Source organism: Galleria mellonella, unplaced genomic scaffold, assembly GCF_026898425.1.
Source record: "Galleria mellonella isolate WM207_F2 unplaced genomic scaffold, CSIRO_AGI_GalMel_v1 utg117, whole genome shotgun sequence".
Lineage (NCBI taxonomy): Eukaryota > Metazoa > Arthropoda > Insecta > Lepidoptera > Pyralidae > Galleria > Galleria mellonella.
The window spans coordinates 1132933-1196776 of record NW_026441980.1 but is presented as its reverse complement, the minus strand read 5'-3'; the positions used below and the strand labels follow the sequence as shown (position 1 = coordinate 1196776).

The window sequence follows — 63844 nt, the reverse complement described above, 5'->3', positions numbered from 1 at the left end:
CTGCAAACAAACAATACTTTACAAGTATGATATACTGGTTTGTTCATCCAATAATCATAACGATTTATGTGTAGTCCACTATGTGGATGTTCATTGAAGCGTGGCTTGTACTCGTACGTAACGCTCGTGTATTATCAGTGACGGACCATTTGATTAATGGTGACAGATGGAATGTTATCTTCCTTGAAAAGAAAGCGAGAATAATGACACTGACTTGCATTTTAATATAATTAACTTTTTGCCCGCTGCGTCGTACGTGGTTTGTTATAGAATTAGGAAATCCAATGAAATATACGTACCAGTTGTAGATAGTGTATGGGGTTAAATCATACACCAGTTTTTAAGATCTAACTTAAATTTAGGAATGCAATTGTGAAAACTTTATCTGATTTGGTGTAGTAATTGTTGCGTAATGCCCGAAGAAGTATACAGACAGACTGGCCGATAAAATTTCTAATCTATTAGTTTATTCTATACCAAGACTCCACATTTTAATTTTTCTTAAATGTCTTCTATGTGCAGACTTCATCTATTTACAATTTTATTATAAATAATTAAAATTTACTATTTTATTTCTATTTAAGAGCTTCGCTCTTGTCGGTGGAGCTCTTGCCACTCACTACGATTTTCAGCGAGTCTCTTCACTTCTTGATACGACACGACACCAACTCCTTCCTTGATCTGTCTGATGTAACTATGTCTCGATCTCCCTCTCCCCCTCCCTCCCTTCCTTCTATCTTACCTTCTATTAAATTATAAAGTTAAAATTATAATTAAAATTTATTAATACTCCCTCAATATTATCAAATAAAAGGGCTTGAGTAGTAGAATACTGTACAATTCTACACTATGACAAATTCGAAATCCAAGATGGCCGCCATCACAAAATGGCGAATAACTTTTTTCTCGCAGCTCTCCAAATATGAGTATCCAATGAAATGGCTTGACTAGTAGAATAGTGTACACTGTATTGAAAGGAAATGAGGAGTAACCAACGAAAAGGAAACTAAAAACTTAAAAATAATTTTTTTTGTCTGATCATTGCTCTAGCTAGATTGATGAGAAAAGTGAAGTGATTACTGGTATCTAGAACTTAACGAATTATTTATTCTTATAGGATTGTTTGGGTTGAGCATTTTTTAAAAAAAAATTGACACTTGTTCTTTAGAAATAAAATTATTGGGCATGAAGGTTTAACACCATAGTCCTCTGGAACGACATCGCACGAGGGGCATTATGGGTATTACTATATTTCCCACCCATAGTGGTTTCCTTGCCTACAAGTTACGGTTACCACTTTCCATCAGGTGTGTCGTTAGCATGTTCGCCATTCACAATAGCATTAAAAGAACTTTTGTTTTCACTCCATCACAAATTCACCAGGGTCAGTATTACGTAACTCGTATTTACTCAACGGCCCGTGATCCAGTATGTAAATCTACCATAATGAGTACAGCCATTTATCTCAAGTAGTTTACAAAGAAAGTTGCTAGTGCGATGCACCTGAAGCGTTACGAATCGGAGATGGTTGGTAACTGTGCACGTTTCGTTTTATCATTTGTATTACATCGAATAGTACAGTTCTTATGGGGGGAAAGGGATTGTTAGTAATGGAGACTTAGAATCCCATTGCTAGCAATATACCCAAACAAGTCGTCCTCCTCGTGGTTCCCCCTGGAAACTATCATGATTAATTCCAGATGAATTCATCATGATGGGCTAACTGGCCTGTTTTCATTCTCATCGATCACCCTTCACTGGTGCCCCGCCAGCGTATCCCGTTAGCGCAGGCGGGGTTACTATTCCATTTTCATCCAATAAAAAAAAAAGTACAGTTCTTATATTGATGGTCACCACCATATCAGCCGGTAACTGTTCACTATTGAACATAAGCCTTCCCGATAAGATTTTTTACCGGATTTCCCGGGGTTTCTCAGTAGTTGTTACGCTTGGTAGGCGGATTGGTACCCGCAGTTAGGCTTTTGTGATGTTTCAAGGTTTAAACAAGAAGATTTTACAATACACAGTTGAAATACTTTTATGTATTCTATTATATGAGTTATTCTATGTTTTTTTATCTATATTCGGTTATTAACTATTTACTAACTAATAAATTTATTATTTATCGTATTATTTTTGCACAATATATGTTATGATTTATATACAAACCCTATAGATATTTTCTCCTTTTGAGTTCTCAAGGCTGCCTGGAAAAAAATCTTTTAAGGAAGAAGTCTGTGTACATTTTTGTTATAACCTAATATCTATACTATAAGGGAATGTATGAATGTACGCTGCTGCCCAGCCCTCAATCATTAAATTCATTTAGTTGTTTCTCATGACACTTATGTGAAAGGAAGCGGTGGTTCGTTCTATGTCGGGACCATTCGCCTAAGTTATTACAAATATTAATTAAATTAGTAACGGTTCAAAACATTCAGTCTCTTTAAATAAAATTAATAACAAATTGAAACATATATTTGATTATTCGATTTTTATTTACAGCAGACTGTTTTATGGTAGATTTTTATTAAGTTCTGTTGAAACAGATCATATACGTGTAATGTTCCGTACTATGCTTAATAGTAGTTTATCATATCTATCTAATGGGGAACCACGAATGCTTGCTTTGCTTTACATAGATGTTAGAGATGTGCTCGATTTACTAACTCGAATTAATTCGGGTTGTGCTAAATTCGAGTTAACTCGATTTTAATTCTCCCAAACTCGTTTTTGGGCTGGAGGTGAATGAACGAATAAATGGGTAATAACTCTAATGAGAAATGTATAAATTATATATGTAAATTATAAACACCTTTTTATTTCAATCTTACATACGAAGTTTAGCAACGATAATTTTCCTAACAGAGAGTTCGATGGAAGAACAAATATGGAAAAAAGTAATTTGTAACAGATCATACACTTAGTTTCTTCCTGTTATTTTGAGTTGTGTAACTCGAACTCAATTTCGAGTTACCTGAATTTCAAATCGAGTTAATTCGAGTCGCGTTTTTTCCAAGTTGGCACATCTCTGATAGATGTAGAGCAGATCACAATGTTTGGACGTTTCGCCCGACTTTGCTCACGTAAAGATTATAATCTCACTGCGGTCGTTCACCGAAACTTAACCATGATTGTAAATTTACCAACTATTACTCTGTGTACTCGATTTAAGATTTTGTATTCACGGTTGTGCAGTAGCTTGTAGAGAATGTAGTGTTTTTTTTTTATAAAGAAAAATGTATTACTCAGTGTAGGATTACTATTGTTAATTGATAATTTAATACAATAATAAATATTAAAATACTGTAACAATTAAAGTAGATGTTATTATAGGTATTAGAAGTTTGACGTTTATATGATTATATGTGTTTGTTCTATCAGCTCTTAACTGTCCACTGCTGAACATGGCCTCCCCCAAAAAGGGGGGGTTTGCCAGTATTTGCCACGCTTGGCAGGCAGGTTGGCAACCGTTGTTTGGTTTAAGTGATGTTTTAAGAGTGTATTCATATACTTAAACCCTAGAGCGCACTACTTAGCCATCGCCGAGAAAAAAATTCCTGATGTTTGAGTTTTTTTTTTAATTTGTATTATAATTTAATAAATCGTTATAAACAATTTCTTTTCAACTTTTATACATTGTTAAATCGCTAATTTAATGACTTTCTAACTTTTTAACTATTAGAACTTATAACTGTAGATAGAATAAGTACAAAAGCAACAATGTTAAAAGTCCTACAAATTTCTTGGCTTCTAAACGGGTCAGTGTTGAAATAAATAGACAAACGCACATTTAAATATTTTTATTTATAAAAAAAAATATATTTTACAATCTTAAACATACAGTATTAGTTAAGGCAGTGTCGTCTCGTAGTCTCGTTTTTTGAGTATTTTCACATTGTAACATTAATAATAAAATATATAATATCACTGAAATCGCGGTAACATGAGAACAAAAAAAATCTAATAACAAAAAACACATATAATGTAAATAAACATATTACAATTTGTTAAACTTAATCCAACAAATTTAATAATAAAGACAGCGACTTCTGTACATAATAAGTACACAGTTTGGTATCACAATTATGGCAACACAATGAATTGTACTTAACATTTATACTAACTTAATATACAAAAGGTATTTGTGGTCGATCGTAGAAATATCCTTGGTCAGCTACGAAGGGTGGCCGAGTTGTAGGGGGCTGGTATACTGGGATTTTGACTGTTGAAGGAGGTATGTATACTGGGGGTGGTCTCGTTGTCCGTGGAGGTATATATACTGGTGGCGGTGTTGTACTGGGGGGAATGTACACTGGTGGAGGCCTAGTCGTCGGTGGGGGTGTTCTTCTTGTTGTTGGTAGTGAAAATGGTGTACTAGGCGTTGAGTAGGTGTAACCTGTTTTTATAGTTGCGGGTAGGTTAGTGGAATATGTAGGTGGTTGTCGAGGTGGTGGTGGTCTGGTCGTTGGTGGTGGGACATACACTGGTGGTGGTCTAGTAGTACTAGGAGGTATGTATACTGGTGGTGGTCTGGTTGTAGGGGGTGGTGGACGCCTCGTTGTTGGCAAAGTGAATGGTATACTCGGCGGAGGATAATTGTAACCCGTTGTTCTGGTTGCTGGCACTAAGGTGGTATATGTAGGAGGCGTTCGTGGTGGTGGCGGTGGAGTTCTTGGTGGAGTTGGTGGTGTTCTTGGCCGTGGAGGAGGCGTACGTGGTGGTGGTGGTGGAGGTGGTGGTGGTGGCCTGGTTGGTGGTCTAGTTGGTGGTGGTGGGGGCGGTGGAGGCGGCCTAGTTGGCGGGCGTGTTGGTGGTGGTGGTGGTAAATAAGTTGCTGGGGTTCGTGGTGGCGGCGGAGGTGGTGGTGGAGGTGGCCTGGTTGGTGGTCGCGTTGGTGGCGGTGGTGGTCTAGTTGGGGGTGGAGGCGGTAAGTAGGTTGCTGGTGTTCTTGGTGGTGGAGGTGGAGGTGGTGGTGGTGGCCTTGTTGGAGGTCTAGTTGGGGGTGGTGGAGGTGGTGGTGGTGGTGGCCTAGTTGGAGGTCTAGTTGGGGGTGGTGGAGGTAAGTAGGTTGCTGGTGTTCTTGGTGGTGGAGGTGGCGGCGGCGGCGGTGGTCTAGTTGGAGGTCGAGTTGGTGGGGGAGGTGGTAAATATGTTGCTGGAGTACGTGGCGGTGGAGGTGGAGGTGGTGGCGGCGGCCTCGTTGGAGGTCTAGTTGGCGGTGGAGGTGGTAAGTATGTTGGTGGTGTGCGTGGTGGTGGAGGTGGAGGTGGTGGTGGCCTAGTTGGAGGTCTAGTTGGTGGAGGTGGAGGAGGTGGTGGTGGTCTAGTTGGAGGTCTAGTTGGTGGCGGTGGTGGTAAATAAGTGGGCGGTGTACGTGGCGGTGGAGGTGGAGGAGGAGGTGGTGGCCTTGTTGGAGGTCTAGTTGGCGGTGGAGGTGGTAAGTATGTTGGTGGTGTGCGTGGTGGTGGAGGTGGAGGTGGTGGTGGCCTAGTTGGAGGTCTAGTTGGTGGAGGTGGAGGAGGTGGTGGTGGTCTAGTTGGAGGTCTAGTTGGTGGCGGAGGTGGTAAGTATGTTGGTGGTGTGCGTGGCGGTGGAGGTGGAGGAGGAGGCGGTGGCCTAGTTGGAGGTCTAGTTGGTGGTGGAGGCGGCGGAGGTGGAGGCCTAGTAGGTGGTCGAGTTGGTGGTGGTGGAGGTAAATAAGTAGGCGGTGTACGTGGTGGTGGTGGCGGTGGAGGCCTAGTGGGTGGTGGTGGTGGTGGTGGTGGTCGCCTTGTTGTAGTGCTTGGTGGGTATGTAAATGTCACTCGAGGAGTAGTATAAGTATAACCAGTTGTAAATGGTACTCGAGGTGTTGTGTAAGTGTAAGCAGTAGTTCTCACCGTTGGTGGTCGAGTTGGGGGTGGAGTTGGCCTTGGCGTTGGTCTCGGTGTAGGGTAAGTGTAACCAGTAGTTCTATATGTTGGTGGTCTGGTAGGAGGTGGTGTGGGTCTTGGCGTTGTGGTTGTACTATATATGGGCCGTAATGTTGTCGATGTTGGATATGTAAATGGTATTCTAGGAGTTGTGTAAGTATAGCCTGTTGAAACTGGTACTCGAGTTGGGGGTGGAGTAGGTCTTGGCGTTGGTCTGGGCGTAGGGTATGTGTAACCAGTAGTTCTATATGTTGGTGGTCTAGTAGGAGGTGGTGTGGGTCTTGGCGTAGTTTGAGTAGTTCTATAACTTGGCAGTATAGTTGTACTAGTTACTGGTCTCGGTGTTGGGTAAGTCAACGGCACATTAGGCGTAGGATAATTATAACCAGTAGTTCTGTAAGTATTTATAATTGTTGAATAGGTAGGTGCCCTTGTTGTAGGCGGTGGAGGTGGCGGTCTAGTTGGTGGTGGTCGTGTGGGAGGCGGCGGTGGGGGTGGTGGCGCCCTAGTTTGTGGTGGAAACGGGATACGTGGCGTTTCATACACGTAACCGTTCGTTTTTGGCGCTAGAGTTGGCGGTGGTGGAGGGCGAGTTGGCGGCGGTGTGGGACGTTGCGTTGGCGCTTGGTAAGTGTATCCAGTTGAGGGTGGTGGCGGCGGGGGACGAGTTGGCGGTGGTGGCGGCGGAGGCGGAGGCCTGGTTGGCGGCGGCGGAGGTGGCCGTGGGGGCAGCGTCGGCGGCGCTGGTGGCGGTGGTGGCGGGAATGGAATTTTCGGTTTTGGGTAGAAGTATCCATCTTCGTTTAAATCAGCGTCTATCCGCGCACCTAGCACGGCGTAGTTTTGATTGGGGAAGCTGGCTATGGCTCTAACGGCGCGGTCTGCCTGGCAGGTATGGTATACCGCCAGGAGTACCACTGCCAAATGCAGTGACAGCCTCTGTAAAAGAAAAAAAGTGACTTTGAAAACGTCTGTCGGATATGTAATGAATATCGACGTGTGCGTCCAAGTTTCTTTAATTCGGAGTTGTGTGAATTTTTCTCCAATCACAGGGTAAATCTAAGAAGATACTGCATTATTATGTTATTATTTGTTAAGTAAAAAGATACTTTTTAAAGATACTGGGAGACTGGAGAGATATACTCAGTACAATTCAAAACAATTTAAAGAATTTCTTTCAATTTTTATTGCGTATATTTTCGTTATATCCTAGTAATATTTATTTATTTATTTATTGAATGAATGGTTTATTTTCTCTTCACAAAAGGTAGTATAAAGTGACAACTTGAGGTATAATTTGATATGAAGACCAATTTTGTGAGAGACTGGTGCTTGCGGTAGGTTTTGAAGAACCTGTGTTCACAAGTCACCAGTGCCCCATCTCCATGGACTACACAAATACAAGGCAACCAATTAGTGTTATAAAACAAAGATGACAATGATGAGATTATTCATTTATTCATTAATACACACACGTATACATGGCGGACTTGATGCTAAAAGCTTTCTCTTCCATAATATTGTAACTGTGAAAGTCCTTAAAGATATTTGTAGTGTTTGGATATTATATATGTTACTCAATTTCAACCGACTAATAGTTGAAGGATGGGAGCAGTGTCTCTCTTAAAACATCATCAAAGCCTAACTGCGGTTGCCAAACCGTCTGCCAAGCGTAGTAACTACTGGCAAAATCCTTCAAGCGGGAGGCCTAGGTTCAGCAGTAAATAGTTAAAGGCTGATATGGTAAACTTAATTACAGAGGGCGACTTTGTATAAAAGTCGTTTGCTTGGGTATCTCTGTCCCATTTGTGTTTCAACCGTAAAGCAGTTGTGTTTGCATGGCTGTGTTTCGGTTTGAAGGGTGGGCTATGGCGTGAATTTACAGGGTACAGAGGAATAACATGAGGTATCATCGGCGAAACAGTATACTCTGTTATGTCTATGGTACTGCTCATGTCTATAGGCGACGGTTACTACTTTCCATCAGGTGGGCCGTCAGCTTGTTTGTCATTCTAAGTTGTATAAAAAAAAAAACATAAAATAGTCATGGTAGATATTTACATCATAAAGTGCGGTATGCGGTCACGATGTAGGTATTCGGAAATACGTTTAGGTGTCGCTAATAGATTCCATTTTAATAAAAATAATAAATTCCATTTTAATTTTAAACATAACTATTTCGTAGTAGCGTGTCAAGGTTACTATTTCGCAATAAGACGTTTGTATCATTAATGTATTGTTGACCCTTCGGGGTCACTGTATGTTTTAATAATTGTTTAAATAGTTAAAACTAGTACATAAACTAAGAATATACACTAAACTGTGTAATATAATATAATAAAATATGTAAATTAGAGCTTCAAACAGAAGTTTGAAATTTAACATTTATACTCCGTCCGTTTTTTTTAATGAATAATAATATAATAGATCGCGCTTCCTGATACCATTTAGAGACTACAGACTAAACCGTCTTTCAAATAAAAAAAAAAACGTTCATGCTCACTCTTTTACTTTATCCGATCAGTAAGTACTTTGTATAATTCTCAAATATGTGTATATTTGTTATTCATATATATTTATTCGTTTATATATGTAATTTTAGTATGTATGTATATCAATAATTACTAGTACCGCATTCGAGTATTCTGACGCTTACCTATGGTTGACTGAGAAACATATGTTTGACAAAAAAGAGATAAAAGAATACACAAAAAAAAAGTAAAATAGACAAAGGAAATATTTTTTTTTTTTATTTTTAGTTTATTGCTTCAAATCAAAAGAGCAAAACACTGTTATTTTTTTGTGACCAAAAGAGAATAGATATGGAGATTTGTAACTCAAATGTTTCACTTGTCCGTATGATTTTTCAAATATTTTCTTTCATATAAACTTCGTCCTTACAATTACAAACATAACAAAAAATAATCAGTCAAATACCTATTTCACTGATTCTTTTTATCATACATAGACTTTGTACAAAAGTCGTTTGCTTGGACATCTCTGTCCTATTCGTGTTTTAACAGTGAAGCAGTTGTGCTTGCATGGCTGTGTTTCGGTTTAAAGGGTGGGATATGGAAGCGAATTTATAGGGTACAGAGTAATAACACCTGCGTCCTCAAAAATGGCAACGCATGAGGAGTATCATGGGCGAAACAGTATACTCTGTTATGTCCATGGTACTGCTCATGTCTAGGCGACGGTTACCACTTTCAATCAGGCTGGCCGTCAGCTTGTTTGCTATTCTAAGTTGCATAAAAAAATATAACAGCCATACTGTAGTAATGCACTTATATACATATGTATATTCGACAAATGATTTTTATTTATATTGCTGAGTACGACAGAAATGTGGTGCATTGAACTGGTCCTAGATAGTAGTTCATCTGCGGGTCTACCATGAAACGAAATTCCGAAATTTCGGACTCAATTTCGTGTTTTTGTTTATATCAAAATCGGACCAATAAATGGAGTTTAACATTTCGTTCGTCATACATCCTGTCATAAAAGTACAAAGAAATAATATTTTAACATTTTTAATGTTTCCAAATGGCATGTATTATGTAATTTTAACATCAAATTTCTGTTTCGTTTGGCTCCGAAATTTCGGAAAACATTTCATGGTAGGCCCTCTGAGCCTGGACCGTACATTGTTAGCCTCTCAACTAAACTTGTTAATAATAACGTATGGAGAAGTTATATGAGCTATAGAGTTATATATATACGTAATAAACTCATACAGCATTCAATTCAAACTATATTTTTATATATTTTCCGTGTTATATAAGAATAATACACCTAAATACATATGTATTTTTATATATATTTCATTATTACATATCTTATAGTGCCTCTAAAAAACTTTATATGTTTTTATTTCAATATACGTAATTTAATATGGAAGATATTATATTAAAGCTAATAGAGTTGTTTGAAGTTTTTTGAACAAAAATTTACGCGGTATTCCAAAGGTATGTATAAAGAGTGTGAAATCAGTTTAATGGAAGAAACATGGGTTGAAAAATGACAAAGCCTCCTATACATGGAGTGTCCAACTGTTAAGTTAGTATACCGTATGCTATATCAGCTGTTTACAGTCCACTGCTGAACATACTACTACTGACATCTACTGGCAAAACCCTCCATTAGTGGGAAACCCTACTAATGGAGGGTTTTGCCAGTAGATGCCACGCTTGACAGGCGTTCCCTTCGGTGGTGTTTTGAGAAGGACGCTGCTGCGTATACCTTGATCATTAAATTCCCTATAAGTTATTTAATTTTTTTTTGCAGGGCGAACGTGTTTCTATATCTATCTATCTATCTATCCTATTTAAGAGCTGCGCTCTTGTCGGTGGAGCTCTTGCCACTCACTACGATTGTCAGCGAGTCTCTTCACCTCTTGATATGACACGACACCAACTCCTTCCTTGATCTGCCTGATGTAACTATGTCTCGGTCTCCCTCTTCCCCTCCTTCCTTCTATCTTACCTTATATTATAATATTCATAAGTTCATCGTGTCGTATCAAGTGTCCCAACATTTTTTCCTTTCTGTCCTCAAATGTGTTATATATATATATATATATATATATATATATATATATATATATATATATATATATATATATATATATATTATTTATTTACTTTCATATATTTATTTTATAATCTGTATCATTCATCGAAGGGAACAATATGGAGTTTTCATTCGTTCATTCATTCAAATTGCAACATTCGACTAAATGTTGACGAATGTAGTGACTAGTTCGGAAGGTCGTACTATTACTGTTTGCACAGTACAGTATTGACCTAAATACTAAATCAGTTTGTCACGACAGTAACCAAATATTTAGTGCACGTTAACACTATTTACATACAATATAATTATACATATACCCGACTACATTGCGTTCTTGTAAATTAGCACTTAAATAAATTTAATCAATTCGACTGATGTTTTTTTAAGTGTATTTATATTTTGCAATTATTTCATCAGTTCCCCATCATCATCATCATCATCATCACATAAGCTGTTAACTGTTTACTGCTTTTTTTAATGGGAGATAATGAAATGGTTACCCCGCCTGCTCTAACGGTATACGCTGGCGGGGCATTAGTAAGAGATGATACGTGACGATGTAAGCAGGTCGGTTAGCCGATCGTGACAAATTGCATTAGAACTAACTATGATGGTTGGGGGGAAAGGGATTGTTAGTAATGGAGACTGAGAATCCTATTGCTAGCAATATACCCAACTAGGTCGATCTCCTCGCGGTTCTCCCTGGAGACTATCATGGTTAATTCCTGATGAATTCATCATGATGGGCTAACTGGCCTGTTTTCATTCTCATCTATTACCCTTCACTGGTGCCCCGTCGGTGTATACCATTACCACAGGCGGGGTTACCATTCCATTATCATCCATTAAAAAATCATTAACTTTAGTAAAGACAAAATTAACGCCTGTTATAAATCTACGCGCAATATAATATGGAAAGTGTTTTGAGTTCTTAGCTTTTCTAGGAGTGAAATTTTATTTAAGAATAAAGAGTAATTATAAATTTTGCGTGGTCCCGGCATAGAATAGGCTACCTCTTTCTTTCCAGTGGGTATTGTAAGGGGCGACTAAGGGAGGGTGAGGGATGGACAGCAGCGTCCCTCTTAAAACATTTCTAAAGCCTAACTGTTGTTGCCAATCCTCCTGCCAAGCGTAGTAACTATTGGCATAACCCCCCTAGGGGGAGGCTTATGTTCAGCAGTGTACAGGTAAAAGGTTAATACAACGATGATGGTGATATTTATAATTACAATATTGTGGTTTTCGAAATTGCAAAAATTGAAAAATACTTTTTTATTCAAAAGAATATACTTTCAGATTGATCCCATAGATTTTTTTTCAAAAGCGGTTCGAAAAATAACTGGATTTAAGTCGTAGTTTTTAATTTGTTTTCTTTTTTTTATAATATTACGAATTTTAATGAATTATTTAATTAACATTTATACTTTTTAAGTTGTAAATTTTGCATGCTTAATTATGGCGAAATATCTATTGTTAACTTATATCTATTGTTAACATCTATACATTTACCATGTTTCTTTTAAATAAATAAACAAATAAATAAATTGTCCTGGAACGCAATCTTAAATCATTAAATATAGTTTTTTTTTCAAAAGCGGTTTGAAAAATAACTGGTTTTACCACGATTTAAGTCGTAGTTTTTAATTTGTTTTCTTTTTTTTTATAACATTACGAATTTTAATGAATTATTTAATTAACAATTATACTTTTTAAGTTTTAAATTTTACCTGCCTAATTATGGCGAAATATGACGCCTTATATCTACTGTTAACATCTATACATTTGCCATGTTTCTTTTAAATAAATGAACAAATAAATAAATTGTGGGACGCAATCTTAAATCATTAAATTTCTGTTTCAATATTACATAGTATAAATATGACAATATTATATGATTTTTTTTATTGGTGAAATAAATCAAGGTGATGTATAACTCATGTTCAATTTTATAGGAAAAATGGTTAAAAAAATAAATTTGACAGCTTTGTTTTTTTTTTCTGCGATGGACATTAAAAAGGTGTCTAGACACGATCAACTTAAAGTGAACTTGTTCTTTTATATAATTTTTAGGCATTCAATGTTATGATGGAAATTTCCATCATTATGCAAAGAAGGGTTAATTTTACGTCGCTCTTACCATATATTTCAATTTTACTCTCTATAGATTATTAATAACAAAAGTAACAATATACCATTTTCATGTAACAAAATGGCCTTCGTATGTCATTGGCAAATTAAATGCATATTGTAGCGGACGGCAGGCAGACTGTGTTTGCAGGCGATGTTTTGCAGAAGCTCAAGGCATTCCGGTCAACAGTGTGTACCAAATACCTCAAGGTATAGTATTATCATAAAATATATATATTATACCATATCTTATGATAATAAATGTAGATTTGATTTTTATTTAATTATTTAAATAATAAGGTTGTATTATAAAATAACAGTATACATCTAAAATTAATTGGCTGTGTGATCCCGGCATAGAATACGAGTAGGTCATCTCTTCTTTTCCCGCGAGTGTTCCTCTTAAAACATGTCTAAAGCCTCATGCGGATTGGCAAACTACTGGTAAACCCCCCAAGGGGGAGGCCTATGTTATGTATATATATATATATATATATATATATATATATATATATATATATATATATATATATATATATATATATATATATATATATATATATACATTTTAGAATGGCAAACAAGTTGACGACTCACCTGATGGAAAGTGACAACCGTCGCCTATAGCCATGAGCAGTACCATGGACATAACAGAGTATACTGTTACGCCCATGATACCCCCATGCGTTGCCATTCCTGAGGACTCAGGTGTACCCTGTAAATTCACGCCATATACCTTCAAACCGAACCACGGCCATGCAAACATCTTCACGGTAAAAACACGAATAGGACAGAGGTACCCAAGCAATCGACTTTTGTACAAACTCTCCCTCTGGTACGTGACCAGCCCATTGCCACTTCAGCTTGCTGATCTTTCTTGTGACTAGTATAATCACAGACAATTGACTAATTTAGTCAGAAAGTCATGGATACCGAATCTCATATAGTTAATAAGTAGTTTTCCTAATGTAACTAACCGTAACAATCACACACTAGGATTATATTTCCACAGTAAAAAGTTTTTTTTTTTTATACAACTTAGAATGGCAAACAAGCTGACGGTCCACCTGATGGAAAGTGGTAACCGTCGCCTATAGACATGAGCAGTACCGTGGATATAACAGAGTATACTGTTTCGCTCATGATACCCCTCACGCGTTGCCATTCCTGAGGATTCAGGTGTTATTCCTCCGTACCCAGTAAATTCACGCCATATCCCCCTTCAAACCGAAACACAGCCATGCAAACACAACTGCTTCACGGTTGAAACATGAATGGGACAGAGGTACCCAAGGTAAGTTTTTAACATACGCGGGCCTTCACCTCGTAATTTCATCTATGTATTGAGTATTTAATTTTAAAATACAGAATTGTAAATGGTAATCCTTAAAACATATAATTATTGTATACATATATATATTAGTCGTGTGTAGGTGTGCGGAGGCAGTACAATGGAATATTTGTTTGTTATGTAGTATTGTTCTTATATATAAATTAATTACATGCTGCAACTTGGGTGTTGAATTAGTAATAAATTAACTCTTTATTTATTTGATAGAAAACATTGTAACTGCGAAGTTTAGAGGTACTGTGGTAACCCACAGACAATACTTGCTTACTTTTAAACTTTTGCGTTGCATGTTTTATGTTTTATACGAAAACCGTGAAGCAGCTGTGTTTGCATGGCTGTGTGTATGGGTATGTTCGGTTTGAAGGGTGGGATATGGCGTGAATTTACTGGGTATAGAGGAATAACACCTGAGTCCTCAGGAATGGCAACGCATGGGAGGTATCATGGGCGAAACAGTATACTCTGTTATGTACATGGTACTGTTCATGTCTATAGCGACGGTTATCACTTTCCATCAGGTGGGTCGTCAGCTTGTTTGCCATTCTAAGTTGTATAAAAAAAAAAAAAGAGACGGAAATTAATGTAATCATTTAGATAAGCTAACATCATCATCATCATCGTACAGCTTTTAACTGTCCACTGCTGAATATAAGTCTCCCCCTTGAGGGGGGGAGGGTTCCAGTAGTTGCCACCCTTAGCAGATGCATTAGCAACCGTAGTTAGGCTTTGGAGATATTTTAAGAAGAACACTGTTGCCCATACCTCGTCCTCCCTTTGTCGCCTTACGACACCCACTGGAAAGGAAGGGGTGGCCTTTTCTATGCTGGGACCACACGGCGACTAAGCTAACATAATTTAACTGAATTATTTCGACCAGGTTAAACCGGCTGTGGTCACGAGTAAATTAGAGGTATATCATGAAATAAAACTTCGGATTTTTTGACACAATTTCGTGTTTTCGTTTATACTGAAATCGGCCCAGTAAATGGAGCTTAACGTTTCGTTCGTCATAAACCCTATCATAATAGTCCGAAGGAACGATATTTTAACATTTTAAATATTTTTAAACGGTATGTATTTTAAAATTTTAACATCAAATCTGTTTTTGGTCAGCCACAAAATATAAAAAAATATTTCATGGTAGGTCCTCTGATGTAGTGCTGTCATGTCTCCGCTTTCGTAATGTAATTTTCTTCTATCCATTTATTGTTCTAAATCACATTAATTGTATCACTATACTAAGGATTTATATGCCCCATTGCTAGCAATCTCTATCAAGTTGAACTCCACGCGGTTAGCCCTAAAAACTAATGCAGTTAAATCTTGTGGAATTTGTAACGATAAGCCAATTGCCTTGTTTTTTTATCCTCACCTATCATGTTTCCCTGGTACCCCGCTGGCGTATACCAATAGTTCGATCACATTTAACACATATTCAAAAATACATAGTATATTAAAAAAAAACCTTGTTCATTCGCGCAATAAACGCGACCTCTTTTCCCAAATTCCAATTACAAATTACCAAATAACCTAAACAAATACATTTACAAATTCTTAAGCCGTATTTATCATAAGCTGAAAAGCGGAATAAATTTGTCAATTGTTGTGAAGAAACGAAGAAAAACGATTTGTTACGATTCATAATACTTTGTTTACAACATTCATATATTGCAATAGTTTTAGTAACAGATGTACATATGTACTATTGTTTGGGTTTGGATAGTAACGAATGATGTGTCTACAGTTATATTAATTACGTACTTTTTTTTTTTTAAATGGATGATAATGGAATGGTAACCCCACTCGCGCTATCGGGATACACCGGCGGGGCACCAGTGAAGGATGATAGGTGAGGATAAAGCAGACCAGTTAGCCCATCGTGACGAATTCAACACGAATTGTTCACGATGGTTTCCAGGGGGAACCACGTGGAGGTCGACCTAATAAGGTATATTGCTAGCAATGGGGCTGTCAAACTCCATTGCTAAAAATCCTTTTCCTCCTATTAATTACGTGCTCGACTGACAAATAAGTATTGGTTAATTATTTTCAAGTATCTTATAGTATTAAATACTTATTGTAATAAACTCGGACTGAATCTGGTCTAGTCTGTGGGTTTACTTTTGAAATAAATTCCAATAAATTGGTATTGTAATTGAGACGTTTTTCATTCTTAAATTGAAATACAAGCGGTATATTGGCTCCATATTGTTTTGATACACGTGTATTAAGACTGCTTTCAGCAATAAGACCGCCTAATTTTACTTATACAGCTGTAATGTTACATTGTCCGAGACAAACTATTGCGAACCGATCCCAATTGGGGGGAAAGGGATTGTTAGTAATGGGGTCAAACAGCCTAATTACTAATAACATGCCCTGTGTAACAATATAATTATCGTGCTGAATTCTAGGTGTATTCATCATGATTAACTAACTGATGTGGCCTTTCATCCTCACCTATCATTCCTCACTGGTGCCCCGCCAGCGTATACCGTTAGCGCGGGCGGTGTTACCATTCCATTATCATTCATAAAAAAAAACTTGCATTCTTTCATTTTATGATATATGAAAAAAAATCAGACTAAAGATTTCTGTTGTTTAATTTCAGTATGTTTAATTTTTAATCAAATAGTCCTTAGTTCCTTAAATAGAGGGTCTCTAGAATGAATTTTCCAAATTCTGCAAAAGACCGACAGATATATATATACTAGCTGACCCCGTAAACGTTGTTTTACCACTTATTGCGAAATATAAAAATCGCGATTAAAATACAGGGGTTGATCGTAAAACGATGAAAATTTAAAGTTATATGTATTTTTCAATGCTAAATTATAATAAAATAAAAATAAAAAAAATTGTCAAAAAAATAAAAGAAAATTTTGGAGTGGATCACCCTTATCATTGACGGGTATGAAAAATATATATTTTTTTAAAAGAGGTATCAACAGAAGTGCAATTAATCAATTAGCATAATTTGATCTACAAATGTCAACATCCAAAATACCAAACAGTGGCCGTGACGGGCGGCATTCTATTTGTAGCCTTTTCCTAAAATCTGTTAATTATTAGCATTCGGAATAAGGTCATTATTGTAATAAATAAACAAAAAACAAACATTTAAGTTTCTTATCCATTCTTTTTGGTTGAAATTGCGTTCGAATGGGCGGTAGAATTATGAAAAAATAACTAGCTATTCAGAAATGCTTAAATTTAAATTAGTTTTAATAAAGATATTTCTTTATTTCTTAATATTACCAATTAACAAAATTTAAAAATTAGATTTGATGATGTAAGATGGGTTTTACCTTTTGTTATTTTATATTTTTTTTCGTGTAATGACGAATTAAGTATATAATGTGTCAACACATCGCATTTCTTGGACTTTGTGACTATGAAAACATAATAACACTATAAGAATAAATACTAGTAAATACACCAATATAAGAGAAGGAAAATTATAAATAAAACTTGGCTCGAAGGACCAATTTGTTTAGGTTTTTGCTAATAAAAGACGATAAAAGAAAAAAAAGAAAACGAAAAGTTTCAAACAACCGGTTTGATTTTAACTGCAATGTACTTGCATTATGCGCTCACGCTTGTGGCTTTTCGATAAGCACCGATGATTTGTAAGTTGGTGTCGTTTTCACATAATCGTTGTGTTGAGTAAAACCAAACTTCTCATAGTCTAATTGGGGTTAATGGTTGAGCGACGAACTCAAAAGTGCAGCATGATGCCAACAGATGCACTTACATCTGAGCTATGCAGTCCAGGGCCATTCCATGTGGCTGTTAGGTTGTATATTTTGCCACAGGTAGACTGTAAAGTTGTCCGTTATGAGGAACTCTGTCCCATTTGTATTTATGACGTCCAGCAGCTGTCCTTTCAATTGCTGTGTCTATGGTATGGAGGACATTTTAATTTTCAGCAATAGCTTTTTTTTCTTTCATGGGTGAAAATGGAATGGTAACCCCGCCCGTGCTCTTATATCTCGTATACACCGACAGTGTACCAATGGAAGATGATAGGTGAGAATTAATGCAGGTCAGTTGGCCCACCATGATGAATTCGACAAGATTTAACCATGATGGTTTCCAGGAGGAAGTGCATAGAGGTCGATCTCAGGGGGTATATTGCTAGGTTATGGAGTGAGCTCCCTGCTGAGGTTTTCCCAAGAGACTACAGCATGGGGTACATCAGGTGAGTCGTATGCTTGTTTGCCACTTCAGTGGTATAAAAAAAAGTAATTTTTACACAATTGAATCCTTATTTTAGTGGAACACATTTTTTTTTTAAATCACGATTAGGCAATACGTGTATATAGAAAACAAAATGTTTGTTTTCAATTAGTCAACGTCAACTTTGAGAAGTTCTTGACATTGGCACGATGATGCCAGTATTTAAGGTGTCGTATGAGAGATGCACTTGGCTATTTAAATAATGTCAGAATTAGTCAATGCACGCTACTTGTATAGTTTGTTTACCTGTCTAGGTAGATTTATTTAATTATTAATTACAAGAAATTTAGAATGTGAGTACATTTTACCCCGCACTAGGTAAACCTGTTCTTTTTTTTTTATGCAACTTAGAATGAAAAACAAGCTGACGGCCCATCTGATGGAAAGTGGTAATCGTCGCCTATAGACATGAGCAGTACCATGGACATAACAGAGTATACTGTTTCGCCCATGATACATCCCATGCGTTGCCATTCCTGAGGACTCAGGTGTTATTCCTCTGCATCCTTTAACTTCACGTCATATCCCACCCTTCAAATTAAAACACAACCATGCAAACGCTTCACGGTAGAAACACGAATGGGACTGAGGTGAACATAGGCCTCCCGCCTAGACTATCATAAGGAATGGTCCTGAACCATCGGCATCCACTGACTCCCTACAATATATTTGAGGTCTTTAATCCATCTAATAGATGGTCGATGAGGGATTGTCCTACGCTGCATTTGGTCGTATGGGTTTGCCACTCTAGAACCTTTCTTACCCTTCGATTATCGATTCTTCTCTTAAAGATTCTTCTTTTCTTAAATAGAAACTCAGCCATTAAACAGAAACTCAGCTATTAAACAGAAACTCAGCCATTAAACAGAAACTTAGCTATATAAGCACAGCTGCTTGAGCGCAGAAACACGAATGAGGGTAAAAATATTTAGAGCAATGACTTTTGAAAATTGCATAGTGCCCCTAGCAATATATGGTAAGTGAAATAGAGGTACGAGGCTTAACCTCCTCATGTGACTTTCTTCCTCCTCCTCTCATATGGCTTTTGCATAAAGTCTCTCTATTTAATAGGATTTTTTTTTATTGTAGAATAAAACGTATGTACCTAAATGGTAGATATTATTTATGAGTATAAGTACGAAAATCTAAAATTAGAAATAATTTGCATTTAAACCTAATAATACTTGTATATTTCAATAACAAGAATCCGGCAGTCGACAGACTCAAGGTTGGAATTTCGCAAGTGCATTGTCAGGTCAAGAGTTTAATTTATTTATTAGTACGAAAGGTCGTGAACCGGTCGTTAAAGGATCGTGATAATTAAAAAAAATCCTATTTTTTTTTAAACTTTTTTCAAGTTGGAGGGAAATACATCCATTATCTGTCCATTGTTAGACATAGGCCTCCTCCATAGACTGCCATAAGGAATGGAAGCGTTTCTTATGGCAGTTTACCATTGGGGGGATTTATCCAGTAGTTGCCATGCTTGGCAGGCGGATTGGAAATCTCAGTTTGACTTATAGTGTAGTTTTTAACGAGGGGCGCTGCTGCTGATCTTCACCGTTCCTCTAATCTACCATTTAGTTGACCATTTAGTAGCCTCTCACGACATCTACAGGAAAGGAGTGACCCATTCTATACCGGGACCACATGACTGAGCTGTATCGATTTTTTTTAATAGGTGAAAATAGTATGGTAAGCCCACCTGCGCTATCGGTATACACTGTCGGGGCACCAATGAGGGACGATACGTGAGCATGAAAGCAGGTCATTTAGCATATTGAGAGAAATTCACAAGAATTAACCACGCGGTTCCAGGGGGGACCGCGTGGAGGTCGACCTGATAGGGTATATTGCTAGCAAAGTAGATGTTAGATCCTCATTCCTAACAATCCCTTCCTCCCACTGTATTTGAATATATATGTTTTTTATGTAATGTGAGTAAGTATGCCAACATACAAATGTGTTGACCGATAGCGCATTGCATCGTGTTGCATAATAAACAGTACATTGTCGTACGTACATTTTGAGGCATGAGTAATTATTTTTCGGCGTCCTGACAAAATCTTGTATAAGCAACCACAGTCGTGTTTTACCTTATTTGTAAGTATTTTTCTGTAGTAAATGGAGTTTGGTTTAATTACTATACTTAAAGGAGATAGAGTAACTCGCAACTTGCCAATACGCTATGGAGAGAAGTATGCTGAATGTCAAAAGATCAGACAAACTGAAAAACTGCGTCATCAGGAGTAACACAAAAGCTATAGATGTAAATTTGAAAATAAAAAGACTCAAATGGAGATGGGCAGGGCACATGATCAGAGGAGATGACAAGTGGAGTAAGAAAGTAACAAGATGGTATCCCAGGGAAGGCAAACGGAAAAGAGGCAGACCCTGCATAAGATGGGATGATGACATCAGGGGAGTGGCTGGAAAAATGTGGGACAGAGCGGCTCAGGATAGGCGAGAGTGGAAACGGTTGGAGGAGGCCTTTGCCAAATGACAAACAGATCTTCAAAAAAATAAGTAAGAAACAATTATTAGAATAAGTTATTTTAAGTTTTTTTTTTTTAATTTTATGTTTGTTTTTAACGTACTAAGTTGATCTGAATAAAGGCTATATTATTAAAGGAGATAGAGTAATAAACGTAAGAAATTTAGGTAGGTATATTAAGATGATAGTAAGAAACAGTCATTATTAGGGGGGAAAGGGATTGTTAGTGATGGAGACTGAGAATCCCATTGTTAGCAAACTACCCAACCAGGTCGACCTCCTCGCGGTTCCCCCTGGAAACTATCATGGTTAATTCCAGATGAATTCATCATGATGGGCTAACTGGCCTGTTTTCATTTTCATCGATCACCCTTCACTGGTGCTCCGCCAGCGTATCCCGTTAGCGCAGGCGGGGTTACCATACCATTTTCACCCATAAAAAAAAAAAAAACAGTCATTATTAATTTATTTATTTACTTATTACATCCACTAAGCGAGCCTTACAGTCTATACGCTCACCCAGGTAAGCATGAGTAAGCATGCTACAATTCAGAAATTTTTTATCTTGAAATATATATATATTTTTTAATTTTTCAATTACTTATCTCTAATTATATATCTAGGTTATTTATACGTCAACATCTGCATGTATTTATACGCATGTTTTACAAATAAATATATCTTGAATCTTGAATCTTGAGTCAACGTAATTAAAATGTATCATTTACACTTTGTACGACTTAAAATAAAGATGATATTTGTTAATTAAGTATTTTATTGATTTACATAAAATGTGTACGTATATTAAATTCATGATCACCCCCTGTTAATAAGGCTAACATATTATTTAAAAGTATTCCCAAAGAGGGTTGACGTCAGGCAGACGGCCGGTCGTAAAACTATAAGCCAAATGTTTTTGTAATATGGACAAAAAACATATTACGCCGACCACAAATAATAATTGGGATAACGGTAGAAAGGTGATGATGATGATGATGATGATGATAATATTTAAAAGTATTAATCAGAGTTAGCTATACACTTTTACACGTAGTTTTTTATATTGTACATGTCTATAATTAATGCAAATATTATGTTTTGTTTATTAATGTAACATACATTTTTTTCTTTTATCAACACAAAGTTTGTGTTAGTCATTTTATCCAGTGATGTTTTTTTTTTGTTGTAAATTAAACTTTTATTTGAAAAAAGTAACAGCTGTGTTTCTTACCGGTTCTTCTCAGCTGAAATTGCATTCAAAACTGAGCAGTAGATTTATAAAAAAAATGGATAAAGTTTATTTGAATAAATTTTTTTTTATTTATTTATTTAAATAAATTAGGTAGTTGTGTTGTTAATATGTTTAAACAAATAAATTAAAATGAGTTTGCCAATATCCATTTAGTATTTAGTTTACTTATTCTTCTTAGAATAAGATAATTTTTTTTTTTTATCATAAAATCAAATAAATTAAAGACATATAGAAACTCTTTATTATTGTTTTCAAAACTTTAATAAATATAATAATTATTAATTAGGTAGCTTAATAAGAATATTAATTAATTTAAATCTATTTTGAATATTAATTTTAAGATGATGCACATAATAATTAAATACAAATTTTGTGAATAATTTTAAATAATAAATATTTTAAATATGATAATGTCATTAATTTGCTATATTTTATTTTCATGGCAAATAATACAAAATTAGAATTAATTATTAATATTATCAATAATTTTTCGTTATTTTAATAAAGCAATTAGATTATATAAATGCAATATATTAAATGGTAATTTAGAGTAACAGTTTTATTGAACAATTTTATAATATTGTATATCGATCCCTTAGTGCAAAAATTAAGTAACTGCAATCAATTTTGAGAAAAATTATTTCGAGATAAATGGACTTAAAAATTTGATGACACAAGTTTGTGGACAAAACTTTGTTAATGTGTTAAATACATGCGAATGTAATAGTGTTTAGGTATCATTTGTGAATATTATAATATTAGGATTATAATATATATTAGGAAGTAAATTTACTAGATATTCAAGAAAAAGTGAAAAGTGTACTGCTTTTAGTTGGCTTTTCCTGAGTAAAGAGATCTTCAAAATGGAGCTACTTTTGAAGATATTGGATTTTCTCTAACAGCTTACTACTACTTTAAATTAATAATTTAAAAAATAGTATAATAATGAAGCAATAGAAATGAGTTTTGATATAATATACATTCTTATTTTAACTGCAAAAAATAATGTGATTGATTTATATGGACTTTTGTCGGGGAAGAAGAAATGAGTATTCTCGATGATTTTACATTTCTTACAATTAAAATAAAACGTGTACATACGAAATTTTCAATAAAAACTTTCACTTTCAAGCCTATTGTAAAACTTTTTATTTTTTATTTTTTTTAATATACTACCAATTCGTCGGGTTATCAAAGGCACAAATTAGAATATGTTATACATATAAATATTTTGTAAAAAAATATCTAAATTATAGTAACATCAGTATTAAAATCGGTTACGTAGTTTAGAACTTTAAGATTTTAAGGTAAATATTTGTAAGAAAAAATAATTTCCTTGAAAATTAAATATTCAATACTGTGGTTAAATACGTAACGGTACGTAATTGTTTCTAAAAATTTACCATAATATCCTTGAATGTATCGGATTTAGAGATAGGATCCGTTGACCTCGCGCGCCGGATAAAACGAATCCGGGTCAACATTACTTCGAAGAATATCTGTTATCATATTATCAGTAGGTGCGGTTTTTATTATTAAATGATCTAGAATTATTATAATTAATAAGATTTCTTCAGTTGGAGAATGGAAGGACTCATGGACAATGGTTATAGAAATTTTACTCGTGACCGTCAATGACTCAACTGTCTAAGAACTAAAAGGACTTTTGACAAAAGGATTTAGCGAATCTTTCTATTGAAACATGATGGGTTCTATGTTTTTTTGTCCAACTTAGAATGGCAAACAAGCTGACGGCCCACCTGATGGAAAGTGGTAATCGTCACCTATAGACATGTGCAGTACCATGGACATAACAGAGTATACTGTTTCGCCCATGATACTCCCCATGCGTTGTCATTCCTGAGGACTCGGGTGTTATTCCTCTGTACCCTGTAAATTCATTGCCATGTCCCACCTTTCAAAGTCCACACAGCCATGCAAACATAACTGGTTCACGGTAGAAACACGAATGTAACAGAGGTGGCCAACCAAACGACTTTTGTACAAAGTTTCCCTCTGGTATATTCTCAAGATTTTTTTTCACACATGTTTTGAAGAGAAGTAATTTAAAGATTTTATACCCAAGAGTTTTGTTCTACATTATGATAGAACAGATATGATATTTATCGTTATATCAAAGATAATGAAGTATTTTTTCATATCACGAAAATGGCAAAGAAAACCATACAGCCCGTCTGATGGTAAACGGTCACTGTAGCCTATGGACGCCTGCAACACTAAGGATGTCACGTGCGTGTTGCTGACCCTGAAGAAACTTTAATATACTCTTTTAATAACCCCATAGTGTAACTAAGGAAAACCTTGGCAGGGAGTTCTTCTTCTTCTATACTTATTCTTCTATACTCTTTAAATTCACGCCATATCCCACCCTTCAAAGTCAACACAGCCATGCAAACATAACTGCTTCACGGTTGAAACACGAATGGGACAGAGGTACCCAAGCAATCGACTTTTGTCCAAAGTCTCCCTCTGGTATTATCTTAATTAAATTATTTTTTCTCTAAAATAATAATTATTTTCTCTAAAAATTAATTAATTTTTTAAAATAATATAATTCTTTGCCTTTTTAAATTGATAATTATTTATCCGCAAGTCCTTTTATTTTTGGCTAAAGTGACCGTTGGCCTTAAAATACTGAAGGATTATCTTTCATCTTTCAAAATTTGTTGACATCAAGTGCACTTTTAAATCAATCAAAAATTTCCCAATCAGTAATATCAAAAGGTCACAGTGACGTAACGGTTTTAATGTCTCTATATTTTACATTTCAATTGTAAATAAAAGCAGTGTTTATCAATGTATATAATGATTTACCCTTTAATATATTGCTTCATCGCATAATATTATAATTTTAGTCAACTATATTGTCAAACCTTAAAAACATTTCAATTAAATTTCTATTGTTGGTAGTATATTCATTTATTTTAACATCCATTGTATAAGTAGGTAGGTATTATATTTATTTATAGTATATGTATTTATGTAATATTTTATTATATATCTTAATATTTTATTTAACTGTATATTTGTTTATGTACACTAAATATTAATAGTTGTAGCACTCAGCTGCCCGCTAACAACATGCTTTCTAACTGCTAAAAAAAAATTTAAGAGGGACGTTGCTACCCATTCCTCAACTGCTAAATTAAAAAAAATTGTTTATTGTAGTTATAAGTGATGAAATAATAGCACTTACGATTTTAAACTCCAATACGTTGTGATAAAATTAAATATAGACAAAACTTAATATAGACACTGTCAATTTAAAAAAAATGTTAATAAAAGTGTTAATAAAAGATACCCGAATCGTCAGACAAATGCAATGAAAGACGATTCCCTACTTGATGGAGCAACAAGGATTCAATAGACGGAAATAATTTAGGACGGATATAATAATAAAAAAAGAAAATCTGTTCGGAAATATGTACAGTATTAGAATTTAGCTACGTTAAAATACTCTTTTAGTATTAGCATACACGAATACACTTCGGTATAGACAATTTAATTTTATTGTTTCAAACGAGTCGATTGATTACCATAATTTTAAGTGCCTTTAAAACGTTTTCGTAAAAATACATAATTTATTACCTCCTGCCTGACATTTACCGGCCGCTCGCGATGGTTACATAACTCGATCCTCCGATTGCACGTTCAGATGTAACATTCCAACATCCTACACCTCGTATTTTATAATATAGCATTGATTCGAGGATAAAATGAGCATTGTTTTAACGGATAACATTAATTCGACGTTTTAATTGACACTGGTATACGTGTATAGTTTACATTACAGTATATAGCCTTCGTACGTAATGTTATAATGTAATTAGGTGACCGGGCAATTTTGTTTTGCCTTATAAAATATTGAGGGTCACTTCCCTGGATAGAAACTATAATATCTATCTTAGTTTATATAGATAGAGCGTCGAGTAGGTATCAGAAAACGTGTCAAAATTTAATCAGCTAATTTAACGTTTGACATCTTTGTATATGGCTTATTGATTTTTTTTTTAATAAAACTAAGTTTTTTATGTTGTAAGTAACTAGATTAAAAAATTCCCAGATCAGGTCGATATTTTAAATTTAAACGTGAAACAATTTTTTTTTCTGATATAATGTAAATAATATGTACGTTTTGCTTATAAATGAATATACTTGTATTAATTACAATGGCGACCATTTTCATTGACTTAAAAAATGAAAACGTGTCTATACTTAGATAGAAATTAAAGTATTCAGTATACAAGATAAGTATTATTACGAATATTTATCTATGCATTGTTTATCTTGTTCTTTCAAATATATTTGTAAGAATTTGGTATCATTTTTATTTTTAAATTGATCTTTATAAATTTCTCCACATACTTAATATTAATTGTTCATACTAGTAATAATATAAAAGCTGACCTCTTTCTGTCGAAACTCTTTTATAGAGACACTTTATCTATATAATTTAAACTTTCAATTTAGATACAGATATAGATAGAATATTACTTATTTTTAAAATTTATTTAAAATCATTTGAGCGATTTCGAAGAACGAACATTGGCGTTGATATAAATAGAATGTTAGTCTCAGAGTAATAATCACTACGCGTTTAAGAGTCGACACTACCCTTATACTAACAAAACTGGAAATAGATCTGTGCAACCACGTAGACACCTAGAAATAGACAATGTAAAGTGAATATTTATAGTGTAGTATAACAATATATTACATGCATTAGTTCAAAATATTGATAGGTATAAAAGAGCTAAGGTGCTGCTTCATAAAACAATTAAATTTTTTTTTTCAAAAAAATTTCATTAATTAATTTTTATTTTATTACACACACACACACACAGTCATAAATTTTTGTTTTTCAATTTACTATTGTTTGAGTATAAAATAAACTTTGTTTCAGAGATAAATCGATATTTTAATTGCTTCTGGTTCGTATGTAAATACTGTGTACAGGTATACGTTATATTTAAACTATAACTTTTCGTTGTCATAACTGTCAGGTTTTGGCAGGAAATTTGATGTTTATTTTTTTTTATTTTGTATATAAAGACAATAAAGATCCTAATCTTAGGTTTGTATTTTTAACTAATAATAATTCTTTAATAGATTTATGGTGCGTGTGTTTTTATCGTCTGTAATTGTGGTAAAATTGATTTATAATTTTACATTGAAATAAAAAAATGACTGTAAGTTGCCGCCTCTTCTATGTAATGTATACAAAATTCTATTTTCTAATACATTCGCTAGATATATGCACTCAAATCAAAATGTTAAAATGATTTTACAATTTTATCTTTATATTTGCACAATCGTCGTTGTAAATTCGAATTATATTTCTAAAACATAATTCATTTTCAATATGGCGAGCAGCTGGAATTATTAACCTCTTCACCTCGGTGTTTCATCTAAAAATTTGCATGGGAAATGTCAGTGAGCGTAATATGTATTATTAAGTGTAACTAAAGTTATTTATGCTGAAATATATTAAGTGCAAACCATACAAGTTTACGTAAGTGAACAAAATAAAACTCAATTGTTAATGGTGTTCCATATGCCAATGACCTTGACGGTTCGACCGCGTCCTACTAGACCACGGATAATTTTATAAAGGTTTTTTTTTTTAATATTGTTTTTAATTATCAAATAATGTTATTTCAAGAGACTATAGCATAGGGTTCTTAGAAAAAAGGGTAAAGAAATTTCTTTAGATTCGGCAACGTGCGGGTAATGCCTCCAGTATTACAGGCGTGCATAAGCTACAATAACAGCTTACCACCAGGTGGGGCGTATGTTTGTTAGCCACCTCAGTGGTATAAAAAGTAAAAATAAATGTAATTAATAGGTTTGTTGCTGCAAAAGAATATTTATAAATATAATTTTCATCTAAATGGAATAATAACGTTTAGCTATAATTTAACCCCCTTATCAGGGGGGGAAGTGATTGTTAGTAATAGGGAGGTTAGTCCCCATTGCTATCAATATACCTTCTACCTTCTACCTTACTAAGTTCAGCAGCTTTTGCCGTGCGTAAAGTTAGACAGTACACTGATACTGATACTGCTAGATTAGTCTATTTTAGTTATTTTCATAGTTTACTCTCTTATGGAATATTACTATGGGGAAAAGCGGCAGATATTAAGAATATATTCATATTACAAAAACGTGCCGTTCGAGCGATCTACTGTATGAAGAGTCGTGACTCATTAAGAGAGAAATTCAAAGAGGCAAATATTCTCACCGTTGCTTCTCAATTTATATATTCAAATATCCTATATGTTCATAAAAATCTTGACTTATTTCCAAAAAACAGCAATATTCATAATATTAATACTAGATTTAAAGACAAACTTGCTGTCCCCAAGTATCGTTTAGAAAAAGTTAATAGGTCTTTTATGGGAATAGGTATAAAAATTTACAATAAGATACCAAAGGATATGTTGGAATTACCCTTAAATAAATTCAAAACATCTGTTAAATCATATTTACTGAACAAAGCCTATTACTCACTAAACGATTACTTGAATGACGAGTGTGCATGGCAATAGTTGTTCATGCACTGAATTTTCATTTAATGTTAGACATAGACACCTATATAAATATACATTGTAAATAAACTGGCTTTAAAAAAAAAAAGTAATTCAATTGAGTTTCTTGCCAGTTCTTCTCAATTGGATCTATATACCGAACTGGACGGTAGGGAAAATATAAAATTATAATGTAAATATTTGACGTTCATAAGCGGCTAAAATGTCCTACATGAATAAATGATTTTTGAATTTGAATTTGAATTTATCAGGTCGACCTCCACGCGGTTTCCCCCTGAAAACCATCGTGACTAATTTATCGTTAAATTCGTCACGATGGGCTAACGATCTGCCATTTCACCTTCACCAATCATCCGTCACTGGTGCCCCGCCAGTGTATACCGATAGCGCAGGCGGAGTTACAATTCCATTATCATTCATTAAAAAAAGCCCCTTATTCATAATAACGTCAAAGTTATCAGAGACCTATTTTAACTGGATATATTTATTGACCAGAATAAAAACTAGCTCATATCTTTTTCCATTCCATACACTGCGTATATACCTTTCATAGTCATTAAAGTGTTATTAAACACTTTAATCACTATGTTGTTTCGGTTTGAAGGGTGGGATATGGCGTGAATTTACTGCGTACAGAGGAATAACACCTGAGTCCTCAGGAATGGCAACGCATGGGGAGTATCATGGGCGAAACAGTGTACTCTGTTATGTCCATGGTACTGCTCATGTCTGTCAGGCGACGGTTACCACTTTCCATCAGGTGGGCCGTCAGCTTGTTTGCCATTCTAAGTTGTATAAAAAAAACCAAACTTACTTTCACTATATAGTGAGGATTGTAACCTCTTAAACAAACTAAAGTTGTGTCCATTCCATGAACTATATAGGTATTTATCGTATTTAATATCTGTGTGGGCTAAAACTGGAAAATCATTATCGTATCTTATCAAAAATAATATTTCTTTTAAAAATATATGTACATAACTAATTTTGTTAATTAATGTGCTATTAGCATGTAAATAGACACTTCTTAAGTGTCCAATCTCCTAGTAATTTACCAGCGAATATTAATTTTAACATTTTTAGGACTCGTTGACCTTGACTTTAAGATACATCTTAATTGTCTCAAATGTCTCAATTTGATAGATAACTGTTTTTCGAGTAGCCAACATTATAAAAGTTGATTTTTTTTTTAATTTATTAATATTTTTTTTATACTACAAGCATATGGCCCATCTGATGGTAAGCGGTTACCGTAGCCTATGAACGCCTGCAATACCAGAGGCATTACGCGCGCGTTGCCGACCCTGTAGAAATCACTTTAACCCCTTTTGAAGAACCCCGTGCTGTAGTCTCTTGGGAAAACTTCGGAAGAAAAATATATCCAATCACTAAAATATTGGATCATCGTCATCTTTATTTTATCGCAATAAGTCATAGTAGAAAACTTGGATATTTCGTTCTGAAAAGTGTTACTAAAAGACTCTCGGACAATTTTAAAATGAACAGCTCATATTGAATTAAATTTTGCTTCCAAACTCCTTACAAATACTTTGAATATTTATAAAGCTTTCACGAAATATCCATACAAAAAATTGAATGCCTAGTCGTCCTTGACCAAATATTTATGTGTCACTTTTGAATGTTTTACATTTAGAGTTACAAAAGTAAGTGAAACCGGAATACTATTATTGTACACATTATTATAAAGAAGATAGTCCAAATAATCCATAGAAAAGTGGAGATATAAGAAGTATGAAGAAGGAGAAAGATGGAGAAAATTAAAGCCAAGAATTAAGTTTCGTATTTTTATCGACTTTGAAAAGCAGGTTTTCGATTCGTCCCTATTTTTTTTTTTGTGTATATTGTACGAGACATCTTTGACAATTTCATGTCAATGTAGACAGTTCTTTTGAATTAATTTTATTCGATTTTTTATTATAAAGTAAAATTATCGTTCAAGTTATTAAACTAAGAAACAATTACAATAAAGCTATATAAACAAGTAACTCTTGCTCGCAGGCTTTACACGCGTGCTATTGTTTTTCCTATTTAAATTGGAATTGAAATTATTAAAATTTTTGAATTATTAAAAATCCTTTCTTGCCGGATGTTTATGTGATAAAAGAGACCTATGTTTTAAATCTCAGTTTTCTATACTTAGTAGTTTTGGTTGTGTGTCGACTAGAACAAATACAAGAATACTGTGATTGATTGTAGTAATGCAGCTTTTTTTTAATTTTATGATTATAAAGTTTGTATATAGTAATTTTATCCAGTCATGTTTTTTTTTTGTTGTAAAGTTAACTTTTATTTGAAAAAAAAGTAACAGCTTTGTCTTTTGATTGTTCTCAGCTGATATTGCATTCCGAAGTGGGCAGTAGATTTATAAAAAAAGTACGATTTAAAAATCTTTATTATAAACTTAAAATCAGCCATCCTGGCTGTAAATAAAATAAAATAAAAGAAAAAAATTGTCGACTTTATAAGTGAAGGAGTTTAAACTATTCATATGTTAAAGTTATTATACATATTGACCTTGGATAGCGTTTTATTGTATCTTTAATACCTGAAATAGGTTTTAAGAGAGCTGATGCTATTTAAAATGTCTATCCAAATTAAATATCAGGTTTTCTGGTCATTAATGTCATATTTTTTTGAATAAAAATTAAATATAAAATTTTTTAACAGAACTATTATTTAATAGATAAAGAACTACCTAATTTTAATAGATATAATGAACTAGTTTTTTTTTTTTTTAATATTATTACGTAATATATGATATAATCGATTATAATCATTGATATATTATTTTTATATGACCTTTTTGGCTACCTGTTCGATATTGCGAAAAGAAGGCAAGCGAGTTTTAGTGTATATAATCGCTCAATATAATGTAAACTATAACAGAATCATCAGAAATCTGAGAAGAATTCTTTAACTGTTCTACACATTGGATATGTCGTGAAAATTTAATTTAATTTATACAGATAATTGAGTTGCACAAGTATATTTTTTATATCTCAAAGGTGGTACACACTCATACAGCCCGTTTGATAATCAGACATTAAAATTTTGAGTCTTTTAAGTTAATTAAAATAAGAGACAAAACGGTCGATTTTAGGACGCAATTTCTCTAAACCTGTCTTCAAAGTAAAAATTTCAATTTGATATCCTCTTTATAATTAGGATCCATAAGAACTATTTTTTTAAGATATTTAAGTCAAAATTTTTTTATTTACTTATTTATTTAGTTTGTGCTTACGCTATTCGCTGGTACCACTGCGGGGTACCACTGAGGGATGATAGGTGAGAACGAAAAGGCAGGTCAATTAGCTCATCATGATGAATTCACCTGGATTTCAGCATGATTTCTAGGGGATACCACGTGGAGGTCGACCTGACAATAATAATACAAGATATACCTATTGCCAGTAATGGTGATGCTAGTCCACCTTCTCACGGGCTCCCCTGAAAACTATCGTGCTTAATTCCAAGTGAATTCATCGTGACAAGTTAACTGATTTGTTTCTATCCTTACCTATTATTTTTCACTAGTGCTTCACGATTTATTTTTACTTATTAATCTTTTTTTGCACCAAAAATATAAAAATATACAATGACAATAAGAAAATTCAAATGAAATACAGAATTTACAGATGAAAATATATACATAAAGGTACAAAAGGCGATCTTATCACTAGATTAATCTCATACAGGCAACCTTTAGTTAAAAGGGAGCAAATAGAAGATAGCACTGACAAGGTTAACATTCCATTGTCACCCATAAAAAAAAACCTAGCTCAGTGGTTTAGGAAGTAATGATATTAAAGCATTACTACAATTTAAGTTCGTTATAATAACATTAAAATTTTATCAAGAAGTAATATTTAAAATTCTTTGAATAAATTTAATGGTAAGTGATTATCTACCAAATATCAATTTTACGGTACTTTGTTTTATTATCATTATTTTATTATGTTAAATTGTATAAGAAAACTGATCAATTAAATATTTAATCGTCAAAGTTCAAGTTTAAAGCGTTCTTTTGTATTGATTTAATTTCTGGATAACATTTTTAAACAAGTGTCTATGACGTAATGCTAACTGAAGGAGCGAAAGTGTACCTTATCGCATTAGTAATAAGGATACTGATTTATTGATCAACATTGTTCTTCCGCACTCAAAGAAGCATCCTCATCAACCTTTGACATATTTGTTTAATATACAACATTGAAATATGCTGACATTGACATCTTCGTCACAATATCAATTTGCATATTTTACCAACACGATTTTATTGTATTTTGATCTTTATTGCTGAAGTGATAAAGTACAGCTGTTCGAATGCAGCCGAAGCCAGTAGGCGTCCGATTTATTTTAAATATTGATATTTAGCATTCTTGAGACTAATTCAAAACCTTTGTGGTCACTCTGTGTTCATATGAAAGCGGAAATCCTTGTGTGGATTTTAAATTAGCTATTTATTTTTTAAGATTTTTTTTTATTAGTTTTATAGAGAATATTTGTAGAAAAAAAACCTAAATGTTTAAATTGGATATCTATATCTTCCATATAAATAAATACTCATGAAGAAGTCGATTGCTTGGGTACCTCTGTCCCATTCGTGTTTCAACCGTGAAGCAGTTGTGTTTGCATGGCTGTGTTTCGGTTTGAAGGGTGGGATATGGCGTGAATTTACTGGCTACAGAGTAATAACACCTGAGTCCTCAGGAATGGCAACGCATGGGTAGGTATCATGGGCGAAACAGTATACTCTGTTATGTCCATGGTACTGCTCATGTCTATAGGCGACGGTTACCACTTTCCATCAGGTGAACCGTCAGCTTGTTTGTCATTCTAAGTTGTATAAAAAAAGAAAGAACCTTACTGCTTAATACTGCTTAAACTGTATATTTTTTTAAATATGTCCAATTTTTAGACGTGTAAGTCCCGGCACAGATATAGCTATATAGATACCGACACCCTTATCTAATAACGATATGAAATATACGACCTTTTTTTATAGCTACCAAAAAAATCGGTCAAGTCGTTTCGGAAGAGTGCAATCACAAACAGCGTGACACGAGATTTTTATATCTATAAAGTTACATGAAAAATATGTTTTACATTCACATATACATATTTATAATTATATGTAGATAAAAATAAAAAGATTACAAAGTCAATGCGACTTTTTTTTTTATGACGATCGGACTTAATATTACCACTAATGACATATATCATTACGAAGGTCGACGAGTCACCCGTAATACTTACGGTGAATCCATCGATTTTGTAATCTCAAATCTTTACAAGGGTTTCACAAGTCGACGTATCGGACATTGCGCTTCTGCTACAATGAATATTTCATGTTTTATGAAACACACCGCGTATTTCATATGTTTAACGTTAAAGTCTGATTTTAAATTTGATGAGGAAATATTTTAGTACATATTTATGAGAGGATGCGCTTAAAACGTCAGCAATAGCCTAACTACGGATGCTAACTCGCTTACCAAGTGTGGCAACTACTAGCAAAACCTCTCTATAGTGGTAAACCTATGTTTAGCAGTAGACAGTTTTTTGTTTTGGGTGAATGGAAGGAATGAAATCCCCGCCCGCCCTAACGATATATGCTAGAGCAGTGTTTTTCAAAGTGTGGGTCGCGACCCTTTGGGGGGTCCCCGAGCCTCTACAAGGGGGTTGCGGAAGCTCGTGAAGCAGTGAAAAAGGAAAAAGGAAAAAAAAAACAATTAATGTTGCTGGTAATAGGAGCCGCCTCAGCTGTTGCTATATATGTACAGCTCCAGCGAGATGTACCTATATAGCGCTGATTTTTAGGCGGCCCCTTAACTCCTTACCTTTAGCATGCGTGCGGGTCGCCTATACCTATTTCTCGGATGGGAGACTCAACACGCTTAACAACAAATAATTACAACAACGCTTAACAACAATCTTATCCGGAAACAGTTTTAAAACAGCTGGTTACAGGCACAGTTTAAAAAATGTCTAATCCTCTCAGTTGTCCAACAGGCGTGTCTAGACAAAATTATCATGTATTCGTGCGGGGAATATTAAAGACGTTCGACCACTGGATTATGGGTAAGTTAATCACTTTTCACTACGATTGTCCGCCAGTTTTTGTTGCGAATTGCAGCGGCGAGGCGTGTGACGTCACCGCACCATCTTCATCGGTGAAACTGACCCACAAGGCCGTGGACTACTTAACCGCTATAGGTATTTACAAATGTCAATATAACTATAAAATAATTTATTGTAACATAAAAATGTTTACAGATACTATAAATTATAATTAACTGGTTATTGCTATATTATAATTAACTGATGGTAGTTATTTATAATATAGCCATAACCAGAGAAGAGACAACCATGTTAAAATTATTTTCTATTAAAAAAAAGTAATCAAGTTTAGTTAAAGTTGTGAAATAAGCAGAATTTATCGTTTTTTTCTTCATTATACTATGGACAATAACAGACTGTCTTATGGTCAATGCAATTATTCTTTTGTTTAATTTTTTTTTATACAACATAGAATGGCAAACAAGCTGACGGCCCACCAGACGGAAAGTGGTAACCGTCGCCTATAAACATGAGCAGTACCATGGACATAACAGAGTATACTGTTTCGCCCATGATATGCCCCCCATGCGTTGCCATTCCTGAGGACTCAGGTGTTATTCATCTGTACCCAGTAAATTCACGCCATATCCTACCCTTCAAACCGAAACACAGCCATGCAAACACAATGCTTTACGGTTGAAACACGAATGGGACATAGATACTCAAGCAATCGACTTTTGTACAAAATCTCCCTAATTAATTTTCATTAAAGTTCTATTGAAACATAAATTGGAGATATACGACCATTTTCTTTCCTATGAGTGTCGTAAGAGGCGACTAAGGGAGGATGAGGGATGGGCAGCAGCGTCCCTCTTAAAACATCTCCAAAGCCTAACTGCGGTTGCCAACCCGCCTGTCAAATGTGGCACCTATTGGCAAAACCCCCCAAAAGGGAGGCTTATGTTCAGCAGTGGACAGTTAAAGGCTGTTATGATGAAATAAAAAAAAATACTAGCTTTGGGAAACTTTCAATCTAATTGCTTGCAACACTGAAAAAAGGGCGCGTTTTGTTTTTATGGAAAAAAAGAATCAAATCGGATCAGCGAATGTTAATATAGCTGCTATATTAAAATAATGACAATTACGAATGCCTTTGAAAAGAAAACATATATTTATACTTGGATATAAATTATAGTAATCGGTAAAGATAAGCATCAGTATAAATCATTATACACTATTATTATATTGTTTTTTTTTCTCGCTCTATGCAATAAGACCGCCTTACTGTACTTATACAATTGTATCGTTTTTTTTTTTATATAACTTAGAATGCCAAACAAGCTGACGACCCACCTGATGGAAAGTGGTAACCGTCGCCTATAGACATGTGCAGTACCATGCACATAACAGAGTATACTGTTTCGCCTATGATACCCCCATGTGTTGCAATTCCTGAGGAATCAGGTGTTATTCCTCTGTACCCAGTAAATTCACGCCATATCCCACCCTTCAAACCGAAATACAGCCATGCAAACACAACTGCTTCACGGTAGAAACACGAATGGGACAGAGGTACCCAAGCAAGGTTAATTGTCTTGCTTATTTACTATATTGTATAATGCAAATAAAGTATACTCATTCACTCATTCATTACTTTATTCGTTTAAATATATTCTTAAGAATTTTATATTGTTTTTATTTTTTCAACTTTACAATATTCTCCCATATTTCGATTAGTACATTATGGTAACCCTATGGGGGGGGGGGAAGGGATTGTTAACAATGGAGTTTGACAGCCCCATTGCTAGCAGTATGCCCTATTAGGTCGACCTCCACGTGGGTCCCCCTGGAAACCTTCGCGAACAATTCTCGTTGAATTCGTCACGATGGGCTAACTGACCTGCTTCATCCTCACCTATCATCCTTCACTGGTGCCACGCCGGCGTATACCGATGGCGCGGGTGGGGTTCCCATTCCATTATCATCCAATAAAAAAAAACCCTATTGACGCACATATGAATAAAAAAATTTACCTGTCTCTTGAGAAGTATTTATATGGAGACACTGGCTCAACACAGGCTAATAGACTTGTAAAAAATTATTTACTTTCATTAAGTTATGAGGAAACTGAGAATTTCATGAAACCCTGATCCTGACTGTGCACATACATATACGCACGTACCTACTTATGCACGAATGCACAAGCATGCACGTACGTACTCACTCACTTATACACAACATACACACGCGCGCGCGCGCACGCACACACACACACGCACGCACGCACGCTCGCACGCACGCACGCAAGCACGCACGCACGTACGCACGCACGTACGCACGCACGCACACACACATGTACTCGCCTTTTCACATACTTTTCCTTATTTTTTTTTGTAAATAAAGTGTACTAAATAGGTAACCGCACTCATAGTCCCCAAGATACAGGTCCGGCCTAGTTTGGGGACTGATGGTAATGCAGATATTTCCTCGTTGAATGTAAATTGTAAACATTGTAAATTGTACCTTATGCAACTGTATCTTTCTTAAATAATAATAATTATTATTATTATTACTGTAAATAATTTGAGAGTTTTACTAACTTTATATTATATATGAAACCAGTGGTATATGGAACACCCACTGACAAATTCTAGATTCTCAAATGACATCATAATAACCACACCTAATTTGGAGTGATCTTCATTGTGAATGGCATCTGGTGGAATAAATTAAATTTTATGACTTTATGTATGACCTTGGCGGTGTAGCGGTTTAACATACTGTCTAGCCATTCGACTGTTGTAGATTCGTTGCTCGCACAGTTCAAACTATTTTCTTTTTTTTGATGGATGAAAATGATATGGTAACCCCGCCTGCGCTAACGGGATACGCTGGCGGAGCACTAGTGAAGGGTGATAGATGATAATAAAAACAAGCCAGTTAGCCCATCATGATGAATTCATCAGGAATTAACCATGATAGTTCCCAGGGGGAACCGCGAGGAGGTCGCCCTGGTTGGGTATATTGCTAGCAATGGGATTCTCAGTCTCCATTACTAACAATCCCTTTCCCCCCAGTTCAAACTATTGTATATTTAATTGTAGTTTAAATGATTTCTATACATTATATGCATGTATTTAATAAGGGGTTTGAGTAAAACAATGTTAGGAATAACACTTATTCGAGTATATAACTGGCAGTATCCCGTGTCTTCGCCTGTGATAATACCATGATGCTAAATAGCTTAAATGAAAATCAGAGGGAGAATTTGTACAAAAGTCGTTTCCTCGGGCACCTCTGTCCCATTAGTGTTTCTATCGTGAAGCAGTTGTATTTGCATTTTTTTTATACAACTTAAAATGGCAAATAAGCTGACGGCCCACCTGATGGAAAGTGGTAACCGTCGCCTATATACATGAGCAGTACCATGGACATAACAGAGTATACTGTATCGCCCATGGCTGTGTTTCGGTTTGAGTTTACAGGATACAGAGGTATAGCATAGGGGTAAATTGACGTTTTTCGGGTCATTATAAAATTACAATAGGCAAATCTGATGTCTGACGCACATTGTCTTCTGAACAAAATATCTGCCAATCAAAATTTCATAACTGACGAGATGCCGCTACCTGTCTTGCGCCATTTACCACTGGTGTACACTCACGCGCAGTACAATCACAATATCTAGTGTTTTTTACAATAGAAATTATAAAAAACACTAGAATTTATTATAATTATTGGGGTTCTTCAAAAGGGGGTAAGGAGTACTGCAGGTGGTATTGCAGGTGATCATGGGCTACGGTAACCACTTACCATAAGGTGGGCCGTATACTTTTTTGCCACCTCAGTGGTATAAAAAAATATAGCATAGACAGACTTGGTACATAAGTTATCAGCTTAGATACCTCTAACCCATTTGTGACCATGTAGCAACTTGCACGGCTTTATTTTGGTTTGAAGGACTAAGACAAAAATATAGAATGTTGAGGCATAGTGTGGATAGTAACTTTTTTTGTGATTACGTTATGTGACCACGTCGTCAATTCTGAACTGATTTTCATAATTCTTTTTGTTTGTGTTTACTTTTATGTTAATTCAATATTAATTTTTTTGACCAAAACCCTCCTTTACAGATCACAAAAAATTTTGTTTCGAAGCAAACTTCAAATGTAAATAACAGTTCCAAATTTAAACATTTACAATATGTAAATTCGAATTCTAAATTCAAATATTTACAAGGTAAGGCATTCACGAAACATTACATTTATTTATTAATATGCGTTCACAATTGAAACCTCTTTATTTCTGCCGTTTAAACGTGTTTTGCTTATTTTTTTTTTTTATAATAATTAACATTATTAATACGATAATTGAGACATAAAAATGTTAGTAGGTACGTTCGGAATTTAAAACAGGATGTTTTGAACGAGTAATGAATAGATTCCAAGATAAGAATTCTGCATGCTGTACTGTTAGTAATGGAAAAAAAATCTAACAACTGCGCATAACATGACCATTTACAATATCTTTATCTAGTAATATACTCGTGTCTATCTAGTTGCTATTATCAAATTGAATATGTTAATATGATTAATGGTTATAAAAACATATAAAATATTAATTTAAAATCATTCTTGTTGTTGATTGTAATTTTTATTTTATGTATGTATTTATTGTATACGTTACGTGACATCTCTGTTGTAACAGAACCGATTTTAATTATTATAAAATACTTCGTCTTGGTCCAAATTTGATAGAGCCTTATCTCTTTGCCTTGGATTATGATATAGCATGCAAAAGGTAAACATTTCAGTTTTAATTTTTACAATGGCAACATTCGACTAATATCACTGGCTACCCTAAATATGATTATGGTCCTGTAAATATTTGGACGTTTATTTTTATACTAATTATTGCTTAGTAGTTGGTATTTATACGAATTCATCTCCATCTATATTAATAATAAAAAGAGGAAAGATCCGACTTTTTGTATTTTGGTTTGTTTTTTTTTTATAATGGATAAACTCAAGAACAATTTTGTCAGTTTTGAAAATTCTTTCAACTATAGTAAGCCACATTAACAGCGAGTAATAAATGCTATATATTAGTTTCTATCTATTCGTGCGGAGTCGGGATAGGTTTTTTTTGCAACTTAGAATGGCAAACAAGCTGACGGCTCACCTGATGGAAAGTGGTAACCGTCGCCTATAGATATGAGCAGGGCCGTGGACGTAACAAAGTATACTGTTTCGCCCATGATACCCACCCATGCGTTGTCATCTCTGAGGACTAAAGTGCTACGCCTCTGTACCCTGTAAATTTACTGCTATATCCTTCAAACTGATACACAGTCAAGTAAACGCAATAATTTTTGTAACAAAGCAACAGCTGAATATCTTGTTCGTTCTTCTCAGCTAAAATTCTGAATCAGCCGTAAAATAAAAAAATATAAAATTCAAATATGCTTAAGTTTACTTGCTTTTTTTTTTATTATTTATTTTTCCATTACACTTGTGTGCGCGACAGTGTCGTCTAGCCAAACAAAGAGCGCAGCACGACACTATCTGTACTGACATCTCGCATTGTACGCCGATGGCGCGCCGTGATGACACGGGTACACATTGCGTTCGGGGCAACTCGAACAGTTTACGAGCACAACCAATATGTCATGTTCTACATAGCGGAGTCAAACATCGTTCTAGTCGGTCATAATCTCTTTTATGTATGCTACAATACATAAGTACGATTTTAAATTTATTGTAATATGGCGGATATAAGGGACGCGATTATATTTATTTGTATTTGAAAACTGTATAATTAACTATTATTATTGACTAATGATCCGGTCTGGCTCCGCACGAGTAGATAGAAATTTCCAAAATAATGTTTAGTCGATGTTATTCCTTAATATATTTCTATAGGAGAGGAGGAAGAGTTTTTAAAATCAATTGAGTATTTTTTTTTTAGTTTATTCATTAAAACCAAACAATGTAATATTTTCTCTTACAATATTAGTTTTAATAAGTACGAGTTAAAATAACAAAATAAATGGTAGATGTAGACAGATGATTACATAATTTCGATTTAATACTAATAATATAAAGTTTACCAACCGATTTTGATGACTGCTTTTGCTATCTAACATGTTAGTCTCGTATTAATTTTATAACAATTGAAGCAGACTTTTTTTACGCAGAAAGTTTAAATTTACATGTGAAAATGGAAAGTCTACTTAAGTTTTCTTCTTCACATGCAAGTGCTGACAAAAAGGTAGGTAAATTGAAATATTTTAAATCTAACGTGTCTATGAAATTATGATGTCTATTCGATTGGTTTATTTAACTTAAAATAAGAGTAGTGACTAGTCTATATTGGTTTTGTCACGATTAAATTTGTTATTTTACTGAGCAAATTATATCTGGAGATTATTTATTTATTCGTTCATTATCGACTTAATTACAAAAAAATGTTTAGTAAAAATTTACGGCTATAAATGAATGTCAAATAGCATCCCCTCCCAGTCAATTTTCGTAAGAACATAAATGTAACTATGCGGTGAAAAATAGATAGATAGATAGATATTTCGTTTATTTGTTTGTTACTAATCACACACAATACAGGGGGGAAAGGGATTGTTAGTAATGGGTCAAATAGCCCCATTCTTAGCAATATATCCTGTCAGGTCGACCTCCACGTGGTTCCCCCTGGAAACCATCGTGAACAATTCTTGTTGAATTCGTCACGATGGGCTAACTGACCTGCTTCATCCTCACCTATCATCCTTCACTGGTGCCCCGCCGGTGTATACCGATAGCGCGGGTGGGGTTACCATTCCATTATCTCCCATTAAAAATACATAATACAACATAAGATTTATAAAATTGTGTTATTAAGTGTGATTTGCAGCAATACAAAAAGGTCGAAGCTCAGCGTGGAACATTGTTCAAGGAATAATAAAAAAAATTGTGAGTAAATAGTTACAGAGGTATTTATATATCATACAATTACATTTAAACAAATATATTACATAAATATTACTTACATATATAAATATATATCATAAAAATATACATGTAATATATAAACATACATATATACAAGACAATACATTGTAATACTAATAAAGTAACTATAGTGGTCAAAGGTGATAACGATGATGATGAAGCACTCCCACAACTCATTCAAAAGGAACTCATAGATTTTTTATAAACAAATTTAGTAAATATTCGTCATAATAAATTAAATTATTGTTATAACAGTGTAAAATATAAAATTCGCAACATACGCAAACTTTCATGACAGTGTAAGTGGTTCTTAAAAAGGTTCTATTTGGTGCCAGTGGCCAGTTATATTTGCATAAGTATTACGAACATTCCTAGACAGTATTGTGAGGTAATTTTGCACAGGAAAATATCGTTTGCTCTATGTTACAACGCAACAAAACACAATGTAAACGGATACGTACAGACTGTGGTCTCTTTTGTGTTTTGAGAGATATTTTTCCTTTACATATACTTACTTCTTTCAATAATTTCTTCCTAGTATATACATATGCTGTAAAAAAATTTAGATAAACCAATAGACAATGAAAATTGTGAAATAGATGTTTTATACGTGAAATTCATTTGTTAATACATTCCTTAGTACTTGTACGCTTTATCCTTGGAAAATGTAAATATATACATTTTTTTTTATACAACTTAGAATGGCAAACAAGCTGACGGCCCACCTGATGGAAAGCGGTAACCGTCGCCTATAGACATGAGCAGTACCATGGACATAACAGAGTATACTGTATCGCCCATGGCTGTGTTTCGGTTTGAGTTTACAGGATACAGAGGTATAGCATAGGGGTAAATTGACGTTTTTCGGGTCATTATAAAATTACAATAGGCAAATCTGAAGTCTGACGCACATTGTCTTCTGAACAAAATATCTGCCAATCAAAATTTCATAACTGACGAGATGCCGCTACCTGTCTTGCGCCATTTACCACTGGTGTACACTCACGCGCAGTACAATCACAATATCTAGTGTTTTTTACAATAGAAATTATAAAAAACACTAGAATTTATTATTATTATTGGGGTTCTTCAAAAGGGGGTAAGGAGTACTGCAGGTGGTATTGCAGGTGATCATGGGCATACTGTTTCGCCCCTGATACCCCCCTTCCGTTGCCATTTCTGAGGACTCAGGTGTTATTCCTCTGTACCCAGTAAATTAACGCCACATCCCACCCTTCAAACCGAAACACAGCCATGCAAACACAACTGCTTCACGGTTGAAACACGAATGGGATAGAGGTACCCAAGCAATCGACTTTACGACGTTCATCACTTTTCGACGTAAATCTGAGGCCTGAGGAATGGCAACACTTAGGGGCTATCATGGGCGAGACAGTATACTCTGTTATGTCCATGGTGCTGCTCATGTCTATAGGCGACGGTTACCACTTTCCATCAGGTGGGCCGTCAGCTTGTTTGCCATTCTAAGTTGTATAAAAAAAAAACAGTTAACGCTGGCATATTTTAGTGACATATACAAGTTATATTCAAAGACTATTAATTCTGTATCAAAGCTCCAATGTTGTATATGTAAGAACTAAGTTGTACATGGTACTTAATTACTATATCCTGCATTTATCAAGTTTTTATGGTAAAGCAATTAGAATTGCGCATTTTATTAGTTTCTATACGAGATTCAACATTTAAGCCCGTCACATAAACGAATCTGTATTTTTGACAAATAGAATATTTTTATAATAAAGAATAAAGGACGTATAGAGATAATTTTACGCGCCTACACCTTTAATTCACTACACCTTCATAAAATTAAATTTGGTAACGATAATAAAACATTCAAATCGGTTTAAAGTTTACGTATACGTAAGTCTCTGTGTCTTAAAATGTCTCATAGATGTTTCAAAATATTGATAAACCTTCTTCTTAATTTATATTAAAAAAAAAAGCAACAACTTCGTATTTGCTCGTGTTTCTCAGCTGAAATTGCCTTACGAACTGTGCGGTAATTGTATAGAAAAATGCTTATTATAAAGTTTATGTACATACTAATAATAGATAAAAATATGACAGAGGCATCTAAGCAAATGTACAAAGACGAGTTTAACTCAAATTTAGATAATATATATAGAAAAAAAATGTTGCCAATTTACAAGTATATTTTGTTCTTAGTCCTAGTAAAAGATTTGCTTCGTTTCTTTATTTGCGAATGTATCTAACATTATAAAATATGTCCAGTATTTATATTTTGAAGCAAAATAGTAATTGAAATCCATTATAATAATAGTTAGAAGCACTAGAAGCATCATATTCAGACATTAAAAATATAATTTCAGACAAACATGATAAAAGAAATTTAGTCTTTTTGTTTTTCCATTACGCCTTTACCAGATACTCCATTCTAAGGTTGCCTGGGAGAGATAACTATTTAGCGGTAAGGCCGCCCATTGTTGCCTCTTAGCGATAAGGCCGCCCATTGTTGCCTTTTAGCGATAAGGCCGCCCATTGTTGCCTCTTTTTCTTGTTTTTATGTAATTAAGTATTAATTATGTTTATGTATATATTGTTAAGCTTTATAATCTGTATCATTCTTTGAATAAAACAGTAAAAAGTTTTCATTCACTCATTTATTCGTGACAAAAGAAATTTTAAATGAATAACTAAACACTAAATATTACAAAGTTTTATTAAAGTTACAAAATAATTTTGTAATAATATTAATATAAATTTTAAAGATTTATAATCATAATTCATGATTACCAAAACTTGTTTTTATTGGTTTCGATTTTCAATAGAACCGTGCAAATATCAAAGGCGAATGCCATCGATTGCTCCATATTTCTTTGACATCGCGTGTTACAATAATATTTGGCAAGTGTTATATTTAAATTGCTAATAAATATACATATATGTGGTCGTGTGGTCCCGGCGTAGAATATCCCACCCCTTCCTTCCTGTGGGTGTCGTAAGAGGCAACTAAGGGAAGGCGAGGGGTGGGCGGCAGCGTCCATCTTAATATATCTCTAAAGCCTAACTGCGGTTACCAATCCGCCTGCCAAGGGTGGCAACTACTGGAAAAACCCCCCAAGGGGGAGGCTTATGTTCAGCAGTGAACAGGCTGATATAATGATCAAAATTATCAATGATAAAAATCAGGTTATGGAATGAGCTCCCTGCCGAGGTTTTCCCAATAGACTACAGCATGGGATTCTTCAAAAGGGGGGTAAAGAGGTTTCTTCAAAGTCGGCAACGCGCGCATAATACCTCTGGTATTGCAGGCGTTCATAGGCTACGGTAACCGCTTACCATCAGGTGGGCCGTATGCTTGTTTGCCACCTCAGTGGTATAAAAAAAATATTTGCCCATTTACAGTGTTTGTAGGAATCAAATAACCACCAGTTTATATTTATTCGCAGCGACTTGTTGTTTTGACATAATGAGGCATGATAACTATCGTAGATTAATCTTGAGGTTAACAAGGAATGCCTCTTTTATTTTTAGCCCGCGAGGAGTTGACTTCAGGCTACGGATGAGAACTGTGTCAATGTCACACTAACTTCCTAAGTTTTGTTATGGACGTGTGACAATAATACAATGACATGACATGCCCAATTCGTGGCAATGCAATATTACCAAATTTGTCTCAAATCGAATGTGTTCTTGCAATTGATTGTATCATTTCAAATGCACGCTTACATCATTTAAAATTGTCATCAGCAGTATCAGAGGGCATCAGAGAGCTGTAACGAAGTCCTAGAAACAATTGATACCAGAGTTCGTCACTCTTACACGATATATATAAGCAAGAATGAATGGAGATGTCGGTAGGGGGCGTACTGAAGAAGAGCCAAATTAAAAGTACCCGTAAGCGGCGAGCGTGTATGAAAGGATTAATGAATGCGCAAGAAGCGAAAGAGGTTTGTTTGAATCGAACATGATATATATATATATATATATATATATATATATATATATATATATATATATATATATATATATATATATATATATATATACATCTACGATATAAGCTGAAATGAACAGCAGTTTATATAATTATTGCATTAAAGTTATAAATAAATATTTGTTATTTTAAATTCATTCTTGATTTATATAATAATCCAGGAGTATTATAATATACAATAAAACAAAATATTATATTTTTTTATACAACTTAGAATGACAAACAAGCTGACGGCCCACCTGATGGAAAGTGGTAACCGTCGCCTATAGACATGAGCAGTACCATGGACATAACAGAGTATACTGTTTCGCCCATGATACCCCCTATGCGTTACCACTCCTGAGGACTTAGGTGTTATTCCTCGTATGTACCCGGTAAATTTACTGTCATATCCCATCCTTCAAACTGAAACACAGCCATGCAAACACAACTGCTTTACAATTTAAACATGAATGGGACAGAGGTACTCAAGCAAACGACTTTTGTACAAAGTCTCCCTCTGTTATAATAATTAGTATTCCATTTAGACCACTGAAAACACGAATGATCCTCCGTTCACACAGTCATTTGAACTTGGGTACCAAAAGGTCAATAATCTCAAACAGTGTAATGTTATATTATATAAAATATTTTTACATTGTATACTGATATATTGTTAAATGTTGAAACATCATGTTTTAACATAAATACGCATGTTAAACATATTATTTCAAAGCTAAATGTAAAGATTGCGAAATCAATGAAATAATCATGGTAACGATCATGACTCGAAAGTAATCAATAAGATTACATCGATATATAAAAAAAATATATATATATATAAAATAGGAAACGATGTTCAAGATATAATAAATAATATGAATTGAGAATTATTAATTGCTTAAGACATACATTGTATTAAATAATTTTCAACATTTAATGCAATATTTTGCCATGTTTTTGCAATGTTTTGCAAAACCCAAAAGGAGGCCTGTGTCCAAGGGTGGACGGTTAATGGCTGATAGGATGATAAGGAATGCAAGTTTTTTTTTACCAAAGGGAGACTTTGTAAAAGTCGATTGCTTGGGTACCTCTGTCCCATTCGGGTTTCTACTGTGAAGCAGTTGTGTTTGCATGGCTGTGTTTCGGTTTGAAGGGTGGGATATGGCGTGAATTTACTGGGTGCAGAGGAATAACACTTGAGTCCTCAGGAATAGCAACGCATGGGGGGTATTAGGGCGAAACATGGTACTGCTCATGTCGATAGGTGACGGTTACTACTTACTATCAGGTGGGCCGGCAGCTTGATTGCCATTTTAAGTTGCATAATTTTTTTTTATATTAACATGACTGCATAAACGACAAAAACTAAGCCTCTCATATTAAAAAGGTACATCCATCTATTCAGTTATTTGTTTATTTATATGCTTTTGTGCATTACACTTTTAATATGGACATTAAAAGTGAATGATATTTTAATAAGTTACTATGAGAACGTCAAATCTTTCTTTGCTTTTCGACATATGTCGAACACTCACTTAAAAGGATGCAAGTGGTTTAGATTCCATTCGTATACATTTTTTTTTAATTTATATTAAAATTGTTAAAAGTTTAATAAACTAACTGTACGAATAAATTCACAACAAACAAACAAGTGCAGATCTGCAGTAACCGGTCAACTGCCTAACCTTTCCGCGGCCTTCGGTTGCAACATGCCCGCGCATCTCTTAGCCTCATTCAATCACAGTAATATACGATTTTGTCAGCTACATATATATTTAACTCTAATTGCTATATTTTTTGATGATTTTTTAACGAGATACTTATGATTCGATAACGATATTGATTATGTTGATTATCGTACCTTGAAATTCAATTACAGTGACTTTAAATGGGTTTAATGATTGAAAACAAATTGTTTTTACCATAGACAAGAAAGAAATTAATTAATATAATGTAAACTTTTTCTTTTAAATAATACGTACAGTTGGCAGAAGAATTTCAAAGATTTTATTATATTTGGAGCTTAGAATGTTTAGATTTTCTGCCTGATTGTGGCTAAAAATCTATTAATATTTTATAAATAAGAATAATTATTATTGTAATATATCTTTAATAATAATAGTATATATATATATATTCTTTATTGCACTTAAATTACATTGTTAATGCATTTATAAATATTGTGAGCAAGGGTGGACTTATCTCTGACAGAGATCTCTTCCAGTCAACCCAATGCAGTTAGAAAACATGTTGTAGTAAATATTAAATTTGCTTTAAACATGGTATACAGTGATGTTATAATTATATTTAAAAGTGCACATGTCCTGCTAAAGTCATATAGCATGCAAATTAAGTTTCCTATTATAAATCATTATTAGATATACAAAATTTTTTGTTAATACTAATTGTCAAAAACGTCTACCAAGGAAATCTTTTATGTCATAAAAATTCTGTTCCTTTAACTAGTTATATAATCTTTTCCCAAATAAAGTGACATTCAAATCTTTAAATCTATTTGGAATTTTATTATATATATGAACGCACATAGTAAGGCAGTTTCTTTTGTATTTGTTTGATCTTGGTATTTCTGTCAGTACAAGTCTGTCCGGATCTCTTTTTAAGTTCATATCATTTGTTTTTTTTGATAATAGGTAAAATTGAAGAATTCTTATTATTTATTAATGATTTTATGAATATGAAATTGTAATCCACGGTTTTGTTCGCCTAATAATTAGGATAATTCCATTTATATGTATTAATCTACTAGTAGGTACTATCTGGGTAAAAAATTTCATTCATATCTATACAGCCGATTGAGCATTATCGAGAAACGAGCTTTCGAACTTTTTTTTTTAATTTTCGCTTTATAATTAATGTAAATATATATATATATATATATATATTTTACATTAATATAATTAGTCTGTCTAGATCTAGATATTATAAAAAAAATCAGCTCACCATGTTTCCTCGGGCTGTTCTATCACATACACTGCATGTTCACTACACTAGACGCGGCTACTTCTGCGCGCGTGTCAATACGTATTGACCTGCGCGTGCGCATCTCGCATACAATATATAGCTTCGTACGCTATAGTTTTAGGCTTAAAGTTTTGTGCATCCTGAAAGTTTCACAAGGTCATAACAATAAAATTAAGAGATTTTCGATATTAAATATCTTATAAAATGCATATTTTTGAGAAAATTATTTATAATTATAATCATTTTACTAACAATGAAGTCATTATCATTGTGATGGCAGTCAACTGTACATTCTCGAATATAGGTTCCCCATCCCCCAAAAAAAATCCCATAAAATATTATGGGTTTTTTTTAATGAATGAAAATGGAATGGTAACCCCGCCTGCGCTAACGGGATACGCTGGCGTGGCACCAGTGAAGGGTGATCGATGAGATTGAAAACAGGCCAGTTCGCCCATCATGATGAATTCATCTGGAATTAATCATGATAGTTTCCAGGGGGAACCGCGAGGAGGTCGACCTGGTTGGGTATATTGCCAGCAATGGGATTCTTAGTCTCCATTACTAACAATCCCTTTCCCCATTATTTTATGGGTTTAACTAGTAATCGACTACTGTTGAACATAATCCTGCTACATAAAATACCAAAAGGAATGATCGAAAGTCACCCGCATTCATAGACACATATGCAGTCGTAGCTAGCTCCATCTAGCGGAGGGTCGCCAGTTTAGAACCTTTTTCTTCTTTTATATCGATTTTTGCTTCTTCCCATTGTTATTAATTAATCGGCCTATTGTAATTGTCTATGTATATAATAATACAGTATCTTATATAACCCTTACCAATATTCTAAGTTTTATTTTTATACAACTTAGAATGGCAAACAAGCTGACGGCCCATCTGATGGAAAGTGGTAACCGTCGCCAATAGACATGAGCAGTACCATGGACATAACAGAGTATACTATTTCGCCCATGATACCCCCCCCCCCATGCGTTGCCATTCCTGAGGACTCAGGTGTTATTCCTCTGTACCCTGTAACTTCACGTCATATCCCATCCTTCAAACCGAAACACAGCCATGCAACAATTGCTTTACAGTTGAAACACGAATGGGACGGAGGTATCCAAGCAAACGACTTATGTACAAAGTGTCTCTCAGGTAAAGTATGGAAGTGTCTTTGTTTGTTTTTTTTTTTTTATATTTTGGCGCCTTAACGATTCAACCAATTGTCAGGAAATTTGGTATACACGTAGTATTTTAGTTAAGGAATAATATATATTACTTTATATTACAGTTAAATAGTGTATCCGGCTAGAAACTAGTTATATATAATTACAAAATATCCTTTTATTAAGATTTATTTATTTAATTAAGATACAACAATATCTCTAAAAGTCCATCCACCATAGGGAGACTTTGTACAAAAGTCGTTTTCTTGGGCACTTCTGTCCCATTCGTGATTCTACCGTGAAGCAGTTGTGTTTGCATAGCTATATTTCAGTTTGAAGCCAACTCAAACCTCAAATGCATTATAGGGAGTTTTTTTTTTAATGGAATAGTAACCCCACCCGCGCTATCGGTATACACCGGCGGGGCATCAGTGAAGGATGATAGGTGAGGATGAAGTAGGTCGGTTAGTCCACCGTGACGAATTCAACAAGAATTGTTCACGATGGTTTCCAGGGGGAACCACGTGGAGCTCGACCTAATAAGGCATACTGCTAACAATGGGGCTTTCAAACTCCATTGCTAACAATCCTTTTCCCCCCTAACATTATAGGGAGTCGGTGGATGCATGTGAGTCGAGACCATTGCTAATGGCAGTCTGGGGGTAGGCTTATGTTTAGCGATGAACAGATAACGACTGATAAGATTATGACGATGTCTAAAATATGTCGATTATTAAACCGAAGTTATTCATTCACTTACTTTATAACAAAACTCTCGGAAGATTAAATATTACAAGTATATTAGAATACGACAACATAACCTTCAAGAAAAGAGCATATTCCTTTTTAAAAGGCCGGCAGCACACCTGCAATGCCGTAGGTGTTGTGGGTGATCATGGGCGGCGGTAGTCACTTACCATCAGGTGAGCCGCATGCTCGTTTGCCCCCTGTGTTGTAAAAAAAAAAATATGAAATCCGCAAAAGAATCAAAGTAACCGAAATAGCCCGAAGGATACGTAATCTGAAGTGGCAATGGGCTGGTCAAATAGCTCGAAAACTGACAACCGATATGGAAGAAAGGCTCTAGAGTGACGACCCCATACGCGTAAACGCAATGTAGGATGAATACCCACTAAATGTAGTGGTGAACTGAAATCCATTGCAGGGAGGTAGGGTACAGGTGGCTCAGGACCGTTCCTTATGGCAGTGTATAGGGGAGGCTACCAGAGGGAGACTTTGTACAAAAGTCGATTACTTGAGTACCTCTGTCCCATTCGTGTTTCAACCGTGAAGCAGTTGTGTTTGCATGGCTGTGTTTCGGTTTGAAGGGTGGGATATGGCGTGAATTTACTGGATACAGAGGAATAACACCTGAGTCCTCAGGAATGGCAACGCATGGGGGGTATCATGGGCGAAACAGTATACTCTGTTATGTCCGTGGTACTGCTCATGTCTATAGGCGACGGTTACCACTTTCCATCAGGTGGGCCGTCAGCTTGTTGGCCATTCTAAGTTGTATAAAAAAAAGGCTTATGTCCAGCAGTGGACGGATAATGGCTGAAATGATGGTGATGTTATTAGAATACAGTTGAATTGAGACGAGTCTACTGTTTCACTAATTAATTTGACTTGTTAACAGCAATAGTCTATAGTTAAATAAACGATCAAGAAGATTGTCCAAAACCTGCTTTCTAAATTTATGTAAAAATCCGGACATACTACAGACGGTTTTGGTTTTTAATCCAACGTGACTCATATCATTTGTTCTCTATGGTATATTTCATATTTTTTTTCTTCTCTATAAAGGCCAAGGACATGCGAGTGGATCGTTAAACGAATTTAAAAATACAAGTAAATTTGTTAGATTAGTTTTTAACGATCTGCGGTTGCCATATTTATTATCATATAAGCTATGTGGCTTCCATAATTTCAGCGCAAAAGAACCAAAGTCGTCATCCTAGCCCGAAGGATAAGCAAGCTGAAGCGGCAATGGGTTGGACACATAGCTCGAAGAACCAATAACCGATGGGAAAGAAAATTTCTTGTGTGGCGACCCCGTATGGGCAAACTTATTATAGAACGATCCCTCACTTGATGGAGGGACGACCTCAAATGCATAATGTATAATATTAGTAGTTTCAGGTAAGTTAGCACCGTTCTTTATGACAGTCTACGAGAGAGAACTATGTTCACCAGTGGATAGGTAATAGCTGAGATGATAATGGTAGTCACAAACAAAATTGGGCAGATTTAGAATTATTTATTTTGGAAGTCACTTAAAAAGCAAATAAATTACATTTTACGATTATTAAGTCCACTTGTACGGTTTGAAAATACAAGGTCTGAAAGCATTTTTGTTACATACCACCAAATTAACTATTAAGGAAATATCTGATAAAATAAAAACGAGCAGCTAGATAAATAAGTAATATAAATATTCATGAATTATATATACTATTATGACATAGATGGTGTATACGTTTAAATTAATTGATAGTATTGCGAAATAATGTAAAATATCCGACATAAAACACTTTAACCTTTTACACTTTTATAATTTTTCATTCTACAAAGCTAGGGTCAAGTTCTTGTATATTTTATGGTTTTATGAATAATTGGTGTATTATTAATGTTCTATATATACGCTGATAGCATCAATTAATTTAAATAATAATAATAAATAATTTTTATTCAAATAAATTTAATATAAATCATATTTGAATATTCATTTTTTTATAAATCTACCGCCTAGTTTGAAATACAATTTTAGCTGAGGAGAACGGGCAAGAAACATAGCTGTTGTTTTTTTTTCAAATAACAGTTAAGTGTACAACAAAAAAAAAAATATGGCTATCACAAATTTCGTATTGATAAAAGAAAGAAAAAAAGCTAGAATGCTACAATCATTTACATTATTCTTCATCATTCATCAATCATTAATTATTGATTCATCAGTTCTATTCTAATTGTAGTTTTGTTTGTTTACATTATTTATGCGTTTAACCTTTAAAATATTGGATGTGAAATAACAGCAATAAACTGCTCTTTAATTTGTAACAATATCTATTACCATAAAAACATAAATCTGAAAGTTTGCAAGTTTGCAAATGTGTTTATTACTCAATTATGCTAAAACGGTTCGATAGATTTATATATATATAGATTTTTTGTTACAAAGATATACATAATTTTGTATAAAAGTCGTCTATGTTTCACATGCAAAGTATTTGTTTATTTTTTTTTTACAACACAGGGGGCAAACGAGCATGCGGGTCACCTGACGGTAAGTGACTACCGCCGCCAATGATCACCCACAACACCAGCGACATTGCAGGTGTGCTGCCGGCCTTTTAAAAAGGAATATACTCTTTTCTTGAAGGTTATGTTGTCGTATCGGTACGGAAATACTGCTGCTGGAAGTTGATTCCAAAAAATGGTTGTGCGTGGAAGAAAGTGCCTTGAAAAACGCACGGTGGAAGACCGCCACTCATATTTATACTTTTATACTTTTGCATACATTAAAATATGTCTACAGGGCGGACGTAATGCCTGACGGCATTCTCTAATCGTACCAGTCAACCGTATAATGTATCAGGTTGAAGAACATATTTTGGCAGTAAAATTATAAGGTACGGCGATATAGTACCTTATTATTGGCATCACAGTATATCATTATGGTCATATCAGTCGTTAACTGTCCACTGCTGAACACATGCTTCGCCATATTTAGGGTTTTTTTTATACAACTTAGAATGGCAAACAAGCTGACGGCCCACCTGATGGAAAGTGGTAACCGTCGCCTATAGACATGAGCAGTACCATGGACATAACAGAGTATACTGTTTTGCCCATTATACCCCCCATGTGTTGCCATTTCTGAGGACTCAGGTGTTATTTCTTTGTACCCAGTAAATTCACGCCATATCCCACTCTTTAAACCGAAACACAGCCATGTAAACACAACTGCTTCACGGTAGAAACACGAATGGGATAGAGGTGCCTAAGTAAACGATTTTTGTACAAAGTCTTCTTCTGGTAAATGTCTATAAATGACGGTTATTACTACCTATAAGATGGGTTGTCAGCTTGTTTGATAATCTAATACATTTTTTAAATAATTTACGTGCTTGCACTACATAATCCTAAATGTATGTCAATATTTTTTTTATTACGCAAGGCAAATAAACGTGCGGCTCATCTGATGGTGGCTTCCGTCGCCCATGAGCGCTCGCAACACCGAAGGAATGGTAGATGTATTGTCGGTCTTTCTCGGTCGGTTATGCTGTCGTGTCAGGTCATAAATACTGCTGGAAGTTGTTTATAAAGCGTGGATATGCGTAAAAGAAAGTGTTTTGATAAATGCACGGTGGATGACCGCCACTTTTCTAGATGGTTAGGATGGAACTTTAGTTTGTGGTGGGTTTTTTATGGGTGAAAATAGCATGGTAACCCCTCCTGCGCTGCACGTTTTTTGAAATTCCCCATAAAATATTTTTTTTTATACAACTTAGAATGGCAAACAAGCTGAAGGCCCGCCTGAAGGAAAGTGGTAACCGTCGCCTATAGACATGAGCAGTACCATGGACATAACAGAGTATACTGTTTCGTCCATGATACCCCCCATGCGTTGCCATTCCTGAGGACTCAGGACTTCTTTGTACCCTGTAAATTCATATATCGTAAAAGAAAAACTGAAGACGGGAGTTCATTCTACAGACAGTAAAGCGCTGATTATCAATAATTGGAGCCGTATAACGTTAAATATTTGTTTATTTCTCCATGTAAATTAGGTAACAGTCTTAGATATAAACAAAGGCCTAATAAAGGGAAAATACCTTAAATTTTGATATAGTAATATAACAATATTGATAACTTATTTACTAAAGGTGTTAAAGCTGAAGAACTATAGGCTGTAAAATGTGATTGTTTACTAACATGACATCTTTCGGTAACTAGTTTTAATGTTAAGCAACATCGTCCATCCAATAAAGGTTACGCTGGACGTAAGAACTGTTATTTATTTAATTTATAATTAAACCAAACAACTCCTTTACGTGTACAGCTTCAGATAATTTTGTATCTAATGCAAGTTAAACTGCACTGGCTTCTGAGTGCCGATATTAAGAGTGAATTTATTGATAGTTAAATACTGAGTTGTTAGATGTTTAACCAAGAAAATATTAATAAATAACCTGATATTTTAACCGACTTCAAAAAGAAAGAGGTTCTCAATGCGGTTGTAATTTTTATGTGTTATTACATAACTTCATCAGTCGTAAACCGTTTCGAAAAAATCTATATTGTCTAAAGAATTATGTTTAAAGATTAGTTTTATAGAAATTTTATCAAAATCTTTTCAATAGTTTTTTTTTTTATGGGTGATAATGAAATAGTAAACTCACCCGCGCTATCGGTATACACCGGCGGGGCACCAGTGAAGGATGATAGGTGAGGATGAAGCGGGTCAGTTAGCCCATCGTGACGAATTCAACAAGAATTGTTCATGATGGTTTCCAGGGGGAACCACGTGGAGGTCGACCTGATGAGGCATATTGCTAGCAATGGGGCTGTCAAACTCCATTGCTAACAATCCCTTTCCCCCCCGTTTCAATAGATTAGTTTTTAGATCGAAGTAACTAGATTTGTCACAATTGAAATTGGTTTTTTTTTGAAGGACAAAATCTTTAATTATCTTAGATTAACAAGGAAATGTATAATTTCCATAGTTATCTAAAATAATTATATACATAAGAATAAGATTATATTATTATAATATAGTATAATTAATAAATATTTTAGAATTTTAGAGTTATGTTTCCATAGCTTGCAATATCTTAAATGATTTTAAAACCAAAATATGCAAAACCATGCGATTTGCTTTCGGGTAGAAACATGAGTGAGACAGTGGCACCTAAGCCTTCCTCTGGTCATAGTTGGCAAATGTAATGATTATGTCATGGAATGATTATTGTAATGATTTGTTGTCAATGATGGACATTTGCCAAGATGTTGGACATTAAATACATTGTCACTTTGCAAGTTTTTTGTGTTACATACATATATATATATATATATATATATATATATATATATATATATATATATGTAAGTTTGTATTTTTCTTTGTGTTGTAAGTTGTGTTTTTTATTTATATATTATTCACCAATGTACCTAATATATATTTAAATTAATTCTCTGCGTATCTGCGTAAACGTATATCGTATTTGGGAATTTTTCAAAATATACACGACTAGTGGCCCGTCCCGGCTTCGCACGGGTAGACATTTTTATAATATTTTAAAAAGTGGTTATTGTGACATAACGATAATAGTTGGACATATAGCATTGCGAAGTTTTTTGTAGTTATTGATATTTTCTTCAATATTCTACTTACTTTTACATACTTTTGTTCTATCACCAATAGTTTCCACAGCGCACGCGACGAAAGATATTTTATAGCATTTTTTACACCTTGACTCAAGGTTACTAAAGTATTAGTAAGGGTCCCTCATCTTTTCTAGCAATAAATATAGCCTATGTTATACACGGTGAATGCAGCTTTCTAATGGTGAAAAAATTTTTGAAATCGACAAAGTAGTTTTTGAGTTTATTTATTATAAACATACACATAAAAATACAAATCTTTCCTCTTTATAATATTAGTGTAGAAAAGTTATAACAAAATGTCGCAAGATAAAAAAATTGCAAGATTTGTTTTTATGTTTTCAAATAAATATTCGTAGCTTAACAGTTTACTTCATATTACGGTATAGAATATGGCCGCCTCTATCTTTTCCGTGGTGTCTTTTTTTTAATGGATGATAATGGAATGCTAACCCCGCCCGCGCTAACGGTTTACGCTGACGGAGCACCAGTGAGGGATGATAGGTGAGAATGAAAAGGCAGGTCAGTTAGCCCATCGTGATAAATACACTTGGAATTCAACATGATTGTTTCCAGGGGGACCACGTGGAGGTTGACCTGACAGGGTATATTGCTAGCAATGGAACTGGTAGTCCACATTAATAACAATCCCTTCCCCCCCTTCCCGTGATGTCGTAACTAATTCGCCTGCCAAACGTAGCTACTACTGTACCAACAATAGAGAAAGGTTATATTTATATTATGGATTTTATTTATATTATCCTTATGGATCATTAACGGCTGACATGATGATGATAGTTAAAAATGGTGATAGTTAACTGGGTATGAAGGTACAACACCTGAGTCCTTAGGAATGGCAACGCATAGGGGGTATCATGGACGAAACAGTACACTATGTTATGTGCATGGTACTGCTCATGTCTATAGACGACGGTTACCACTTTCCATCAGGTGGGCCATCAACTTGTTTGCCATTCTAAGTTGTATTAAAAGGCCGGCAGCACACCTGCAATGCCGCTGGTGTTGTGGGTGATCATGGGCGGCGGTAGTCACTTACCATCAGGTGAGCCGCATGCTCGTTTGCCCCCTGTGTTGTAAAAAAAAAAAAACTTTCCAAAAAATAGACAGTAAACCATTTTTTTTTAAATTTTATCAACAATTAACATTCCAATTGAGTGCATATAAGTACCCAATATACTCGTAATTGTGAGCAGTTTAAAATGTTGTCAATGAAGACATATCGTAATATACTTTTAATAATATTTAACGTTATATGACGCAATATAATTAATATATTACAAAGTTATAAATCGCGTCACCCATCGCCGAAACTGCGTGTAAATCATATTTTATAACTATTAATATTTATTTATTTATTACATTACCTGTTAAGGTTAATTAATATATATATGCCCATGATCGTATTTAAGTTTACTGAATTTAAAAACTATTTAAGTTTGTTTATTAAATTGAAAAAAATGTAAAGTGTGTGTATGTGTTAAAATTACGATAGACAAGTGTTATATATATTTTTGGAAGTATTATTGAAAGTCGGCGTTCAAAATCTGTTTTTTTTTTTATATAACGCAGAGAGCAAACGAGCGTGCGGCTCACCTGGTAAGTGATTACTGTTGCCCATAATCACCCGCATCACCAGAGACATTGCAGGATAGGTAATAGCTGTTCAGCAGTGGATAGGTAATAGCTGAGATGATAATGGTAGTCACAAACAAAATTGGGCAGATTTAGAATTATTTATTTTGGAAGTCACTTAAAAAGCAAATAAATTACATTTTACGATTATTAAGTCCACTTGTACGGTTTGAAAATACAAGGTCTGAAAGCATTTTTGTTACATACCACCAAATTAACTATTAAGGAAATATCTGATAAAATAAAAACGAGCAGCTAGATAAATAAGTAATATAAATATTCATGAATTATATATACTATTATGACATAGATGGTGTATACGTTTAAATTAATTGATAGTATTGCGAAATAATGTAAAATATCCGACATAAAACACTTTAACCTTTTACACTTTTATAATTTTTCATTCTACAAAGCTAGGGTCAAGTTCTTGTATATTTTATGGTTTTATGAATAATTGGTGTATTATTAATGTTCTATATATACGCTGATAGCATCAATTAATTTAAATAATAATAATAAATAATTTTTATTCAAATAAATTTAATATAAATCATATTTGAATATTCATTTTTTTATAAATCTACCGCCTAGTTTGAAATACAATTTTAGCTGAGGAGAACGGGCAAGAAACATAGCTGTTGTTTTTTTTTCAAATAACAGTTAAGTGTACAACAAAAAAAAAATATGGCTATCACAAATTTCGTATTGATAAAAGAAAGAAAAAAGCTAGAATGCTACAATCATTTACATTATTCTTCATCATTCATCAATCATTAATTATTGATTCATCAGTTCTATTCTAATTGTAGTTTTGTTTGTTTACATTATTTATGCGTTTAACCTTTAAAATATTGGATGTGAAATAACAGCAATAAACTGCTCTTTAATTTGTAACAATATCTATTACCATAAAAACATAAATCTGAAAGTTTGCAAGTAAATGCGTAAAAGAAAGTGTTTTGATAAATGCACGGTGGATGACCGCCACTTTTCTAGATGGTTAGGATGGAACTTTAGTTTGTGGTGGGTTTTTTATGGGTGAAAATAGCATGGTAACCCCTCCTGCGCTGCACGTTTTTTGAAATTCCCCATAAAATATTTTTTTTTATACAACTTAGAATGGCAAACAAGCTGAAGGCCCGCCTGAAGGAAAGTGGTAACCGTCGCCTATAGACATGAGCAGTACCATGGACATAACAGAGTATACTGTTTCGTCCATGATACCCCCCATGCGTTGCCATTCCTGAGGACTCAGGACTTCTTTGTACCCTGTAAATTCATATATCGTAAAAGAAAAACTGAAGACGGGAGTTCATTCTACAGACAGTAAAGCGCTGATTATCAATAATTGGAGCCGTATAACGTTAAATATTTGTTTATTTCTCCATGTAAATTAGGTAACAGTCTTAGATATAAACAAAGGCCTAATAAAGGGAAAATACCTTAAATTTTGATATAGTAATATAACAATATTGATAACTTATTTACTAAAGGTGTTAAAAAAGTGGTTATTGTGACATAACGATAATAGTTGGACATATAGCATTGCGAAGTTTTTTGTAGTTATTGATATTTTCTTCAATATTCTACTTACTTTTACATACTTTTGTTCTATCACCAATAGTTTCCACAGCGCACGCGACGAAAGATATTTTATAGCATTTTTTACACCTTGACTCAAGGTTACTAAAGTATTAGTAAGGGTCCCTCATCTTTTCTAGCAATAAATATAGCCTATGTTATACACGGTGAATGCAGTTTCTAATGGTGAAAAAATTTTTGAAATCGACAAAGTAGTTTTTGAGTTTATTTATTATAAACATACACATAAAAATACAAATCTTTCCTCTTTATAATATTAGTGTAGAAAAGTTATAACAAAATGTCGCAAGATAAAAAAATTGCAAGATTTGTTTTTATGTTTTCAAATAAATATTCGTAGCTTAACAGTTTACTTCATATTACGGTATAGAATATGGCCGCCTCTATCTTTTCCGTGGTGTCTTTTTTTTAATGGATGATAATGGAATGCTAACCCCGCCCGCGCTAACGGTTTACGCTGACGGAGCACCAGTGAGGGATGATAGGTGAGAATGAAAAGGCCGGTCAGTTAGCCCATCGTGATAAATACACTTGGAATTCAACATGATTGTTTCCAGGGGGACCACGTGGAGGTTGACCTGACAGGGTATATTGCTAGCAATGGAACTGGTAGTCCACATTAATAACAATCCCTTCCCCCCCTTCCCGTGATGTCGTAACTAATTCGCCTGCCAAACGTTGCTACTACTGTACCAACAATAGAGAAAGGTTATATTTATATTATGGATTTTATTTATATTATCCTTATGGATCATTAACGGCTGACATGATGATGATAGTTAAAAATGGTGATAGTTAACTGGGTATGAAGGTACAACACCTGAGTCCTTAGGAATGGCAACGCATAGGGGGTATCATGGACGAAACAGTACACTATGTTATGTGCATGGTACTGCTCATGTCTATAGACGACGGTTACCACTTTCCATCAGGTGGGCCATCAACTTGTTTGCCATTCTAAGTTGTATTAAAAAGCACACCTGCAATGCCGCTGGTGTTGTGGGTGATCATGGGCGGCGGTAGTCACTTACCATCAGGTGAGCCGCATGCTCGTTTGCCCCCTGTGTTGTAAAAAAAAAAAACTTTCCAAAAAATAGACAGTAAACCATTTTTTTTTAATTTTATCAACAATTAACATTCCAATTGAGTGCATATAAGTACCCAATATACTCGTAATTGTGAGCAGTTTAAAATGTTGTCAATGAAGACATATCGTAATATACTTTTAATAATATTTAACGTTATATGACGCAATATAATTAATATATTACAAAGTTATAAATCGCGTCACCCATCGCCGAAACTGCGTGTAAATCATATTTTATAACTATTAATATTTATTTATTTATTACATTACCTGTTAAGGTTAATTAATATATATATGCCCATGATCGTATTTAAGTTTACTGAATTTAAAAACTATTTAAGTTTGTTTATTAAATTGAAAAAAATGTAAAGTGTGTGTATGTGTTAAAATTACGATAGACAAGTGTTATATATATTTTTGGAAGTATTATTGAAAGTCGGCGTTCAAAATCTGTTTTTTTTTTTATATAACGCAGAGAGCAAACGAGCGTGCGGCTCACCTGGTAAGTGATTACTGTTGCCCATAATCACCCGCATCACCAGAGACATTGCAGGTGTGATGCCGGCCTTTTAAAAAGGAATATGATCTTTTCTTGAAGGGTATGATGTTTTATCGGTACGGAAATACTGCTGCTGGAAGCTAATTCTATAGAGTGGTTGTGCGTGGAAAAAAGTGTTTGGAAAAACGTTTATTTCTAAATAAAAGAAAGTTTGTTTTATTAAAAATAAAAGGTGTAAATAAATAATATATTTTTCTCAAGCATGCTTGAAAATGTGAGCATTATTTTAACAATCTTCTTCGAGATAAATCAAAATTGCCGTACTGGCCAGATACATGCGGGCAGCGGTCGGCAAAAATTGTATGAAAATCCATATTTGTCATGTTTTGCGGCCACATAAATTACTATGTAAACTCTTATCTGTCCTGTAATTGAAAATGGAATGACCTTTTATTTCGAAACATGGCTACCAAGGAGGTAACTAATAAAAGGTTTTATTTAAATTTCGAACTGGCTTGCAAATAGAAAGCTGTTTATTGAAAAAGAAACAAAGGAACATTATGGCGCGTGAAAAAATATTATTGTTCGTTATTCTTCATTGAACTTAAAAAGTAAAATTGTGTTTTTGATTTCCGCGCATTGTTTGAGAAAAGTACTATACAAGCCTTGGCCACAACTAGGCATTGATGGACGAACGTGCAAATGTGGGCCGAGGCTTAGCCGAGGCACACATTTGCACGTTCGTCCATCAATGCCTCAGTTGCTGGCCGCTGCAGTAATGTACTATTATTATACTAATAATCTGTTCATTTTAAACAATAATTTTCTATTAGGCATGGGTAATATGGATGCCGTTCCGATAGTTATATATTGGATTCTCCTGGACATTGATAGCAGAAAAAAGGTTGTCACCCATTTCGATATCGCTCATATCGATTGGATATCCATTTTCAAATATGTTAAAAGTATGTTATCCAATATTACGAGTATTTTTTGTATAACGAACTTTTTACATATTCGTTATTGATTCAGTATATACATAGATATTGTAAGTAAAATATAAAGATACTGCTAACATATATATTACCCACCCGTACTCTCCATACATAGACATTTATACAACTTTAAGTATCCTCATACGGATAGTTTCTGTGTGGTCCCGGCATAGAATAAGCCACCCCTTCCTTTTCCGTGGGTGTTATAAGAGGCGACTAAGGGAGGGCGAAGGATGGGCAGCAGCGTTCCTTTTAAATCATCTCCAAAATCTAACTGCGGTTACTAATCCGCCTGCCAAGCGTGGCAACTATCATGGTTCGTTGAAGATGGCGTGGTGGGCCGCGACATTAGGCTCCCTATAAATTGGACAGGCACACCCGTCATACTCGTGAACGGGAGTCTCTAGAATGGACTGATCTAATTGAGAATATTACGATTGATTATATTTTTTTTATTGACATGCTATTTATTTATTATAGTTATTGTAATTATATTAAGTTAATTTGACTTTGGAATCTTTTTTCAGGCCGTAACTGAAAATCAGTAGTTTGCTTATTGAGTAAACAACTCACTGAGATATTTGCCTTTTTGCGTCACATACTTATTACAATTTCACATATTATATTATGTTATGTTAAATTTTTTTTACAACACAAGGGGCTAACGAGCATGCGGCTCACCTGATGGTAAGTGACTACTGCCGCCTATGGTCACCCACAACACCTACGGCATTGCAGGTGTGCTGCCGGCCTTTTAAAAAGGAATATGCTTTTGAAGGTTATGTTGTCGTATCGGTTCGGAAATACTGCTGTTGGAAGTTGATTCCAAAGAGTGGTTGTGCATGGGAGAAAGTGTCTTCAAAAACGCACGGTGGAGGACCGCCACTCGTCCAGATGGTTGGGATGAAATTTGTATGTAATATGTAAAATACTTCATGTACATCGCCCTTATCTTTTAATGTAATAAAGATCTATCTATTTATAACTTGGTGAACTCAATTTTTATTTAAAAACAGCTACAACTGAGTTTTTTGCCCATTCTTCTCAGCTAAAATTGATATTTAAAAACACATAAAATTCTAAATGCTAGTTTGAGGGTCATACACTTAACATACTTTAAAATAGTACTAAGTAATAAAGCCATCTTTACAGCAAAATACCAAACTATTTAATAACTAATTTAATAGACTTTGTACAAAAGTCGATTGCTTGGGTACCTCTGTCCCATTCGTGTTTCAACCGTGAAGCAGTTGTGTTTGCATGGCTGTGTTTCGGTTTGAAGGGTGGGATATGGCGTGAATTTACTGAGTACAGAGAAATAACACCTAAGTCCTCAGGAATGGCAACACATGGGGGGTATCATGGGGGAAACAGTATACTCTGTTATGTCCATAGTACTGCTCATGTTTATAGGCAACGGTTACCATTTTACATCAGGTGGGCCGTCAGCTTGTTTCCCTAAAGCAGCTTGTTATCTAAACATTAATTTGAATATCTTCTCAATGATCTATATAAGGTTAACAAAAACTGAATGAAAAAACCGGTGTTCGCCATTATAGTTCAAGGTTTGCTTGTAAATATTAATGATTATTATCATTCGCTCCGGTCCTAACTAATCAATCAACGGACATTTGGCAAAATTTAGCATTTTATTCTGCAGATGACCTGTAGTTTTGATTGAGACGTTATTTTATAATGACTGTTTAACGTTTGTCGTGTTAACTGCTGTGTTTTCAATTAAACGGCTCGTGTTTTAACGTAGAAATGGATATTAAGTAATAAAAATATATTATACGTTGTTTTTTACACAAAGATAGAATAAATAGTGTTTATTGTAATTACTTCTACTGTGTGGTCTCGGCATAGATTGAGCTAGCTCTTCGTTTACTATGGGTGCAG

General features: G+C 34.5%; 1 protein-coding gene across 1 annotated transcript; it reads right to left on the bottom strand.

Annotated features, from left to right (window-relative positions):
* Positions 1–3788: 3788 nt before the first annotated feature.
* LOC113509566 (basic proline-rich protein) lies at positions 3789–48613 on the bottom strand. The gene is made up of 2 exons (XM_052897396.1): positions 48530–48613; positions 3789–6854 (listed from the first exon to the last, which is right to left on the bottom strand). Exons 1-2 carry the CDS (start codon positions 48530–48532, stop codon positions 4128–4130), a joined length of 2730 nt encoding a protein of 909 aa, XP_052753356.1. The 5' UTR covers positions 48533–48613; the 3' UTR covers positions 3789–4127.
* Between the last annotated feature and the right edge of the window lie 15231 nt (positions 48614–63844).